Source organism: Papaver somniferum, chromosome 3 (assembly GCF_003573695.1).
Source record: "Papaver somniferum cultivar HN1 chromosome 3, ASM357369v1, whole genome shotgun sequence".
Classification (NCBI taxonomy): Eukaryota; Viridiplantae; Streptophyta; class Magnoliopsida; order Ranunculales; family Papaveraceae; genus Papaver; species Papaver somniferum.
Genome location: NC_039360.1, coordinates 78495274 through 78567362, shown reverse-complemented (window position 1 = coordinate 78567362; position 72089 = coordinate 78495274). Strand labels below are relative to the sequence as shown.

At 38.3% G+C, this 72089-nt stretch overlaps 2 protein-coding genes across 2 annotated transcripts; both read right to left on the bottom strand.

The window, feature by feature from the left end:
* Positions 1-33538: 33538 nt before the first annotated feature.
* LOC113359667 lies at positions 33539-39569 on the bottom strand. The gene is made up of 8 exons (XM_026603259.1): positions 39513-39569; positions 37581-39420; positions 37293-37348; positions 36913-37113; positions 35837-36073; positions 34788-34907; positions 34315-34446; positions 33539-34187 (listed from the first exon to the last, which is right to left on the bottom strand). The coding sequence occupies exons 1-8, from the start codon at positions 39567-39569 to the stop codon at positions 34167-34169; spliced, it is 2664 nt and encodes an 887-aa protein (XP_026459044.1). The 3' UTR covers positions 33539-34166.
* Positions 39570-40881: 1312 nt separating this feature from the next.
* LOC113356588 (60S ribosomal protein L6-like) lies at positions 40882-43277 on the bottom strand. Its single transcript, XM_026599762.1, has 4 exons — positions 42904-43277; positions 42697-42803; positions 41331-41512; positions 40882-41240 (listed from the first exon to the last, which is right to left on the bottom strand). Exons 1-4 carry the CDS (start codon positions 43161-43163, stop codon positions 41085-41087), a joined length of 705 nt encoding a protein of 234 aa, XP_026455547.1. The 5' UTR covers positions 43164-43277; the 3' UTR covers positions 40882-41084.
* Positions 43278-72089: the final 28812 nt, after the last annotated feature.

Sequence of the window (72089 nt, the reverse complement as noted above, 5' to 3'; positions counted from 1 at the left end):
CACAAAGAATTTATAACACATCATGCAACCATATTTTGGTTTATGGATCGATTAATTTTCCGTTTCTGAAAAAATGATATTTTCGCATTCTGTTTCAGGAAAAGTGATATTATCACTCCGTTTCAGAAAAAGTTATACTTTCACTCCGTTTCAGGAAAAGTCATCACTTTTTCTAAAACGGGACAAAAGTAGTCATAAAAAACCCCATTTCCCGATTTTTTTCAGTCGGCCCTTCCACCGTGGCAATGGTTGTACTAGTTTGTATTCATAACTCATAAGTGATATATGCATACACATTATTACTTAAATGATTTTGTGTTCATTTTTGGATAATGTGTATGAATAATTTTACAATGTATTTATAGACATTATTTTCGCTTAAAACAAAATAGAAAACTATCTTGCAAAGGAACACGATTGAAAGTCCTGAAGAAAAAAAAACTACACTAGTCAGATATCATATTACTGTTAATCTCATGCCGTGCCGTTACGGCGTAGGTTATTTCTAGTCATTTAACATAATGTAATACAACTTACTTAACTTAACTAGCATACAACTTATTTAATTTAACTAAATGCATACAACTTACTTAACTTAATTAAATGCATCATATTTGGACAACACTTTCAAGATTCCATAACAACTATCGAAATGAAAATATTTTCAGTTTTTGCACCATTCCGCCCGACACCTTTTATCCACATCAATTTCGTTTTCACCATGTATTCGGTTTCGATTGCATAACATAAGCAAGGCAACAAACAAGTTTACATCCTTATTGATTAATCGGAAGTGACCACCCAACTGATTTTCATCTCGATTATCGAGGTTCAATATTTCTTCTTGAAATCTATGAAATATGTTTTCCCAAAAAGTGATTTATTGTTGTGCATGATTGATATTATCCAGTGTAAAAAAATATACAACTCCTGCAAATGCATTCATCTTCAGCTAAGGAAAATCTACGACCCCTAAACTTCCATGTTGAATCTGTATAGTGAAAGTATGAAAATTTTGAGTGAAAAACTGAAAATTGGAGTGAAGGTGTGAGTTGAAATGAAATTGGATTGGGTATTACTACTAGTATTATTTTCTTTTACCATAGATTCCACCACAATTGTCGCATTCCTTCATGGCTATGCCGCAAAATAACCTAGAATAAAATTCATCCCACATAATCTCATCCATCCAACGTTTCACACAAAATCTTCATCCGTATCAAATTCGCAAGACACAGCTTAGATCGTGCATAATAAGACCGGTTGCACTGAGGAAGGACAACTGAAAAAGCATTGTTCAAAAAGATTTTTTTTTAAGAAATTGAAAGTACTTAGTTAAACAAAACTAGTCAAATAAAACCAAGGTGACCAAACATGTGGTACAAAAAATCCATCCATATTATTTTTAATAAATGAAAACCATTTAATTAAAAAGTGACACAAAAACTCCAGGTAAAATAATAATGTGCAAATTTAGTTTTTATTACTTTAAAAAAAGCCAAACATACCCTTTTTACCTTGTCTTCTTCTTCTTCTCTCCTTTCTTTTTTCTATTTATGCGGTCTTCATCTCCCCACCACCATTAACACCAGCAGCAACAAATATCTCTCCATGAACACCATCGCAACACCTCCGTCACCACCAACAACAACACCTCCGTCACCACCAGCAGCAACACCTTCGTCTCGTCCAAGAAACCTTCGTCTCTTTTTCTTCTATTTCTATTCAGATCTATCACCAACAGTAGCTCCGCCACCATCAAACCAACCGATGTGTCCAGATCCGCCACCAACAGAACCTCCGTATCCTCCATTAACACCATCATCACCTCCTTCTCCTCCATTAACACCATCATCACCTTCTTCTTCTCCGTCTACAGATTTTCCATCAACAACACCGCCTCCTCTTATTTTTGTTTTTCCCACCAGTACATCAGATCCGCCACCAACACTACTTCTACCTCCTCATTTTATCATCTAAAACCACCACCAATACCTTCAAATCGGCCACCAAAAACACCTCATCTACAATCAACACCAGTACCTGCAGATCCGCTCCCAACATCACCTCCGCCTCCTCGTTCAATCCTCTACAATCACCACCACCACCTTATGATGTTTTCATCACCAGCAAATGATGATACATCTTCAAAGTCGAAATCAATATTGTATTGGGAAATGACAGATTTACGATGATTTTGGTTTCATCAAATTCTGACAGTTTTGGTTGGTGAAAACAGTAAACTAATGATGAAACCAAATTTGGTTTCATCATAGACTTGCCTATTTTCTGTCATGAAACCAAAGATTTTAATGATGAAAATTAAGTTTATGATGAAACCAAATTTTGGTTTCACCTGATTTTTGTCTAGTTTATTCGGTCTGACTTGGAAGACGGCATGTTTGGTTTCATCATTGAAGTTATGTTGGTGAAATGCCAATATGTGGTTTCGATTGTATGTACAATGGTGGTTTTGATTATATGTGTGTATGAATTGGAAGAATGTGTATAGCAGGGTCTGGTACTGGTACTCCAGGTATTGATGAAGAAGTTTTGTTGGTAGTGGTGGCCTTAACTGAAGTTATGGAAGTGATAAAGAATGGATTAACTGAGTAAGGGTGGTGCTAATGCAATGAGAGTTGTAGTTGAGCTTCAGGTGTTGCATAAAGGACTGGTATGGGTTACAATTAAAGAGGTGTATGTCTGCATTGTTAAAAGTGTAATGAATTGGCTGAAGTTGATGAAACCTAATTAGGTTTCATCGTATTTTTTTCATTTTGTTGAATATTAATATCTGTGAAGCCAATTTTTGATGGTGGGATACAGGTGGATTATTTTTTGTTGAAACTGGTTGTAGTTGAGGGGGTAATGGTAGTGGTGGTTGTGGTGCTGGTGGTTGTGGAAGCGATGGGGTGGTGCAGTTGACGGTGGTGGTAGGTTTCATCTTATTGTGGATTGTTTTTTGTTGAAAGTAGTCTTAGTTAAGGAGGTAATGGTAGTGGTGGTTGTGGTGATTATGGTTGTGGTGGCGATGGGGGCGGTGCAGTTGACAGTGGTGGAAGGTTTCATCTTATTGTGTTTCATTTTTTCTTCTTCTTCTTTCTCCTTTCTTTTATGATGAAACCAAAATTTGGTTTCATCTTATTTTGGTGAAACCAATTTTTGGTTTCATCATTTTTCTGGTGGTGGCGCGGTGGTGGTCGGTGGAGCCGGCGAAGGTGGTCGGTGGCGGCGGCGACGAAGGCGGTCGGTGGCGGCAGAGACGACGGGCGGTGGTGGTGTTGCTGGTGGTGGGTTGTTGTTCGTGGTGATAATATAATAAAATTTAAAGGTTGGGTTGATTTTTGTTTTTGTTGGGGTGATTTAAATAATAGAAGGGTAATGTAGAAAGTTTATGTTAAATGGGGTTTTTGTGAACATTTTGTTTTGGTGGAGTTTTTGTACATGGATGTGACACCTTTGGGGTTATAACTCGCGGACCGTTAATTAAATAGAAAAAATCTAAACTTTTAAGAAAGTAAAAAAATATTGCTCAGAATTTTTTTATTTGAAATTTGAAGAATGAAAAGTACTCTAAACAATATACTAAAACCAATATATTATCGGAAAATGAATTAAAACAATATACTAAAATCAAAAATTTATAATTTTAAAAATACATCCTGATTTTAAAAGTCAAATAAAATGACTGACGCATTGAGTCAAGTTGGCTAAAATGAGGATTCACCCTTGTAGTAGCTGACCTATTACACTTTTTTGTACACTGACGTTTAACTTGATTTTGATTTGATTTTCTTAAATCAAACTTCGTACTCAAAATTTTCTTGAGTCGAGTCGTGGGGGCAGATTACATTAATTTGTCGTTGCACAATCAATGAAAAATGCTGAAGTTTGTTGATTTGTTTCTAATAGTCAAGGTTTATAAGATAGTGAATTTAAGTAATATTTGGAGTCTGACATTGAACCTGGCATGACATAATCCATGCATATAGTATGGATTTTTTTTATTCTAAAAATGGCGAAAAGTAGGGGTGTCAATGGATGAATATCTATCGGATATTTAGAAATCCGTATCCGATAGGTTAAGCGCTATCGGATATTCGATATCAGATATCGGATTTTTATCCGATGATATCCGGTTCTGACAAAAAATGTTAAAAACTCTGTAAAACATGTTCATAATTGAAATTTAAGTTCAATTTCCCCAACATTTCATATCGGATATCGGATATTTTTCCTTACTCTTCTAGTCGACTCTAATATGATTAAGGTAAATTATAAATAAGTTTTTGTTCTATCGAATATTAACAATTCAAATGGAGTTTAATCCGATCCCGATATATTAAGGAAAAAATTCCGATAGAATATCCGATTCGATATCCGACAAAACGGATAAAATCATATAGGATCTCGAAAACTCAGAAACGGATTCCGGATATCGGACAAATATTGACAGGCCTAGCGAAAAGGTTATAATTTATTGATTTAAAAAACATTACACAAACCCATTAATATTTTAGTGGATCATCTAAAACACAAAATCATCCCATTTAGGTAAGTATCATGGACAAATTTAGTGCGAACAATTTGATGTAAAACTGCGGTGGAAGCAACCGTTCCCTATCTCTCCGAGAAAGTAGGAAAGGCGCGGGGGAAACAATATATGCGGGAGACATCCAAAAAAGCCAGAAAACATGATATCACATCTCATGTAACTAGTTCTTTTTGAATCATTAATTGGGGGATAAAAAAAGGAATTGGGGATATAAGAAAAGGACAAAAACTGATTTCAGATATCATTTCGGGGTCACCCCTTATCTAAGTATTTTACGTATTACCTAATCTACCCCTCACTAATCAGGATTAATGATTAATAATAATTAGTAAAATCTTAAGATTTTTGATAAATGATTAGTGTGTGTTTTATTTGAATTTGGGTGAGTGAGGTGAGAGTAGAAGGAGGGAAAAATATTTTTGAGTGGAAATTTTTTTGTGAAAATGGAAGATGATTGTGAGGAGAGAATTGCAGCGGCTGAATCTTTAGCTCTACTACAACAAGGATCTAACGACAACAACTCTCAATTGCAACTCTTTGTTAAGCCAACACCCTTGAATGATGATTTTGACGAGTATGGAGAGTTTTTCGAAGAAGCCACACAAGAAAGTAAACTTGCACAACATGCAAGCATCCCCAATACACAGGTAAAGCTGCTAGGAGGTTGAAAAATCAATTTTTTTCTTTAAACCCGCCATTTTTTCAACTGTAAAACCTCAGTGCCGGCATGGTCGTAGTATGACTACCATGCCGATAGACGCGTTACCGGCATGGTATTCATACTACGACCATGCCGGTAAAGCGATATCCCCCAATTTGAATATTGATCCGGCATAGTATTCTACCAAAAAACTATGCCGGTACGCAGTTAACTTTTTTACCTACCAAGGAATATACTACGGAATATTAAACCGGCATGGGTTCATTGATAGGTTACCATGCCGGAACTGCATGAAAAACATACAGGAAACATTTCCATGTAAACCCAAAAACCGACATGGAAAATTAATAACCATCAACGCCGGAACCAGTTACCGGCATGGTACAATCAATTTCGAGAATGCCGGCAGTGGAACCGGCGTTGTTGAGTTTCAAATTTACAATGCCGGCACCTACAAAAAAACATACAGGAATAAATGTTTTCCAGAGCTAAATACCGTCATTACATATCAATTAATTGTAATGCCGATAGCGTGTACCGGCTTGGGACAATAAATTACGACAGTGCCGGCACCTTGTTTTCCGGCGTTGCTGTCTAATGAATAGTGTATGCCGGAATATGTTTCAAATTTGGTCTTCAGTTTTGGCTAAGTTCGACAATGTCGGAACATTGGTCGAGCATGCCGGTACTTGGTTCCAGCATAGTGTTTTAATTTCGTTTCGAACTAATTTTCGTTCGATCTTTAGGTGGTGACATATATTGATCCAACAAGTGCAAAGACGCTTTATCGGGATACGTCGGAATACTATAAAATACCTCCAGTATGTGACCAAAGAATACTTTACTAATGGATTGCTAGTAACGAACCTTCTAATGAATGTGAAATTGATCTTATGTAGGGAATAATAGATCGAAATGAAGCAATCGCTTGGGCTAAAGAGACGGCTCTTAAGAACATGTGTGTGTTGGTGAGGAATACCGAACGTTCAAAGAGGCGTTTTGAGATGGCTTGCGAGAGAAGTGGGAAATACAAGGAGAAGAATAGCCACAAGAGAAAGGATTATGTATATCCAAAGAAGACTAATAGGGTATACAAGACTCGTACGAGGAAGAATGATTGCCCGTTTAAGCTTGTTTTCCGTTTAAATGACATGAACAATTGGGATTGTGAATTTTTGTGTGGCTTTCATAACCATCGGGATCCGAAAAATTTTGTTGGTCACTCCCTAGTTGCGAAGCTGAAACCTCATGAGTTCGAGGATGTAAAGAGATTGACCAAAGCACTTATCAAACCGAGACAAATTCTCAGAGGCTTCAAGGAAAAGGATAAGTCCAACGTGTCTTCTCTACGTACAATTTATAGCGCACAAGAAACTATTAGAAGGGTGGAATGGGAAGGGAGGTCCGTTATGCAAGAATTTGAGAAGATGGCTTGGGATTACAACTACACGCGTATCATTAAAAGAGGTCCGGACGAGAAGCCCCTTCAAATATTCATTTCGCATCCTTTGCTTTCACAATTGGCAAATGCATGTTGTGGTGTTCTTATGATGGATTGTACCTACAAGACATACCCATAGTCGATCTAGTGGAGGTTTCAAGGAAAATGGGTAGGCCTCCAAAGGTATCATCATCAAGTGACATAGAACAACAAGGTGACGAGGCAAAGTTGGTGACAAACCCAAGTGATATCAAAGTTGATGTAGTTTTAGTTCCAAGGCGAAGGGGTAGGCCAAGGAAGTACGGACTCCCATCACATATCGAAGAAAGTGCAAGTATATAGATTGCAGAGGATGGTTTGGATATAATCAAGTTAGAAAAGGGTAATATGAAGATGTATAAGGATCCCAGAACAGGTAGGACAATTAGAAGTTATCATACCAAGATACAGTCTTACATAGACCAACTTCCTGAGGTTATTCGCGAGTATATTGTATATACGGATGATGTCGATGGAGATGGAAATTGTGGCTATCATGCTGTGACAGAACAATTAGGAATCTTTGACACGGCGGTTAGTAGAGGTATGACGCCATGCCGATATGCTAGAACGAGGATGGCCGAACAACTTGTGAACAAGAGGAGCTTTTATGAGCAATTGGTTGGTGTAGGCGAGGGGTTTGATGTTATGCATTCTCGAATATTAGGGACCGAGCAAGAGATGAACTTTCTTCCTTCTCAATATTGGATGAGAATGTCGCTTTGTGGGCATCTAGTGGCGGATACATTTAGATGTGTTGTTCATTATTTTACCCCCACCGTAGAAGTAACATTTACCCCAAAGTGGCAAAAATGCGAAGGATCCCTTAAGAAGAGAAGAGTTGTTTTGGCGTTCGTGAACGGTAATCATTTCATAATTCCAAAACTCAAGGACAATTTTCCTTTGCCACCTGTTTGTGGGATGGTAAAAAACAAGGATCTAGATCCCAATATCTGGAAGGGATGGATGGCATTGTATGAGGATAATCACCAATTTTGGGATGCGTTGGCCTTATCAAAGAAACCTCTTCAAGAGGAGGAGATTAAAGTTAATACGTCTGGAAGCGATGATGAGTAATTTCGGTATATGTGGTTCACTAATACACAACCTTTTGTTTTTTAGGGAAGTTTGAATTGTAAACATTAAGTCATATTCTGATGCATATGCCAGCATAGTTGTGTTTTATAATTATTACGCCGGAACTTTTGTGCCGGCGTAGATTATTTTTTTGGAACCATGCCGGAAATACAGAAAAAACATCCAGAGAAATCAGTAAATTCGTCGGCATAGAAGTTAACATCATAACGGTGCTGGTTTTCTGTCAAAAACATATTTTCCAAGGAGATTTCAGACCACCGGCATAGTACACAAACACATTTAAATGCCAAAACTCTTTCATTTAGGAAACCGGCATTGATTTTACTCTTTTCGAGCATACCGGTACTGCAGATAACTTAGAAATTTATGTGATCTTGCCACATTCAAACTCTGTAAAAGAGGTAATTTGACACAATTTTATCAACATAATAAATATAATAACAATACTAGATTCTATACCAGAACAAACTCCAAAGTTATGTTGTTCCAAACCGAAAACAAATCAAACATAAACCAAGTCAAGCAAAGAGTTTAGAAAACACACAAACAAACACATTGTTCAAGACTCGCAAACAAACATAAACCAACACTAGATTGTTCAAACCAAACTAATACTACAGAAGAAACAGAGGATCACTCGGTTCTTGGCTTCTTGTGTGCCCTCTTATTCCTTTCGCCCCACAAGTCTTTTGCCGCCGGATCTTCAATTTTGTCGATATTTTGCTCGACGTTCTCCATTTATTTCTTGGTCAGCACCTCTCCTTCCTTGTTCTTTTTCTTAAAGAACTTTGACAAATTTCCGATCCGCTTACGCTATTAAGGAATTATTAAACATGTACTTAGTATGTACAATTGTATAACTTCATACATATAGGTTAAAAGATTACTAATGAAAAAGACGTGCGTACCAACAACGTAACGAGCTGTAGAAGTGAGGGTACAGTTGTCGCAGTTGTGGAGGGACGTGCTGGTGGTGGAGGAACTTCTACCACATCCGGGCGTACAACATAAGGATGCGAGTACTTCCGATGGCCTCTTAGGAAGGTTGGTTCACTCTCATAACCGTTTTCAGACAATTCCCAATCATCCTTATCCAACAAAATTTCTTGTTCTTCCCTCTCACTCCAATGCGCAAGAATAGCTTTTGGGTCGTAAACTACGAGAGTATTGTTCTCATTTGATTGGCATTTAGAAAAGTCATGAGAGAATTTCTGATAAGATGTATCCGTGAGATCTTTCTGCTTGTACCCAAGTTGGCGCATTACACGTCGAGGGTTGTGTATAACAAATCCTTTTGGATGAAATAACGGTCCGTTGTAAAATGAAACATTGCCACGCCTTTCGAAGTGAACTCCTCTGGTATTCCTATATGGGTCAAACACAACATCTTGGACAGCCATTGAATCCAAAGCCAATCTCATTGCTAATAACCGTTTCTTGTTATTGGGCCTTGGGGTATTGTTGAAGAAGTATTTCTGACCTAGAGGCCTATTCTGTGGATAATCAGGGACAACCTCCAATCTTTTATACCGTACGAACAATTTTGTGAAGTGTTCATAAGCTCATACCTACGCCAATGAAAGATCGTTCCAATGAAATGTATAAGAAAATAAATAATTGGAAACTAACAAATTTAATGACAACAATCAAAAAATAAGTATTTCACTATACCTGAATTACAATGAAATTCCCATTAAATTGACGGGCGTAAGCCTTAGAAGCTCGACGCATTTCCGCCAAAAAATGTGCCAAGAAAGCAGTGCCCCATGAATACTCATGAACCTTTTCCAACGGATCCAAGTATTGTAGGTTGTTCATATGCACCATGTTACCATTAGCGTCAGGGAATATAGCAGAGCCCAAGATGAACAACATATAAGCAGCGACAGTTTGTTGAACTTGTTCGGTATTCAATTCCTTGTTCTTCGTGTTCCCAAACAATTCAACGAGTTTGACGAATGTGATGGTCTTTGTTTGGGAACGCTTTGTCTTGTACATATTTTCCAAAGAGGTTTCCTTGTCCCATCCAAACAACTTAGAAGTCAGCTCATAGATCTTGTCCCATCCAAGGTCCTTAGAGTCATCTCCTACCTTAACGGCTTTCCCAAGAACCTCTAGACCTATTATCCTTTGGACATCTTCAGGGATAATGGTCATCTCGCCAAAAGGAAAATGCATGGTATCAGTTTCACCAAAAAACCGCTCCAAAAAGAAGTTCGCCGTGACGGTATTAGTGGCCACATAATTTTTAATCGCGGGATACAACGCAGATGTTTTGACTATTGCTTTAACAGCGGCACACTCATGCTTCAAAGGCCATAATGCCGTCTGTTGATGGCGGCTAACATGGAAGGCTTTTTTGTGGTCCTATAAAAACACACCAAACTTAATTCAATTCACTTGATCACAGATAAATAATACAATAACAAGATAAATAATATAATAAGAAGATGCAAACGTCTTACATAAGATTGATAGATCCAACGAGCCCAAGAGTCTTTGTAAGCAAATAAGAGTTGCGGGTTTATTGGTTCACCCCAATGTTTGTCGTCATCGCGGTTTGGAATCATGTCATATTTATAAGGAAGGTGGGATGGGGGTGCCTTTTCATTATCCTCAGGGGCTTCAACTACGACACCAGTATGTACCAAGCCACCTGCTTGTGAGGATGAGCCACCTGCTCGTTCCGGTACAGGTAATTGTTCCCGCTCATCATCATCATCACTGCTGGTTGAGTCGTTTATAGTTTGATCCCGAACTGTCACCTTAGCAGTATCCGGATTAGGACGGCTACGTCGAGAAGACCTACGTTTTGGTTCTACAATAGCTTTTCCTTTTCCTTTGTTCTTTTCTTCTGATGTTGACCTATGTTCCAATATGTAAACTGAGTTAAATAATCACAGCCGGCATATATGTTGAACATAACATCAATGCCGGTTCTTGATAGCGGCATGGTATATATTTACAAATCCATGCCGGTTGTCTTGAATTTTAGACACGTAATTAACAATTTTTTTTAAAGAAAACCGGCATAGAACTTTCACATATAGACACTGCCGGCACTGTTGCCGGCATTGTAAGATATGTATTGTCTATGTCGGAACATTTTAATTTCAGTATAGAGCTTTTAACAAAAGAGGCTAATGAAAACGGCATAGTATTGATCAAATATACAACGTCGGAAACGGAAACCGGCATGGTATTCAATTAATTTTTCATGCCGGCAGGGTCATGCAATAAAATGGGGATTCAAGACATATAATCTGGCATGATTTTCAAACTGAATTCTACCGCGAATCAAACATGTAACTAAAATACAAATTTCAATTTCAAAATTTACTTATAGTGTAGTAGAAAGACTAAACATACAAGTTTCACTTTGGATAAACCCTAAAAATACTTCAATTCAACATATACATCGCTTACCAGAGCAATTGTGTTATTTCAGCCTCACCAACAGACTCTTCAGGCTCCTCCATTTCTTGCGCTTTTGATTTCGATTTACCACCATCATCAGCAGATTCTTCAGGATTGGTTATGGGTTTTTCACGAGGTTTGCGAAGACCCATTGTCTTTAGTATAGAAGATGAAACAAAATGGGAGAGTGACTACAAAGGGAGATTGAATAATTTCCTTTATATAACCGTCACTTAAATAGAATGAAGGAGTTTGTAACCGGCGCATAAAATGGTATTAAGGATTTTATAACCGTCAAATAAGTGAGATAAAATAGTTTGTAACCGTCAAATTAGTGAAATGAAGTAGTTTGTAACTGCCACATAACTTGTGTTTGTAACCGTCAGAATGCCGGCATGGAAAGATGGCAAAATTCAGTGCCGGTACTGGTGACAATAAGTTTCAATTGTAACCATAAAACCGGCACAGTATGCTGACCACATTTCAACGCCGGTAGTGATTCTTGATTCATTATTAACGCGTCTCCAAAAGGTTTAAGCAAGCAAACTGACCCAAATTGGGCTTCATAATACTAAGGAAATAAATTAAAAAACATTAAACACATAAACAACGTTACACATAAACATTAAACACATTAAATGAAAGATTTCAAGCTAATTGCAACTAACATCATTTCTTGGTACGAGATTCAACAAACAACGCAGCTTCGAAATGCCTAAAAGGCTCTATTCTCCACTTGGTATATGCTTCCTAAGCTTGATACCTATTATCTCGGTATCTTGCGATAAACTCATTGTATTTGCGACACAATTTTATGAGGGCAATTGTACGATTCGCTACAAACTCATCCCCGTAATCCATTTTGCGTTTCTTGCACTTACCGTCATATAACCTCGACATATAAGGACCATCCGCAACAAGACCCCAAAAAAGGTTTGAAGGGCGGTGGTCTTCCGGCAAATCCAAAACTATGAAGTAATTCTTAATCCATTCAGTTTCTTCCTCAACATCCGCTTCTATGTTCGCTTGTTTTACACGTTCGATTATCTCTTTAGTTTCTTTGCGATATTTTTCTTGTATTGCTTCCTCTTCTTCTACTCTTTTCCTTTTAAGTATCTCTTCTTCCATTGCGGCAAGTGACTTGGTGGTTGGCTCCTTCCTTTAAGTTTTTCTAGTATCATCGGAATTGAGTTGGTGGTGGATGATGATTGATTCCCTATCGGAGTGGATTTTTTTTCATATAAAAAATCTCTGAAATCGATAGTTCGTGATTTCTTTTCCATGAGAGAGATGTGGTGGAGGTCAACTATTTTTTTTTTGAGGTATCAACTGCAATAAGTGTATCTATTCCTTTAAATAGATGAGGACACAACGTCTCTTTTCCACTTTAACATTCCGGCATTGTCAGTATCTTAGATCCCACGCAGGAAATGGTCTTTACTGGTTTATGGTTCAAAAAAATAGTCGTTATGCATTGAATTCTCTATTCCGGCAGTGAACGTTAGATTTTCGACAATGCCGGAAACGATTGCCTGCACGCTAATTGTAGTTGCAGGAAATCCCACAACACACCCCTTGTACTATCATGACCATAATTTCTAGATCTGAACTTATTTGATATGAAAATAAAGATAAAGATAATGAAAATAGAAAATAAGACACAAGATTTACGTGGTTCAATCAATTTGATCTACATCCACGGAGTTAGGTTTCACTATGATTGTTTGTAATTACATATGGATTACAATTGAGACTCCATTAATGAGTATTTGGAGCTCTCTCTCTCTCTGGTTTTTGTGGAAGAATAAAAAGATAATAATAAAACAAGTTACTTTTCTCTTTCATACCTTTCTCTTTATATAGATATTTACATAGTGGATGACAGCTCATATGTGGTGGGATACATCTAACATTTCCACTAATTTCGGAATCATCGTGCGATGTTCTCGCAGGCTCACGTTGGATCTTAATTTGCACACATGCTACGTTCTCTCGCAAGCTTCCCTACATTCTCGCGAGATCTTATTATTGTGCGATATTTGGATCCTACATCTTGCCTCTTTTTTCTTGAATATTGCTTGAAGAGCAATCTTTAAGGAAAAATCCGTCTTGTTGAAGTTGTTGGAATAGTCTTTAATCTTTGTTGATGAAGGAATGAGCGAAAGAATACTGGATTTGAAAAGTACGTACTTGCCTCTATTCTTTTGTGAAGTTCCGGAATGTTGCGAAGTAAATAAGAAGTATCATCTTTTGAAGTATGCGAAGTACGAAGTATCCTTGAAGAAGTATAAGAAGCATGAAGTATCCTTGATGAAGTATAAGAAATATTCAATTCTCGAAATGTAAGAAGTATCCGTCCTTGAATGAGAATAATAAGTATTTCCTCTATTCATGCGAAATTATTACTCCATTTTTGGTGATTCTTGCCGAGAAGATAAAGAACATGAAATGTTTTCTTGGTAATCCATAGTTGCCTCTGTTATTTATCTATGAGGGTAGAATCTTTGAGAAAATGTTGAATGTGCGAATTGTTTCTTCGTTCTCATCTTTCCTTTGTCTCATTTTTGGTGCTCATGCGATAGTATAATCTCTTCAAGTTGCTTATAATTGTGCGAAATAATTGAGCGAAATGATCATATCGTTCGGAATAATCACATTATGCAAAATAATCACATTCTACAAAATTCTGACATATTATGAATAATCCTACGAAACTCTGAATAATCCTACGAAATTCTGACACATTCTGCGAAATTCTAAATAATCCTGCGAAATTCTGACACATTCTGCGAAATTCTGAATAATCCTGCGAAATTCTGACACATTCTGCGAAATTCTGAATAATCCTGCGAAATTCTGAATAATCCTGCGAAATTCTGAATAATCCTGCGGAATTCTGAATAATTCTGCGAAATTCTGAATAATCCTGCGAAATTCTGAAAAATTCTGCGAAATTTTGACACATTCTGCGAAATTCTGAATAATCCTGCGAAATTCTGGAAAATTCCCCAACACACCCCTTGTACTATCATGACTATAATTTCTAGATCTAAACTTCTTTGATATGAACATAAATATAAAGATAATGAAAATAGAAAATAAGACACAAGATTTACGTGGTTCGATCAATTTGATCTACATCCACGGAATTAGGTTTCACTATGATTGTTTGTAATTACACATGGATTACAATTGAGACTCCATTAATGAGTATTTGAAGCTCTCTCTCTCTCTGGTTTTTGGGGAAGAATAAAAAGATAATAATAATACAAGTTACTTTTCTCTCTCCTACCTTTATCTTTATATAGATATTTACATAGTGGATGACAGCTCATATATGGTGGGATACAACTAACATTTCCCCATAATTTCGGAATCACCGTGCGATGTTCTCGTAGGCTCACGTTGGATCTTAATTTGCACACATGCTACATTCTCTCGCAAGCTTCCCTACATTCTCGAGAGATCTTATTATTGTGCGATATTTGGATCCTACACTAATGTGTATAACTAAAAAGCCGGAACATTGTTTATTGCACTCAGAATTTTGACACTTAATTCCGGCATATATTAATATAAAATATCCATGCCGGTACAAGGTACCTGGTGGCTCTCTAAAAGAGTCACGGAAATGATACCTGCAAGTGCACAGGGTCTGTTGTAGTGAGTGTGCAAGGCAGGGTCGAACCACAGAGACTTGGGTGTGAATTGAAGTGATGAAACAAGTGACAGTGAACAAGAAAATTCAGTGGCAGTGAGCCAAAGGCAGTGACAAAGAAACAAAGTGGAAAAAGTAGTGAAGAAAATGAAAACAGTGGGAATGGAAGTGTATGGAGATGGATGAGAATTCTCTTTCACCTAGCTAGTTAGCCTGGGATAAATCCTTGTCATGTGGCTAGTTAACTACCTAAAATCCTTAGATTAACCCCTAGCATTGCCTATCTGATTAAAGCATAAACAATCATAGGTCATTTAGGTTCCTAGGTTTCTAACTAATATGGTTTGTTCATCCCTTAGATTATTACTAACTCCTAGCATTAATGGTCTGTTTAAAGCACCACTAATCACAAGCCAGTGAACCCTTGGAATGTCACTAACCTAAGTGTTTTGAGCTCAACAGGGTCTAACCCAAATGGCTAACCAACATGGTTCAATGGTCTTCTCACCCTAGTGGTGAATTAAAACATGCTGAAGTTAGGAGTTTTCATGTTTGTCAAGCATTAAGACTCAAAACAAGAACATGTGAGTCAAACAGGGGAATTACATGAACATTAACGTACACAAGAACATGAACATAACATCAGAACAAAGTTTAGAACATAAGAACAAAATTTAACAGTGAAGAACATGTACTGATAGTATTATGGAATTGAAATTGAAATTAAACATGAAATTAACCCATTTAGGGGGTATCTCGGATGACCCAAGAACACTTTAAACATTCTACATCAGTTTCTATTTATAGCTTACATCAAATCCCTAATTTCTAAACCCTAAAATTTGGGGATTTTCAATTTCTCTCACCCATTTGCGAATTCAGCTCGACCCATGCTTTATCTTCTCTTCCTCCTGCTCCTGCTACGTTTCTAGCTTGATTTGTGTCATCAACTGCACACTCTAGGGTTCAGAGAGGAAGAGTGTGAGATTGATGGAACAACTCGGCTAGGAGGATAGGGGGCTAGGTGGTAATGATGGTTTGGGGTATGGTGAGATAGGATGGTTGTGGCAGGGGAAGTGGTTGCGCCAGAGGAGACAGTGGAGGTGGTGGCGATGGCAGGGTATGGGGGTGGAGCAGTTGCAGAGAAATGAGGAGATGGGGGAGAAGTCGATGGAAATGGGATTAGGGTTCGTTTGGTTGAGGGTATAGGTTTCTGATGCTAGGGTGTGAGGCGGAGACATCAAGAGTTGATGTACGGCGACGAGAATCCGTTGGATGATCCCATATAGATTGACTCGAACGGCTAAGATGAAGAGGTATGTAGCGACCGTTGGATGATTGATACAACGAAACCGACGGCTACAGATGGAGCTAGGTACTATGGTGTTTGACAGGAGCTTTGGATTTTGATGCACAATGATGAAGTGGCCGTTGGATGATGAGATGGATCCAATCTGACGGCTCTCATGGAAATGGGTATGGATAATGGAAATGGATTTGGGTAAGGGTTTTGGGCCTTGGGTATGCCAAGCCCATATCTTCTTTAAGAACAATTCTTCCTCTTCAAGCCCACTTCTAATTGATCCGGCTCTTGCAAACATCATTCTTCGCTGCCTTTCTGCGGGAGTCTTTGCGTTTCTTTGCTCTTTTTGCTCCGTGAGTAACCAGGCTTTATTAGTACCTAAAATGCAAAATTAATTATAAAAATATTATTCTGAAAACAATGCAAATACAGAATATGGGATAAAATGTAGAATTAATGCACAAAAGATGAGTTAAATGCCAAGAAAAATATATAGAAATATGCACTTTTTAGCACTCATCAAAATACCCCAAACCTGAATTTTACTTTCCTCAAGTAAACAAAACTAAGGAAATCCTACCTATACCCAATGTCGCTGTCTCTCGATTGCATTTAGCGAATGCAATAAGCCTTTTAAACCACTAAGTGTCCCTAGTGGACGAGTGAAGTCTCGTGAAGGTTTGCTTAGAACGTACCTACAAAGTTCTAGGCCAAAATATAGCTCATATTCCATCAAATGTGACATGTGCAAGACAGTTTAAGCTCACAGCACAATGGAGATGTCAATCTAGCTATCAAAGGCACAATCCTAGCACTGATAACAAATAAAGACATGTGATAAGAGTGTAAAGTGTATCTACACATGTGTAAAGAAAGATCAGATGTTATGACTACTAATCACCAGAGATATCTCTCCAGGCTAAGAACCAAGGTCGAAATCTAGATAACTGTCCGGACTTTACGAGAATTGTGAATGAGTTGGAGGTATTTCACAATTACTTTACTCGCGTTGTACATCAATGGCATACACCCTCCTTGCTTATTACAAGACTATTTACAACAAAAGATGACTCTTTACATGACTCTTATTTACATTGACTACTCTCTTTATTTTTGGAACAAGAGAGGATGGGATTGATAAATACTTGATTGATTTTTCTTTTTTTTTTTTTTTTTCTTTTTTTTCTTTTTTTTTTGAATATATACATCGTTTTTTTTTTTTAGCAAGCAATACTTTTGATACATATACAAAAGGAAACAAAAAATTACATGACTTTAGAAAGAGGTAGCCCTTTTTGATGCACCCAGTTAAATTCGATGGTTGTTTTCTTCATGTAACCTCCACCTTCTATCCCAACCAACCAAAGAACAAGCTAGTCAAGTTTCGTTCAGTATTATAAAGTGATTGGCAACTAAAACTTCCGATAGAAACACCTCAAGGATGAGGCTATACATGTATTGGTAGATCGTGCGCGTGCAAGTTTTCTTATCACTATGTGAATTGTGCTAGAATCAGGGTGCCTAAATATCTAGACTAAGACTCCTAAAATTACATATTTGCACAAGAGTCAACATTTCAAGGTAAATGAGCTCGATTTTTAATTTTTTATTTTCAATTTTTCATTTTTTCAAAAAAGAAGGAGTTCTTGTTTCAATTATGGCATATTATCATGGTATCTACTCTATACCCCCAAACCTAAACTAAACATTGTCCTCAATGTTTCAAAAGATGTAAAGAATTATAATACAACATATGGAGGATTATGCTGAGTAGAGAAAAAGGAAAGAGAATACCCGGATGTCGGTGAAAGCAAGATTAGAACTCCATTATTCAAGGCAAAAATCCAACATTTGTCAGCCGAGATCATATTGGATTAGCAAATATGTACAAAAGAAACAAAAGATTTAACTAAGAAACTATCTACTAGATTCTATACAAGAAAATTTGGTTTTTAATGAGATTGGACTTTTTGTGAAAAATTTGGTTTTGTCGGGAGACAGCCCACATTTTTGGTTTAGAAACATTTGGTTTTTTTTTTTGTGGGATGAGGCCCAGAATTCAGTTAAACTTGGCCCAGAGTTTGATTTCAATAAGCCCAAAGAAAATTTAAACAAGCCCACAAACAGTTCAAATAAGCCCACTACAAAGTTAAACAATCCCAAAAACAATTGGGATAAGCCCACAGTTGGGTTCAGGAGCCCAGAAGTTCAGTTTCAATTTGGTGTTGGGCTAACGAATAGCCAAGAGCTTAGGCCCATCGGGGCTTGAAAATGTTTTTCAATTTTTTGTTTGGGTCAGGCCCAGAGTAGAAAAACAGCCCAGAAGTGAGTTTTAGAAATGGGTTATCAAAATTTTGAGAAACAGAATTTGTTACAAGCCCAGAATAATACACTTTCAGAATTTCTACTTTTAGTTTTAGGCTTACACTTTGAAAAGGGGATCCCAGTTGGGCTCTTAGTTGCACATCCCAGTTGGACTTGGTTCTCTCCAGCAGCAGCATAGAAGGAGAAAGTAGCAGCAGCATAAGAAAGTAGCAGCAGATGCAGCACCAGCAGCAAGAGCACCAGAGGCTCAGCTTAGCAGGCAGCAAGCACAGCAGCAAGTAGCCGAAGTTGTCATCAGCAGTAGCAGGGAGAAGAAGCAGGTAACATCCAGCTGCCACAGCAAGAAAACAAACAGCAGCAGCACCAGAGGCTGGCGTTGTAGCAACACCTGACACTCATTGTGTGTGATCAGTACACAGAGAAGGTAGAAGGTAGGAAAAAAATGGAAAACTGCATAAAGCAGTGCAGTTTGCAGCTATAGATGCATTATCATGAGGCTACAGATGCTAGGCTACATGGCATCATGCTTATAGGGCAGGGCAAAGCTATAGGCAATGAACAAATCCACAGACACTTTGCAAAGTTGCAGGTATGTTACAAGGCATGCAAGAATGCAAAGAAGAAAAGCTACAGATGCAAGATGCAGATGCAGTATGGATGCAATGCTTACACTAAGATGCAGATGATTACACTAATATGCAGATGCAGATGCTTACAGTGATAGACTAAGTTACAGCTAAAACAATTACACTAAGCTACAAACAGGTATACTAAACTACACTAAATTACAGCTAAGTTACAGAAGATTATAATAAGTTACACTAATTTATAACAGCCAAAGAACAGCAAAGAACAACTTCAACACAACAACACCAAGTCCCCGGCAGCGGTGCCAAAAACTTGGTGGCTCTCTAAAAGAGTCACAGAAATGATACCTGCAAGTGCACAGGGTCTGTTGTAGTGAGTGTGCAAGGCAGGGTCGAACCACAGAGACTTGGGTGTGAATTGAAGTGATGAAACAAGTGACAGTGAACAAGAAAATTCAGTGGCAGTGAGCCAAAGGCAGTGACAAAGAAACAAAGTGGAAAAAGTAGTGAAGAAAATGAAAACAGTGGGAATGGAAGTGTATGGAGATGGATGAGAATTCTCTTTCACCTAGCTAGTTAGCCTGGGATAAATCCTTGTCATGTGGCTAGTTAACTACCTAAAATCCTTAGATTAACCCCTAGCATTGCCTATCTGATTAAAGCATAAACAATCACAGGTCATTTAGGTTCCTAGGTTTCTAACTAATATGGTTTGTTCATCCCTTAGAGTATTACTAACTCCTAGCATTAATGGTCTGTTTAAAGCACCACTAATCACAAGCCAGTGAACCCTTGGAATGTCACTAACCTAAGTGTTTTGAGCTCAACAGGGTCTAACCCAAATGGCTAACCAACATGGTTCAATGGTCTTCTCACCCTAGTGGTGAATTAGAACATGCTGAAGTTAGGAGTTTTCATGTTTGTCAAGCATTAAGACTCAAAACAAGAACATGTGAGTCAAACAAGGGAATTACATGAACATTAACGTACACAAGAACATGAACATAACATCAGAACAAAGTTTAGAACATAAGAACAAAATTTAACAGTGAAGAACATGTACTGATAGTATTATGGAATTGAAATTGAAATTAAACATGAAATTAACCCATTTAGGGGGTATCTCGGATGACCCAAGAACACTTTAAACATTCTACATCAGTTTCTATTTATAGCTTACATCAAATCCCTAATTTCTAAACCCTAAAATTTGGGGATTTTCAATTTCTCTCACCCATTTGCGAATTCAGCTCGACCCATGCTTTATCTTCTCTTCCTCCTGCTCCTGCTACGTTTCTAGCTTGATTTGTGTCATCAACTTCACACTCTAGGGTTCAGAGAGGAAGAGTGTGAGATTGATGGAACAACTAGGCTAGGAGGATAGGGGGCTAGGTGGTAATGATGGTTTGGGGTATGGTGAGATAGGATGGTTGTGGCAGGGGAAGTGGTTGCGCCATAGGAGACAGTGGAGGTGGTGGCGATGGCAGGGTATGGGGGTGGAGCAGTTGCAGAGAAATGAGGAGATGGGGGAGAAGTCTATGGAAATGGGATTAGGGTTCGTTTGGTTGAGGGTATAGGTTTCTGATGCTAGGGTGTGAGGCGGAGACATCAAGAGTTGATGTACGGCGACGAGAATCCGTTGGATGATCCCATATAGATTGACTCGAACGGCTAAGATGAAGAGGTATGTAACGACCGTTGGATGATCTGATACAACGAAACCGACGGCTACAGATGGAGCTAGGTACTATGGTGTTTGACATGAGCTTTGGATTTTGATGCACAATGATGAAGTGGCCGTTGGATGATGAGATGGATCCAATCTGACGGCTCTCATGGAAATGGGTATGGATAATGGAAATGGATTTGGGTAAGGGTTTTGGGCCTTGGGTATGCCAAGCCCATATCTTCTTTAAGAACAATTCTTCCTCTTCAAGCCCACTTCTAATTGATCCGGCTTTTGCAAACATCATTCTTCGCTGCCTTTCTGCGGGAGTCTTTGCCGTTTCTTTGCTCTTTTTGCTCCGTGAGTTAACCAGGCTTTATTTAGTACCTAAAAATGCAAAATTAATTAATAACAAAATTTATTCTTGAAAACAATGAAAATACAGAATATGGGATAAATGTAGAATTAATGCACAAAGATGAGTTAAATGCCAAGAAAATATATAGAAATATGCACTTTTTAGCACTCATCAAATACCCCCAAACCTGAATTTTACTTGTCCTCAAGTAAAACAAAACTAAGGAAATCCTACCTATACCACTGTCGCTGGTCTCTCGATTGCATTTAGCGAATGCAATAAGCCTTTTAAACCACTAAGTGTCCCTAGTGGACGAGTGAAGTCTCGTGAAGGTTTGCTTAGAACGTACCTACAAAGTTCTAGGCCAAAATATAAGCTCATATTCCATCAAATGTGACATGTGCAAGACAGTTTAAGCTCACAGCAAAATGGAGATGTCAATCTAGCTATCAAAGGCACAATCCTAGCACTGATAACAAATAAAGACATGTGATAAGAGTGTAAAGTGTATCTACACATGTGTAAAGAAAGATCGGATGTTATGACTACTAATCACCAAGAGATAGTTTCTCAGGCTAAGAACCAAGGTCGAAATCTAGATAGCTGTCCGGAATTTACGAGAATTGTGAATGAGTTGGAGGAATTTCACAATTACTTTACTCGCGTTGTACATCAATGGCATACACCCTCCTTGCTTATTACAAGACTATTTACAACAAAAAGATGACTCTTTACATGACTCTTATTTACATTGACTACTCTCTTTTATTTTTGGAACAAGAGAGGATGGGATTGATAAATACTTGATTGATTTTTCTTTTTTTTCTTTTTTTTTCTTTTTTTTCTTTTTTTTTTTTTGAATATATACATCGTTTTTTTTTTTTAGCAAGCAATACTTTTGATACATATACAAAAGGAAACAAAAAAATTACATGACTCTTAGAAAGAGGTAGCCCTTTTTGATGCACCCAGTTAAATTCGATGGTTGTTTTCTTCATGTAACCTCCACCTTCTATCCCAAACAACCAAAGAACAAGCTAGTCAAGTTTCGTTCAGTATTATAAAGTGATTGGCAACTAAAACTTCCGATAGAACACCTCAAGGATGAGGCTATACATGTATTGGTAGATCGTGCGCGTGCAAGTTTCTTATCACTATGTGAATTGTGCTAGAATCAGGGTGCCTAAATATCTAGACTAAGACTCCTAAAAATTACATATTTGCACAAGAGTCAACATTTCAAGGTAAATGAGCTCGATTTTTTAATTTTTTATTTTCAATTTTTCATTTTTTTCAAAAAAGAAGGAGTTCTTGTTTTCAATTATGGCATATTATCATGGTATCTACTCTATACCCCCAAACCTAAACTAAACATTGTCCTCAATGTTTCAAAAGATGTAAAGAATTATAATACAACATATGGAGAGGATTATGCTGAGTAGAGAAAAAGGAAAGAGAATACCCGGATGTCGGTGAAAGCAAGATTAGAACTCCATTATTCAAGGCAAAAATCCAACATTTGTCAGCCGAGATCATATTGGATTAGCAAAATATGTACAAAAGAAACAAAAGATTTAACTAAGAAACTATCTACTAGATTCTATACAAGAAAATTTGGTTTTTAATGAGATTGGACTTTTTGTGAAAAATTTGGTTTTGTCGGGAGACAGCCCACATTTTTGGTTTAGAAACATTTGGTTTTTTTTTTGTGGGATGAGGCCCAGAATTCAGTTAAACTTGGCCCAGAGTTTGATTTCAATAAGCCCAAAGAAAATTTAAACAAGCCCACAAACAGTTCAAATAAGCCCACTACAAAGTTAAACAATCCCAAAAACAATTGGGATAAGCCCACAGTTTGGGTTCAGGAGCCCAGAAGTTCAGTTTCAATTTGGTGTTGGGCTAACAGAATAGCCAAGAGCTTAGGCCCATCGGGGCTTGAAAATGTTTTTCAATTTTTTGTTTGGGTCAGGCCCAGAGTAGAAACAGGCCCAGAAGTGAGTTTTAGAAATGGGTTATCAAAATTTTGAGAAACAGAATTTGTTACAAGCCCAGAATAATTACACTTTCAGAATTTCTACTTTTAGTTTAGGCTTACACTTTGAAAAGGGGAGCCCAGTTGGGCTCTTAGTTGCACATCCCAGTTGGACTTGGTTCTCTCCAGCAGCAGCATAGAAGGAGAAAGTAGCAGCAGCATAAGAAAGTAGCAGCAGATGCTCAGCACCAGCAGCAAGAGCACCAGAGGCTCAGCTTAGCAGGCAGCAGCAGCAGCAAGTAGCCGAAGTTGTCATCAGCAGTAGCAGGGAGAAGAAGCAGGTAACATCCAGCTGCCACAGCAAGAAAACAAACAGCAGCAGCACCAGAGGCTGGCTGTAGCAACACCTGACACTCATTGTGTGTGATCAGTACACAGAGAAGGTAGGAAAAAATGGAAAACTGCATAAAGCAGTGCAGTTTGCAGCTATAGATGCATTATCATGAGGCTACAGATGCTAGGCTACATGGCATCATGCTTATAGGGCAGGGCAAAGCTATAGGCAATGAACAAATCCACAGACACTTTGCAAAGTTGCAGGTATGTTACAAGGCATGCAAGAATGCAAAGAAGACAAGCTACAGATGCAAGATGCAGATGCAGTATGGATGCAATGCTTACACTAAGATGCAGATGATTACACTAATATGCAGATGCAGATGCTTACAGTGATAGACTAAGTTACAGCTAAAACAATTACACTAAGCTACAAACAGGTATACTAAACTACACTAAATTACAGCTAAGTTACAGAAGATTATAATAAGTTACACTAATTTATAACATCCAAAGAACAGCAAAGAACAACTTCAACACAACAGCACCAAGTCCCCGGCAGCGGCGCCAAAAACTTGGTGGCTCTCTAAAAGAGTCACAGAAATGATACATGCAAGTGCACAGGGTCTGTTGTAGTGAGTGTGCAAGGCAGGGTCGAACCACAGAGACTTGGGTGTGAATTTAAGTGATGAAACAAGTGACAGTGAACAAGAAAATTCAGTGGCAGTGAGCCAAAGGCAGTGACAAAGAAACAAAGTGGAAAAAGTAGTGAAGAAAATGAAAACAGTGGGAATGGAAGTGTATGGAGATGGATGAGAATTCTCTTTCACCTAGCTAGTTAGCCTGGGATAAATCCTTGTCATGTGGCTAGTTAACTACCTAAAATCCTTAGATTAACCCCTAGCATTGTCTATCTGATTAAAGCATAAACAATCACAGGTCATTTAGGTTCCTAGGTTTCTAACTAATATGGTTTGTTAATCCCTTAGATTATTACTAACTCATAGCATTAATGGTATGTTTAAAGCACCACTAATCACAAGCCAGTGAACCCTTGGAATGTCACTAACCTAAGTGTTTTGAGCTCAACAGGGTCTAATCCAAATGGCTAACCAACATGGTTCAATGGTCTTCTCACCCAAGTGGTGAATTAGAACATGCTGAAGTTAGGAGTTTTCATGTTTGTCAAGCATTAAGACTCAAAACAAGAACATGTGAGTCAAACAGGGGAATTACATGAACATTAACGTACACAAGAACATGAACATAACATCAGAACAAAGTTTAGAACATAAGAACAAAATTTAACAGTGAAGAACATGTACTGATAGTATTATGGAATTGAAATTGAAATTGAAATTAAACATGAAATTAACCCATTTAGGGGGTATCTCGGATGACCCAAGAACACTTTAAACATTCTACATCAGTTTCTATTTATAGCTTACATCAAATCCCTAATTTCTAAACCCTAAAATTTGGGGATTTTCAATTTCTCTCACCCATTTGCGAATTCAGCTCGACCCATGCTTTATCTTCTCTTCCTCCTGCTCCTGCTACGTTTCTAGCTTGATTTGTGTCATCAACTGCACACTCTAGGGTTCAGAGAGGAAGAGTGTGAGATTGATGGAACAACTCGGCTAGGAGGATAGGGGGATAGGTGGTAATGATGGTTTGGGGTATGGTGAGATAGGATGGTTGTGGCAGGGGAAGTGGTTGCGCCAGAGGAGACAGTGGAGGTGGTGGCGATGGCAGGGTATGGGGGTGGAGCAGTTGCAGAGAAATGAGGAGATGGGGGAGAAGTCGATGGAAATGGGATTAGGGTTCGTTTGGTTGAGGGTATAGGTTTCTGATGCTAGGGTGTGAGGCGGAGACATCAAGAGTTGATGTACGGCGACGAGAATCCGTTGGATGATCCCATATAGATTGACTCGAACGGCTAAGATGAAGAGGTATGTAGCGACCATTGGATGATTTGATACAACGAAACCGACGGCTACAGATGGAGCTAGGTACTATGGTGTTTGACAGGAGCTTTGGATTTTGATGCACAATGATGAAGTGGCCGTTGGGTGATGAGATGGATCCAATCTGACGGCTCTCATGGAAATGGGTATGGATAATGGAAATGGATTTGGGTAAGGGTTTTGGGCCTTGGGTATGCCAAGCCCATATCTTCTTTAAGAACAATTCTTCCTCTTCAAGCCCACTTCTAATTGATCCGGCTCTTGCAAACATCATTCTTCGCTGCCTTTCTGCGGGAGTCTTTGCCGTTTCTTTGCTCTTTTTGCTCCGTGAGTTAACCAGGCTTTATTTAGTACCTAAAAATGCAAAATTAATTAATAAAATTTTTTATTCTTGAACACAATGAAAATACAGAATATGGGATAAAATGTAGAATTAGTGCACAAAAGATGAGTTAAATGCCAAGAAAAATATATAGAAATATGCACTTTTTAGCACTCATCAGTACCGGCATGGAATTATGCAAACATAAAATGCTGGAAATGCAATTTATTTGAAATTTAATCCTTGTTGACGGAACAAAGAATGCACTTAGCATGTGCATCAATCCTTTGAACCCCTAGGCGACCCTAGTGGACGAGTTATAGTCTCGTGAGGGTTTACATAGATATCTACCCACAAAACCTACACACAAAATTCTAAATCCATCAATCTTCGTCCGAGGACGATACACCCTCCATCATCTCCGGGGCATACTCCGGGATTTTGGATTCCATGAATTGGTAGCTTGAATCGAATGTGAATGCTTCCCCCTTTTCCTCCAAGTAGCGCGCTTTGACGACTTCATGCTACAAAAACATAACACAAACTTACTTGGTTAGTGGTGTTTAGTATGAAGATCAAACAACATGGATCACGTAAAATAAACCACAACAATACTTACAAATTGGTCAATAGACAAGTTAAAGTGGGGATCATTGAAAATTGGTTTTTGGATTTCTAAATAAGCAAGTATCGCACTTTCGATGACTTGGTGCCTATCATGAATCTGTTGAACACTTATTCTATTCGGATTCCCAAACTCTTGCATATATTTGTTGTATACCTTACCCCAAAAGGTCACAGAATCCACCCTTACGGAGGACTGGATCCTAGCTCGAGTTTCCGCGTACCAAGCTTTGGTGATCGCCAAATCTTCATTTGAATCAAAGGATGCCATTGCTTTGTATGTTGAGGTATTGGTAGAGTTAGAAATATTATATAATGACATTAGCGTTTTAGAGTATATGGAACCAGGTGTGTGTTGTTTTGTAGGGAGAAAAAGTGTATTTATAGGATGGTGCCCAAATATGGCCGTTATTGTACTCAATCAATGAAGTTGTACTTGCAAAAATTTGAATTTTGAATTTGCCGGCATAGTAATAAGGATAAACGACGCGCCGGAAGTTGGAGCCGGCGTTGTTTCGTATATCATCAATGCGGTACCTGGTTTATTATACACAGAAACATATAGTGCTTGACACTTTACCGGCATGTAATAAATATATAAAATCCATGCCGGTTCTTGGTACCGGCATGGAATTATGTAAACATAGAATGCCGGAAATTAATTTATTTCAAATGTAATCCTTGTCGACGGAACAACGAATGCACTTAGCACGTGCATCAAGCCTTTAAACCCCTAGGCGACCCTAGTGGACGAGTTATAGTCTCGTGAGGGTTTACATAGAGATCTACCCACAAAACCTTACGAAATACCTAACCAAATGCCCTAAAAACCTAAGCAAACACCACTAAACTATCAATCTTCTTAAGAAGAATCCGTCTCCGATTCACCCAGCTGGTGGTACTCCGTGACTTTGGTTACAATATGGTTGACGTTGGCTTCAAACATGAATGCTTCCCCCTTTTCTTGTAAGTAACGCGTTTTCACGGCTTGATGCTACAAAAACAACACACAAACTTTGTTTGTTTCATAAAATTTGCAAACGAGTAGATTATGTCGAATTAATCATAAAGATACTTACGAGTTGTTGAGGGGACAATGTATTGCGGGTAGCGTGATTGATCCGGTGTTTCATTTTTAGATACTCAACCACCGCATTTAGGATGATGTCGTGTCGTTCCTCGATTTGTTTGGCAGTTCTTCCTTTCGGGTTACCGTAATCGTGAATAAATTTGTTAAAAATCTTCAACCACATGGAATCCCGCGTGCTGTTATCTATAGTTGAAGGACGAGTTTCGGCGTACCATGCTTGGGTGATTGCTAAATCTTCCTCCGAGTCGAACGATGCCATTTGTTGTATATGAGATTAGGTACTATACTAAGCTATTTATAGATAATTATTCTAGGGTTTAGGGTTTCTAAGTTAAGAGGCTCAAGGAAATATAAGAACACACGAGTTTTGGACTTTTGGGCCCAAGTATTAGCTCACTTTATATAGAGAAAAACCTCAACGACTATTTTTTTTTGAAAATCACCAAAACCGGCATTGAGTAATTGTGACATAAGCTGCCGGCACCAAGTACCGGTACAGTTTTGCCATAAGCTAACATGCCGGTACAAGGGAATTTCTTCACAGAGATTGGGCCAAATATGCAACCATTACCGGCATGTTTTACAACAACATTCAATGCCGTTACAAAGAACCGGCATTGGATCTATAATAGCGACTATGCCGGTGTTTGTGAAATTCAAAAAAAAAACGGCTAGTTTTTTGAAAAATAAGACCGTTGGTGATTCATTTGTATATAATACCCCCATTCCTTGGAAAAATCTACACAAACCACCCACCAAATAAAAAAATCCTTCTCTCAAGAAAGCAAGCACGGTTAAAGCTTCACAAGGGATGGGAGATTCATCATCTAGCTCTATTTGCAAAGTAAGTAGAATAAACATTACTAACAATATAATCTTCACTACTATGACGCATAACTAATATAATCTTCTCTTACAGAGTCATCATTGCAAGTGTCAAATTTGCAAGTCACCTTCTCATCTAGCCATGGACTGTCCTTTTATTTATTCAAAGTGTAGAAGCTGTGATGGGACACGCCGGTTTTGGATTGCAAAAACTGATGATGCTGAAAATGGAAGAATGTTTCTAAGGTGTTTGAATCACCCAAAGTGCGATGAGTTTCAATGGTTTGACAAAGCTGTTGAACTAGCAGAGTCAAGAGAAAACCACAAGGGCCAATGCAAGCCTATCGATGGGTGTGATGGGTGTTATATGAAGGGAAAGGAATATGTTGAAAGAGAAGAAGAACCAATGAAGATGATCCTTGACACCCCCATCCCGGACGATGTCTTCGAACAGATTCGGGAAACGCTCAAAGGTTCCGCAATTGTTGAAAAGGGATGGAAATAGTTAATCTTTACCCAAATGTAATCCATTCTATGTTTTTTAGCATGTTTTAATTTAAAGTATCAAATCCAATGTAATAGAGTTTTAGGAATGAAATAAAAGAACACTCGAAATGGATTTATACTCAAAACTAGCAGACTGTCGGCATAGAAGCAGCCAATATTACAGTGCCGGTTTTCTGTCGACTATGAAAATTTGGGAAAAAAATCATAAAACCGGCATAGCTTGTAGAAAAACGACTATGCCGGTACCTTCCAATTTCTATACAGGAACATGAAATTTTTAATCTTCTAGTTCCGGTATGGTTTTATGAAACATTTCCTTGCCGGTACCAGAAACCGGCAATGAACTGTAATTTTCTCGCATGCCGGAACCTGTACCGGCGTTGTTGAACCAAAGCTTTTCCATGCCGGAAGCTGCAGTAACTAAATCTTTCAAAAATAACATTTCACTAAAAATCTAAACATGTTCAACATAAAGCAATCACTCGAAACCTAAACATGTTCAACACAAACCAAACAACTGGATTCTGCTTAAATGTTCTTAATCCAGGTAACATAAACTAAAAGCAAACCAAACAACTAAAGAGTTAACCATGAGGTACAAATGAAAACAAGTTTGTAATTGTTCAAGACGTAACAACCACCATACAAAAAAAGAAACACAACTAAATAGTTAATCAATTGGTCTTTTGCTTCTTTTGTGCTGGTTTCTTCCTAATTTCACCGAACAAATCCCTTGCACTAGGGTCGGTTTCTTCAATTTTATCAAGCTTCTCCACGACTTCCTTCACTTCTTCATTGGATAGCCCCGCTCCTTCATCGTACTTGCAACATAACTGCTTCCTCAACTTGCCAAGCCGACGCCGCTAGTTTCATACATACAACACATAATTAGTATATATATATATGGTAATATAAGATTATGTGTACATTAAACGACTAAGTAATTAACAATACTTACTAGAAATCCAACGGTCTTATTAAGTTGGGCGATCGTAGATGGTGGCGGTGCGGGAGTTGGAACGGGAGGGTGTTTCTGGGGTGGAACTTGGACGTCATCCGGGCGGACGACAAAAGGATGTGACCATTTCAGGTAATATTCCATGTAGTTGGCATCAACCTCATCACCGTTTTCCGCAAGCTCCCACTTATCACACTAACTAATATCTACCAAACGACGTGGTTCCCTGTCCCTCCAATCTGTTGGATCCGGTTTTGGATCATACTCTACATGCAACCGATTAGGAGTTGAATAGCACCGAGAAAGGTCAAGAACAAAACATTGAAAAGAGTCCGTCTTGATATGTGATAATTGCTTGAATCCAAGTTGGCGCATCACACGTGTAGGATTAGCCATAACGTATCCTTTTGGGTGGAACAACGGCCCATGGTAGAATGCAACGTTAGCATACCTCAAAACTTGGCGGTTTCCTCTAACCTCCTTGTAAGGTCTAAGACAACATCTTGGGTACTAATCGCGTCCAAAGCCAACCTCATATCGATCAGTCGACCTATGTTACCGGGTTTCGGAGTGTTGTTGAACTCGTATTTCCTAGCTATAGGCGTATAGGGTTCGGGAAGGTTTTTGATCTTCAAGGAGGTCCAGTCCTTGAACAAGGTGGGGAAGTGTACATAATCCCACACCTATTCCAAGGTTAAGCAATAAGTTTTGTTTCTAAGTTCACGATAAGGGTACATGTGAACAATATACATAATAACATAAGTTTAAAAACAAAATTACCTGGAGTAGAGTGAAATTCCCGACAAATTGGTTGGTTTTATCCTTAGAGGACCTTCTCATCTCCATCATCAAATGTGTCATTACCGCGGTGCCCCAAGAATAACCATAGACATCTTCCAATGGATCCAAGTACTGAAGGTAGTTCACACTAACCCTGTTGCGATTAGTGTCAGGAATACCCTAGTGCCCAAGATGTATAACAGGTATGCAGCGGCAGTATAACGAATTTCTTCAGGGTCCCATCCATCCTCCAAACTTCTTTGCTTTGTGTTTTCAAACTTCTTCTTAAGCAGCGTCAACTTGATTGTCTTTGTCCTACCAGACTTGGATTTATAAAAGCTCTCCACATAAGTTTTGTAGTCCCAACCCAACATATTCTTAGTCAGAGCGTGCAACATCGACCATTCTAGGTCCAGAGACTCAACTCCTTCTGCAATTGATTTGCCGGTAACATTCAAGCCTAGAATGTTCTGAGCATCATCAGGGATGAAGGTCATCTCCCCAAAAGGAAAGTGCACGGTATCGGTTTCACCATGATACCTTTCGACGAAGCAATTGACAGTCACGGAATCAGGCTTCACATAATTTTCAACCAAAGCATATAGACCAGATTCCATTACTATTTGTTGGACCTCTTCACATTCATCGGACAATTTCCAACAATCCGCGGCTTGGTTTCGGCAAACACGCACAGCCTTCGTATGATCCTACAATTAGGAGACAATACAATTAAGATATTTTACATAAATACACAACAATACATATGCACAAGATAAAAAATACTTACATAGGTTTGATAGATAGTACGAGCCCACTAGTGCTTGTATCCAAATAGTGTTTTCGGTTCCGGAGCTTTACCCCAAATTCTACCACGTTCAAGGTCAGGTATCATGTCATTAATATGAGAAATGTGGGAACCTTTAACTTTCACTTTGCCATTGCCCTTCTTGCCATTGCCTTGTGTTGGTTGTTGACTTGGCCCACCAACTTCGCTTTGGATTGCTAATTGACTTGGAGGAACCACATTATCTTCATCCTCACTTTCCTCTTCATCTTGCTCATCTTGATCATCGTGGTCACGGATTACAGCTCGACTACGGTCACCACCACTTTCCCAAATTATCCCTCTTGTCTCAGTCCCCAAACGCTTTTTACGACCTTCATCTTTCCCTCGAGGAGGGAGAGATCGAGGAGTATCAAGACCGTCCTTCCTTCTTCTCTTAGTGACAACATTTTTAGTTTTTCTTTTGTTAGCCTCCTTGGATTTTAACCTATATCAAAAAATCACACGAAATGAATGTGAGACAACTCACTTTCAGTTTTTCCACCGGCATTGACTTACTGAAACAAAGCACGCCGGTTGTCTGTTCCGGCATTAAACAATGATTGTCAACAATGCCGGTAATCATATGTAATTCTCCTGTATGTTTTCAGTCCACTACCGGCATTCTCGAAATAAATCAATTCCATGTCGTAACCTGGTGTCGGCATTCAAATCAACCTAAAAATGTATGCCGGTACTGGTGATAAATTCATAAACTCTCCTGTATGGTTTAAGTCCACTACCGGCATGCTCGAATTTTCACAAAAAAATGCCGGTACTATAAACCGGCATACAATGGAACCAAATGTCTATGCCGGTACTGGTGACAAATTCATAAACTCTCCTGTATGTTTTTAGACCACTACCAGCATACACGAATAGTTATAAATGACTGCCGGTACTAAGAACCGGCAGGGAATTCGACCCAAATTCTATGCCGGTATCTAAAATTCAGTTTCTGGTGAATCTGCGAAGTGAAACCGGCATTGCATTCATCCTAGATTGAATGCCGAAAGGTAAAACCGGCACCGTATTCATACATATTTCAGTGTCGGTAATCACTGAAACTCAACCTAAACCCATTGCTATAAATCGATTAAAACACTCATAAAGTAGTTTAAAATCACTTACCTTCTCACAGAAGCCATGGTTGCGAGAGGTTGATTGTCTGAATCCGCTGCTTGTTCTTCTTCTTGCTCTTGAGCAATCTTAGCAATTCTTTGTTCCTGTTTTTGTTGAGCAATCGATTTTAAGTTCGATTGGGCATTCGTTTTCTTTCGTGGAGGCATTGTTTATGATTCGGGTAGGTTAATCGACGAAGAAATTTTTGAATCGACGATTAATCGACGAAGAACGGATGAAGAACGATGAATTTTTCTTTTTCAAAACCTAACCCTAGGTCAGTGCCGGTACTGAAATGGGGGATATATGAATTTGGTTTTTGATTTTAATGTTTTAGGAGAAAAGGTATAATGGTCTTTTCATAATATTTTTTAATTAATCAAAGGGTATTTTAGTATTTTCATACCCAAAAATCACTCCTTAGCACACACCATGGGTTGGGGGAAGTAATTAATATCCCCCAATTCCTTTTTTTATCCCCCAATTAATTGTTCTTTTTTTTGTGTTAGAACATACTTGATCTGATAAAAAAATTTATTTGTTTATAGGGAATTACAATTCCACCAAATCTCCTGAACCCATGAATTTCACCTTTAGATTTCTACATCCATATCCACTATTAAATAATTATTTTCTTGAAGAAGCCGGATATCATACATCACTTAAACCAATTTTCCCTCCCAACCATAGTTAAGCTAGAGATTCCGAATTGACGTGGCAACACTGTTCAAGTGGGGATTCCCTCCTCTTGGTGTTTTTTTTGTCCTATATGGTTGGTAACACCCCCAAGTAATACTGGTATCCCCTTATAAATGTGCAGATAACTGACAGACAGATTATAATTGATTTCCAGTTGTGCACAGATCCATGAACATTTTAAACTTGAATCAATTAGCTTTACACCCCACCAGGAGTGGAGCCAGAAACTCTATTTAGGAGAAGCAAAATATTTTTCTGAGGGTGCAAGATAGTAAAAATAGGCTTAGGATCCCAAAATCTCAAAATAAATAGGTTTGAGATCCGATATAGCAGGGTGTTCCATTGCACACCATTGCTTTTAACTGCCTCTGCCACCCCCAAATGAAAAGTGTACTCTTGACTTCATTAATCAGCAAATTACAAAACCTTGTATACATAGGAATTTAATTGCAATTGTCTGACAAAGTCCCAAAATTCGTTTAAAACTTTTCTGAAAAAAGAGCAGACCAGAGAATAATCATTAATCACAAATTTCAAAGTTGAGAAATACGAAGGTTAGCAATAGCACTTATGGCCGGTGTCATCACGGCAAACAGGGCAGCTAATGAATAAGTTGGTGTTGATCCAGCGGATGATACAGTCGCGGTGGAATATGTGCTCGCAGTAGAGTTCCAAAATACTACCTCTTCTCTGGGACAGCCATCCTCACGTACATTTTTTAGCACCGATTTTATTTTATTTTTTTATGTTTTTGAAAGTGAAAGTTAAGAGCAATGAATAATTAACCATGTAGAAGTACAACCAAGTATTTGAGGTATAACTATGTCCAACTAGAAATATACAAAACAAGCAAGAACCTATTATATATACCTGTGTAATATATACATGCACTACTCCATTTACCACGGAATGTGTGTGTAGTCTGGTACGCACCTCTTCAACCATTTATTGTATACTTGACAGTGCAAATTATTCATATGCCCATGCCATGAACTTACGAAGCTTCAAAATATAAGATGCAGAGGACTGTTCTTCATGGCTCGTAATAGTAAACCTGCTAATTCAAGTCCAGAATATCAAAAACATTATTTCACTTTTCAAGACTAAATTCAATGTCTAAAGATTAAGGAATTCAGCAAAAAAAAAAAAAAATCAAGGAGAGATCAAGTTAATCTGCATACCTTTATAATGCTATCAGCAAATCCAACATAAAGCTTCCCCTCCCAGTACGCGAGAGCAGTAACAACAGAAACACAAGGTATAGAACCAAGTGGTCTAACATTCACACGAAGCTCATCATCACCTAACAACTCCTACAGAAACAAAATCTGTGCAAATAAGATGGAGAAATTTGCTAATAACAAATTTAACGAGTAAATATTCTTGGTTCAAAATGAGGCAACAAGCAAACCTTCCACAGCGAGCAATTTTAAAGTCAACTTCAAATGTGGTTTCCCTTTTCTTTTCCTCCAATTGAAACTAAAATTGTGAAATATGTTTAATATTGTGATTTCTACAGTTATTCACTTATTCTGGGTTCAAATAATTGGATGTTCAGTGAGCTGCTCACAGTCCACATTGGAAAAGCAAGCAACACATATTTTCCTGGTGACGATATATTAATATAGATCAATTATGCACACATCGAGCTAACCTGAACATTGACCGTCTTATTCCAACCTCCCATGAAGAGCCATCTCCCATCCATGACCAGGGCGAGATTAGCACCAGTGTCAGTTTGTATAGAGCTTGAAAGAACATCATCCCGCCACACCTTGGATGATACAAACAGAAGTACAGTCATTCTAACAGAACAAAGTAGACATGCTAAAAGGATCATATATATACGAGAAAGGATCGAAGGACCATCATCCCCTAATATTTCCACGATCTTTGTACAATACAGATGTACACACTGGCAAATCCAATGTTTGGTAAAATATGGCTACTGCCTAATATTTCAAGAATCGATTTAGGCAATCAGAGTAGGCTATTTTTTGTAGTATGGGTCTGATTTAAATGAAGTCAAACATTTTACTGAACAAGTCCATCAACAATCAGAGTCACGTGCTAACAATAAAAAATAGCTTGTTGGTTATACATGGCAAAAACCAAAATTACAGTCACAACTCACGAAGCTGAGCTGTTTAACAGAACCAGCATAGAAACAGTACATCAATTATCAAAAACATTAAGACTAGTGTTGGGCTTTAATAACTAAAAAGCCATTTTGTATTGTTATCCGTATGTCCCCAATATTCCGCTGGATTAGTAAATGGTTAACTTAGGCCTAAACTTGTCGTTTATACATATATAAAACCGCACAATCATAAATTGATTTGACGTAAAAGAACCAAGTAAGACATTCCAAATCCTGGTTACAGAAAGCTGATAAACAACTCAGAACACTTTCAGATCTGTGTTGTTGGTATTCATCATCGATAAGCTATTCTGTCGGGTGCCATTAAAAAAACGATATATAAAAAACGATCCCTTGGATTTGGCATAATAATGAGTGGGGTCATTTGACTGCTGTTTTCATATATTAAAGAGCTCAGTCGAAATGACTGTCGAGCTAGGGGCATCACTGAAGCCCATTAAATATTATTGTAACTACTGAAGCACATCATTTGAAATTTATTAAGAACAATTCGAAGGAGATCATTAATAAACAACACAAGAGAAGATCAAAGAATCACAAACCTTGACACAACCACTTTCATAAGAAGCCACAAGCATATGGGGCTCTACTGAAAGTGACAAAACAGACGACAAACTTCCAGGAGTATTATCTCCCAATACCGCCAAAGGACTATGATCTCTAAGAGCCCATAGACGAACGGTCCCATCCCAGCTTCCACTATATAGAACTCCATCACACACCGTTAAGGAAGACACGACAGAATTATGATCATTCATAGTGTATGTAAGGGTGTAATCCTGGAAAAAATGAAAAACAAACAGGAGGGGAAATTATTCAGCTTTTTATGGGACAACTCGGGTTTGAGTGGCATCAAACACTATCAAATACATTTAGCAGTTCAAAGCATGCCAACATGAAATGGCAAATGTTGAATAACATACTATAAAATACAACTCAGGTTTAAGGTTAAGTAGCTGAACGCAATTATTTTCTTGTTATTGCGCCAATAGCTGTAGCATACAGCACCAAATGGCAAATGTATGCTTCAAACCCATTGGAGGTCAGAACAAAACCTGCTGCTGGTAAAACAATGAAACAAAAAAAGTTTTTCCTTTTATCTAGGAATGATTTGCTTCAATGTTTTACCTGTCATCAAGTAAGCTTTTTACTTTCGATGAGTTTGTAGCCTACCATCTTGCATATTTCTAACACCAAAAGGCAATAAATTGTAATAGTAATGCATGAAAACTTATAGAACATATAATAACTTTCTATCTCCACGCTTTTGTAAATTTAGCATTGGTGCAAGGGAGTATGTCACAGTTGCAGGCCCATGGAGGCAGTTCTCGAAATCTCTACTTGCATCTTTTTAAGGCTCTACTTACTCCTAAAAGTCTTAAACAATTTTTTATAACCGAATACATTTCTACATTTATTAAATACAGGCCAACAACCATACACATAGGCCGTCCACGGTTACATTAAAGAATGGTAGCTGTCATTAAACTTACCATTAGTGATTTGTAGTTCAAATAAAAAAAAATGACATATGTGGGCGCAAACGATGTTAGATTTTGATTCAAGTATGTTAAATCATATAGAAAATGAATCAAGTGATCTATAAACAGGAACTTAACTGTAACGACCACACTTTGATAGACTTGTCTCCACTTCCTGTATAAAGATATTCGGTCCCAGAGACTGCCAAGGCGTGAATACCACTATAACGCCAGTCTTTGAGCTCAAACCATTTTTTCAATGACTCTTGAGCAAGAGGTATGCCAACGGCCATGACTCTATGCTCGTGACCTTTAAGTGATTGCATATGAGAAAAGTTCTGCATATAATAAAAGTATCAAATGATCAAGAAGAAGACAAAGACACGAATAGAAGAATGCGCTTAGAGGAAATCTATCCAAATTTTTGTTTGATTTATATTTTGTGGAAATTACAATTATCAACATCCATATTCAAAAATTACCTTCAAGAGATTATGCTATATATAACAATTAATACCTGCAAAGACCATACATTGACTGTTTTGTCGAAGGAGGTGCTAAAGAGAAAACCACCTACAAGAACAACAAAAATGCAAATTGATTACACAGTACTAGAAGTACCATAGATTGACATGGACATATGATGGCCGTCAATACCCTTCCAAAAAGAGGAATTCAGTCCTAAGCAGCTTAAGCTTAATAGATGAGAAAACCTAAAAAGAATGAGTGAAACAGAATAAAAGTGTTCGAACAGAACATCTATCTAAATCAATAAAAGAAAAGATAGTTGTAATAGCATTCGTACCTCCAACAGCGAACCCAGTGATGCAGTCAATGTGACCCTGCAAGTTGATAGCTTTGAGTTTCCCTATACACATGCCCTTAACAGCATCTCTTTCACATGTTCCATCCCTGACTTGACCAAATTCAACTCCACCTTGATTAACCTCGCACACTTCATATCCATTCTCCTGGGTTTCTAACTCTTTACCAACTTCCTTCAGCGAATCGCAAAGAAACCCAAGAGTTAAGCAATGAACAGTCTCAACATCTACAACATCTACTAGGTTGACTGAGATATCAACACGAGGTCTGCTAATCAATTCTCTGATGCACATCAACACATCTATGACCTGAGGGCGAACCCCTGGATTAAATTCCAAACATCTATGAAGAATTTGATGCAAAGATGCATATTTTGTAGACAATGTAGATCCCAACTTACTGCTCGTCCTTTCCATCCAATCATTGTACACACCCAAGAGTTTATCACAGTTTTCTTTCTTGGAATTTGGGAGATGGTGGTACAAGTCTTGGAACAAACCTTCAGCGACTGAATCTCCAAGAAGAAGCAAAATCAATGTACAAGCAAGGGACCAAACATCAGAGCCATAACCAACTGAATATCCTAAGCTATCCATGTCAGGGGCAACGATGCCCTTGCTGTTGAACAATCTAAGTAGTACCTCTGGGCTCACAAATGCTTGACCACTATCAAAGCTTGCTTGTGTTTGTATTAATAATTCATCACTATTTACTCCATTGATAGAAGAAGTTGCAACAATTTCAGCAATCCCTTTCTGAACTCTCCTTCCCATCACCAATACCTCATTTGGGTCAATGCAAAGGTGGCCAAAACGGTCGTAAGGAAAGCAAGACAATGCCAAACACCCACAAACCACTCCTTCATAATGCAAGCCAATTAAAGCTTCACATAAATCCATACCCACTAAAGCAAAACCGGACATCGTCTCCTCATTCATATCCACATTCCAGATTGTCTCATCCTTGCTTTCCTCATCCCCACTAATAGAAGTTTCCCTCAAACACAACAATTTGTTAGTTAAATGATTATCAAAATGCTGACAAACCAAGAAAACAGAACCATCATTTGAATTCATCCACAACCCATAAACCTTACAAACTCGTAACTGTCTAAATGATGCACTCAAAATCAAACTCAATTCAGCTCTCTCTTCCTCTCTCAATCTCTTCAAAGCTTCCATTACTCTAGCATTATAACTGAGATTAATACCCAATTTACAAACACCAATCTTTTTATCATTCACAGATGCATCAAATGAAGAAGAAACAACATGAAGAAGACTAACCGTTTGACCCGTTCTGAAATCAAAACACCACCTTTTCAAAGGATTTGAAACCCTAGCTTGGTATAATGATAAAGACAGAAAATCTTCATTCCCCAATTTACAATTTTCCTCTTCCTTGATTGATAAAAGATCATTCGGCAGAATCCAATCCTTCCAATTAGAATAAAATTCTTCATCATCAGACCATAACAAACCAGGTATGAAATCATGTTGTTTCCTAACCTGTGAATTTGTTGTCGAAGAAGAAGAAGGATTAGGGGTTTTGTTATGTTGCTCAATGAAAGAGAGAAGATCAATGTTTTTGGGAAGTGAAGAAGGGCCTTGAGGAGGGAAATGGACAAGTTGTGTACAAGCAGGACATCGAATTGTATTTGAGTAACGTTGAGGTAATCGGGAAAGACAGGATTCGCATGCTGAGTGACCACATGAGAGTACTCGAGGTACTACTGATCTTTCTTCTTCATCTTCTTCTTTGATTTTTTCGCTGCTGTAGATTTGTAGGCAAACTGGGCACTCTGTAGCTCCATCGTCGAACTTTCAACTCTGACTTGCAGAGAAACAAGAACACTTATAGTCCGTTTTTTAATGATAAAACGTTATAGTAACTGTAATGGTGACGGTCAGACCCTGAGAATTACGGCGGTGAACACAATTCGGCTGAATGCATCACCTACTAACACCATGCAATGTAGTCAATATCTGCCGAGAGCGATACGAGAAGCAGTATATCCGCGATACGATATCTTCCCGATAATATCGGCCGATATGAGCTGACACGAAATTTTTATGATAATTCGATATTGGTAAATTAGTCGTTTTAGAAAAATTAAGTATATTTTTATGATAATATCGGCCGATATCTGTAATGACTCGTATGATTTTGATTAAAATTGCAATATCCTTGTTTAATTACCATTTTAGGTAGTAAACTTTAAAGTTGTTGAAGTTACTCTCCTGTTTCTAATTTGAACTTGTTTAATAATCATGTTAGGTAGTGAAACTTTAAAGCTAGTGAAGTTACTCTTTTGTGTTTTTGATAAAATTAATGATATATATTATATCTTAACAGAAAATGTTTGCTATAAAATTATAGTCTTAAAATTTGGAATCGATATTATACCGATATTTCAACGATAATATCCCCGATATAAAGTCGTACCGGCGTATCGGTCCCGCCGAGATAAATCGATATCCGATATTAACTACATTGACACCATTTTTATTTGCATTTGACTCGCGATCTGGATCTGAGTCAACCCCTAACTCGTCGCGAGTTAGATGTCAGACGTTTGCTTTCAATTTTGAGTCAGATCTGACTCAACCTCTGACTCGGACCTGTTTGAGTCAGGTAACAAAATACCTCTGACTCATGGGACCAAACCACTGACTCACATATCTTTGAGTAAGTTGAGTCGGATCTGACTTAAAACAAACATATTGAATCAGATCTGACTCGACTCATGTAATTTCAGTCAGACCAGAGTTAGATGAGTTGGGTGTAAACAAACATGGTGTAAGAGTGGTGACTGGTGAGGGAAAAAAAACTAGAGCGAACACAATTTCCAGATGCAAAAAACTCTTGCCAGGACTCGAGCACCATATTGCCTGTGGTGTATCAACCCAAAGGTGAGGGATGTTGTGTCTTATTTGGTTTTTGGTACACCCCTGAACAATATGGTACCCTCTATTAGCAATGTTCCGGTATGCAGAGAGTTCCTCTTTCCAAAGGTTGGTTCTAAATTAAAATACTAGTAGACTTTATAAATTACAAAAGGTTGGTTCTGATAACGCTACCATTTCAGTCGGCATCATATATAAGTTCTGAATTAAACTACAAAAGCAGTGTTTTATAAATTAATAGCTGACCACTGCCATCACAGAGCAAAAGTGTCTATAGTTCCAGTGTGACTACGTGAAACAAGAAAAGCATAAAACTAGTAATCACGGACCTTAACGTTGTTGTTTTCTCCACGTTAATCAAGTAAGAATACGAACTTAAACAAAACAAAACATAGCTAATTGAATGTTGCACATTTGAATCCATTTAACCAAACAAAAATATATACTTAAACTTATAAAGCTAATCTAGCTCAAACCAGATTCAGTCTACTCAACACAGTCAAATGTAACGAAGTTTCACAATGAGAATTCCGAGGCAAAAAGAGGCTACAGTGCTTCAAATGAAAATGAAAATATTCCTAGAACACTAGTTCATGGGGCTTCATGCCAGACTTGAGGGAAAATCTTGCACCCAAATAGGTCTTCAAGTCAGCAACACCTTCAATGGCCTTCAACAATGAAGCATCTAGAGTTTTTTGGTCATCCTTCTTGTCTTGTGGAAGGTTGTTCTTCTCCTACAAAAATTCGTCAAGGGGAGAAATACATTTAACACGGAACTAAAATAAGATAACATTGAATTGCAGATCCAAAGAGAAGTCACCAACCTTTTCTTCAGATTCAAAAAACTCTCCCTCGCCCTTCTTCTTCTTCTTCTCGGTTGGCTTAGAGAAGTACTTGTCATCAAACTTATCAGTATTAACTCCTGAGATATCAACCTTGGTAGAAGTTCCAATAACATATGCTTGGTTGACACGCCTTAGAGGAACACCGTTAACCTTGAAGGGTCCTGTAGCAGTAGGATTATATATAAGTGACCAGCCAAAACCAGGAAGCACTACTGGAACAGAAACAGCTTGACTATATCTTCAGCGACATTATAATCCAATGGTATTTCTTAACTATAAAACAGTCGCAGCTTTATGTTCAATGACCAACATTGTGTACTATGGTGGATTATATAATTCTATGGTATGTCTAAACTATACAACAACCACAGTTATATGTTCAAAGGATGGTTCAGATAAACCTAAGTTAACCTAATTCAATATACAATCTGAAAAGATAACTACGTTACATCATCATATGTCTCTTACATGTTTTAACTTCATATTAAATCCAAATTTCTGACCACTGACAAATAGAACTCAGACTCATGAAGAAATCTAAATTCCTGCAAAACCCTACGTATAGACAAACATTCAAAACAAAATGACTATCCATACTCAAAAACCTTAGTACATTACCAAGCAAAAAAGGTGTACCGATGATTAACCCAAACATTATGTAGGAAAGTTAAACTGAACTTTGAGTGCCAACCATTTTATCTTGAATGTTTATTCGCTGTATCTGCTCTTTGCTTTGTCAAACGTATCATTTCAGGGTTAACTGAGTACCCAGCAATTCAACTTGCTGAGACTCTGGGCACCAAGACATAAGGTTCAGTAATAAAACACTTCACATACATGATTCTCTAATAAATCATCCAGTTCAGGTCCAAGCTAGTCGATACATTCAAGTAAACATAAAAATAGATAATAGAGTATCCAATCTATTATCACCAAAATGCATTTTACGGCAAGTTCACCATACACAAAGACATGATAAAATCTACCACACATGGCTAGCTTAGGTATAAAACCCATCACGGGTAAAATTATATGCACAGGGCTAAAAAGTATTTCAAGTTATCTATCTTTTAACGATATAGTCAGTAAATCTTCAAACATATTGCCAATAAAAAAATGTGATGCCAAACTTGCTATGGCCTATGAACATCTAAACTCACCCACCAAATCAGAAATTCACTCAATGCTTGCCCGAACAATGGGTAAAAACAAAAACAAATTAAAGCTCAGAGTTGAGAAAACTTTGAAATCTGAAATTAAATCGCAAATAACTCAACAACATACAGATCAGAAGATCAACATCACTAACATGAAACCATTTTAGATATGGGTGAAGAAGCCTCACCAGTAACGAGAAGCAATCCAGATGGGAGTTGCTTCAAGAATACAACTCTTTTGCCCTTGAACCTTCCAGCTAAGATAATCAAAACTGTTCCAGGAGTAATACTTGCCCTAATTTTTCCAATAAACAAAACACATATGAAAACATAAATACCCAAAAATAAAAAATCAAAATCAAAACCCCCAAAAATGAAGAAACAAGAAACAATACCTAAGTTTGGTTGGCTTGGCCTTGCGTTTGTTAACCAATGGCTTCTTAACATCATCTGCTGGGTAAAACTTTGGTGCTTTAACAGCAACAGCTGCTGCGGCTGGTTTAGCATCATGCTTTGGAAAAACTCCACCATTCTTATCTTTGATTGCCCAGAGACCACGTTTGTGATACATTTTAGATCTAGAAAATTTACCCACACCTCTGATAAGGTCGGGGTTTCTTGACACCTTGGGAGTTCTTACCTTGGATGGAGCCATTAGAGATGGAGCTTTAGAATTTCGGCTGAAACTGCGATACTCTCTCTCTCTCTCTGTATCAATGTAAACCTAGAAGAAAGAAATATTATCGAGAGGCTCCTAAAGATTTTTGTTATAGGGAAAGCTAATTTGTTTTGGGGGAAGCTTTTTAAGGGGGAAGCTAATATAATGAATATGTGTATGGGGGAAATATTTTTTTAAAATTGACTTTTACTAATTAATTTGTATTACCAGATACCCATCTGACCAAACTCATACCCAACTGAGTTTGACTACAAACTTTTATTCTACAGTAATTCTTGCAACTAAATAATTATTCTAATCCACGGGGTACTATAACTAACTCTGTTTCTAATTTATTCCATCAATGAACGTATGTTGAAGTTTGGTTTCGAAGAAATTTTTAGTTTGGAATTTTGTTCATATGTATGTGAAAATGTGATCTTTTGTGTGTATGCACGATGGTTGTTCGCTAAAATGTGTCACAGACTGTTATGAGTGAACTTTTGCATGACATGTGTATTACCTACATCAACCACAAAATTAGATATTGCAGTTTAAGATAAGGCTATTCAGCTCTGGTTTTACCAATATAATTACCATCATAACAACCCGAAAAAGACGCAGCATTTTGAAACAAGTTCACTGATCTTGCTGTAGTTGTCCATGTAGAGATGAACTATGGAAATCCTTGACCATGAAGAGAGAGCTGGGTGGTGGTTGAGACTTGGGAGAGTCTTTTATGTACATATTTAAGGTATTGGCATGGCCATGGATGATGCCTAGTGTCATAAATTATTCATTACATGGTAGTAAAGACCATCCTATGAAGCAAGAGAGACGGACAGAAAGAGACTACCTCTTTCTTGTTCTGTTTATATTTTATAGGAGTTTGGGTGATAACTGAGAAGGGATATGCTGCTATTAGCTCTTAAAAGAAAACAAGGGATAGCAATGCAGTTTATACCTCTTCGGTTGTAAAAAAGTCGGTTAAATCCAAATGAGAACACATTGTCCTAGGGCACTCGACAGTGCTGTAACCATCAACCTAGATAGTATTCCATAAAAAAAAACTTGATTAAAGCAACGTATATCGTAAAATGTTTTTTGCATTCAAATGCAAACATAGGAAATTATATTTGAGCTCGAAATATATTAAAAGTGAAACCCTTGGATTATAGGTTAATACATGTTCAGGTTCGTGTTCATCATGTTTATCATGAACTACCAATTTTTGCTAGTATAGTTGGCGTTCGACAATTAGAGTAATTTTTCTTCCCGTTGCTCCAATCGTAGTTAACCCAGATTCCCAATCAACATCTTCCTTGTTTGTTGCGATGCGCAAAGATTGTTTAATCACGGAAGTAGTTTATGGGAAATAGTTTATGAATTATTAGGTTTAATCACGAAATTGGTTTAGGGTTAATCATGGTTTTAGCTAAATATAGTTATATCAAATGAGGGCAGAATAGTAAAACTCAGTATTTTTGTCGGGGGAAAGACAATTTTTTACTCCTCCCCTTATCGACCAAAAGTCAAAAGAAATAGACCATAATCAAACTATTTTAGCTTTCCTCCTATACGAATGAGCTTTCCCTATAATAAAAATTCTCCTAAAATCCCTAATAGACAACTAGGCCAGGAAATTTAAGTGAATAAAAGCCCAAAGAGAGTTAGTAAAGGTAGCCCAAATCAGAAGGGAAAAAAAAAAGGTGTCGGCAGAATTTGTAGTTTTGTACCTCCAATAGCAAAATTGGTTAAAGGGAGAGTAAAGAGTGATCAGAGGAGCATAGAAATGGTAATCGACTCGCAAACTACAATCTACCCAATATAATATTTTAGCTCGGACCAAACTGTCCCTACTAAACACACCCACTAATCCTACAAACCTCACACCCATTCCATCACCACCGTTAACATAAACCCTAACTCCAAATCTGTAAACAGAATGCTGCTGTTTCCGATTTCTTTAACAAGTTTGTGTTCTCTACAATGCTAAAATAAAAATCTACTAACTAAGTCCCAAATTTCTCATAATCGATTCTTCTTTGATAAACAATTATTCATGGAAACAAGTGATTTTATATATATATATATATATATATCTCTTTTCGTCTCTCTCATTTTATTTTATTTTATTTTGTTTATAATGTTTATGTGATTGATTAAATAAAAAAACCTTTGATTAATGGTTTATAAGTAAGAACGAATAAAGAAAAAAAAGGAGTATATGAGAAGTGGATGGGATTCTTCATCATTCATCGCAACACCAAATGAAAAAGGAGCTCAAAATATCGTTTAATACAAATTTATTTATTTTTGAAAAGAATGATCAAATTTTATTAAACGAGCACTTCTCTGGGGTACGTTGTCCCCATCGAGTCATTCAGTACAATTACATTTAGAAAAACCGGACAAGTATTATCCCATATGTATGTTGAAATGTTGTTGTTGTTTCCTGGTTGTAGTTGTTTCTGAGCCGCGTGATTCGCCAATCCATCTGTCGCCTGGTTCGCCTCTTTGTACGTGTATGTGACGACGTATTGTTCTATTTGTTGTAGATGGTTGTGTATTTCCCATAGCATGGTTTGAATGATCCATGGTGCATGTGTTGTTTCTTACCCAATTAGCATTTGCAGGGTTGTTGAATCTGTCTCGAAGTGGATCCGATTGCATCCCTTATTAATTGCCATTCTAGTCGCCAGTAGATCACACCCATGTTTCTGCTATTAGTGTCGTTGTAATTGTTATTGCCAAAACAACTGCTCTTTGTGAATTTATGCATATCTACCCTGCTCCTGCACTTTCTGGTGGTTCTCCCGGTGTTCCCTTGCTTGCTCCATCGGTGGTGCGTTCCATTTAACCCAAATAGTGGTCATATTCAACCATGTCCGGCATGCCGGTTGTTGCTGATTGCACTGTTGTTGGTTTTGCAGGTTATTTTGAATCGCCCAGTTGTATTCTTGATTGAGTAGCAATGAAATGTGGAAAGTTTGTTGTGGTGTCCGGTAGTTGTTGTTGTAAACATTTACACTTCTTGCGAGCCATATGTTCCATATCATGAAACAGCATTTCGTGAATTGATCTTCCTTAGCTGAAATTTTTAGGAAATCAGAGAAGTTTGTTGGTGTTGTTATATGAGCCTGAGTCACGGTCCTGCTTCTTCGCTGTCGGCTGTTTGGTAGGTTCTGATTTTGTTGTTAGAGTTGACATATAGCTGCTGGGATTGGATGTGGTGGTTGCGCAATAACAAGATAGGAATTTTGATGTCCAGAGTATGTGTTTAGGTGTGAGCATAAAATGTTCCAGGTTTCTTTGGATCTTGGACAATCAAACAGGCAATGTTGGACTGTTTCCGGTTGTAGGTTACATATAGGGAAAATGTTTGTGTTGGTGATTTTCCTATAATGTAGAGCTAAAAATGTTGGTAGTCCATCATGACTGACTTTCCATAAGAAAATTCTGATTTTTTGGGGACAAACGGCTTTCCAAATGATCTTGTAGTTTTATTCATTGGTTGCAAGATTTTCTGTGTGTGTGTGTTGGTTGTGGTTCAATCAGCAACTCATATCCACTTTTAACCGTATAATGTCCCATCTTGGTGTGTGGCCAAATTGGTATGTCTGGGATAGAAGGATTTGGGATGTGGATAACTCTTATCGACTTGGTGACGTCTGCCGGGTAAATCTGGTCTAGGATATCAAAATTCCAATTGAAAGAGTGGGGTTCCATTAAAGTGCTTACCAGATTATTGCCTGAACTTCCCGGTAGTGACGTGTCATCATGCATTGGGATCCAGTTTTCTTTAATAGTGGTAGAATTTCGATCACCTATCTGGATTGCATGGTTTTCCTGCACAAAAGTAGCAATTTTAGCCAAATTTTTCCAAGTCGGGCTTGCCGCAATGGGAGGTGGCGGTATTCGTTTTAGAATTGCTTCTTGTCCCATGTATTTTGTCTGGTACATCCTATTGCAGATCGAATCCGGGTTAGCATGTATCTGCCAAACCTCTTTCCCAACAGAGCGAGGTTGTGTTTCCTTGAATTTCTGATCCCAAGGACGCCTTTTCTCACTGGCGTCTGAAGTTTCTCTTTTCCAAGTATGTGCAGCTTTTTTGTAGCTTTGTCATCCCCACACAAGAAGTTCTGAGCTATCTTATCTATTTTTTGGTGAACATGAGCTGGTAGCAGTTGGATTTGCATCGTATGGTTCATTGTTGGTAGGAGACTTGAGTTGATGAGTTATCATCTTCCTGTCTGATTTAGGCATTTCGCCATCCACCCTTTCGCTTTTCTCTCCAGCCGTTGAAGCAGCTGAGCAAATATTAGAGATGAATTACTTCCCTGTTTGAATTTCACACCTAAATATTTAGGTGGATTATTAGTGGTTGGGATGTTGAAGGTTGTTGACAGCCAATCCTTGGTACCCTGAGTCGTTTGCGGATGATGTTTAATGGTTGGTTTTTGGGCATTGATAGCTTGTCTCGCTGAGGTGGAATATGTGTTTAAAATTCTGTTGAGGTTATCACATGTATTCGGGTTAGCTGAGCAGGTAATGAGTAGATCATTCGCATACATAAGGTGCAGAATGGGTGGTGTGTTGGATGATATCCTCAACCCCTTTAAGTTTCCTTCATTTTCCAAGATTGTTAGGTTTGTAGATAAAATCTATGCACACATGATGAAAATATAAGGGGACAAGGGGTCTCCTTGTCAGAGGCCTCTGTTTAGTTGAATATGACCATGTGGGGTGCCATTGACATTGACGGAATATGCACCTGAGGTTATGCACAACGTTATGTAATCCACAAATTTACCTGGGAATCCCAAAGAAAGAAGATTTTGTTTAATGAAACCCCAATCCGGGTTGTCATAAGCCTTCTTAACGTCTAACTTCAAAGCAATCTTTGGATTTTGTATTGGTGGGGTGGACCTAATATGATGAAAAATCTCGATTGTTCTTGCAATGTTATCATGGATGGCTCTATTGGGCACAAAAGCACTTTAGTAAGGACTGATCATGAATTGTAGAGTTAGTCTCAACCTATCTACCAGAAATTTGAAAATGATCTTGTACACCATATTGCAAAGGCCAATCGGTCTGAAGTCATTGGTAGTGGTAGGATTTTCAGATTTGGGAATGAGAGTGATGTTTGTGTGGTTGAACTGGCTGTCGAGTTCTACTTTGTCAAAAAAAATTCATCACTAGGTCAATAATTTGAGTATTAGTGGTATCCCAAAAAACCTTGAAAAACTTATTAGTGAACCCATCCGGTCATAGAGCTTTCTCCGATCCAATGCTTTGAAGAGCTTTACGGATTTCGTCATCCCTAGGTGGTTTCATCAGTTCCATGCAATGGTAGGAAGAAATTCTTGGTGAGATTTTGCTGAACAAAAGCATGTCAATTTCAGTTGGGGGTGCCTTGTATTGTCGTTCAAAACGTTGCACCAGCATTGTTGCAATTTGTCTTTGATTATAAACCCATCTGTTGTTGTTGTCTTGCAGTTGATGGATGTGGTTTATTCTGTTATTTATTGTTTCTCTGGTATGGAAAAAAAGAGTGTTGAGGTCTCCGTTTGTCATCCATTCAATTCTAGTTCTTTGTTTCCAGTAAGTGTCATGACAGTGTTGCAACACCAGGTGTGTATTTCTTGTCTCTCTTTCATGTTGGGGCCAGAACAACTGTTCATTTCCAACAGTTGTAGAGCATTTTGATTGGGCTAGCTGTATTTGGAATTCAGCTTCTTTGAGGAGTTCAGGCAGGTTTCCAAAGGTTTGCTTGTGCCATTTTTGTAGGGATTTAGCTATTTCTTGCATTCTTACGAGAAGATTATTCGCCACATTTACAGTATGTTGTTTTTGATGCCATGTGGTGGTCCCGACTTCTTTTATTTGAGGATGGAGAAATCATAAACGTTTTATACGGAAAAGTTTAGAATTTCTTCTCTGCATTGCTATTTCTTGTAGGAGGAGTGGTGCGTGGTCGGATCCAATTCTAGGAAGATGTCTGAGTAAGGCTTGGGGGTGTATGTCTATCCATTGTTGGTTCAACATGCCCCTGTCTAGTCTCTCCATGATAAAATGCTCATCAATTTGGCTATTGGACCAAGGGAAATCATCTCCTTGGTACCCTAGATCAATCAGGCCATAATTGTTAATGAAGTTATTGAAAACTCTAACCTTCATGTTGGTCACCGATCTGCCTCCTTTCTTTTCGTGTTGAGCTACAATTTCATTGAAGTCCCCCATAAGGAGCCAAAGGCCAGTTGGTGTTGTGATGAGGCTTTCAAAATTATTCCAAAAATCCATTATTTGAGCTTGTTGTGGAGGTCCATAGATTCCAATGAACATCCAAGGTTTTGTAGATTGTTGTTTGAAAAAGCGGGAGTCAACAACCACACCCAATATTTCGCTTAGCAATATGTATGGAAAAGACCCAATATACTTTTAAGAGAATCAACTAGACAGTTAGACTCAATCTTAATAAGAGTATATCAAAGAGTTATATCTCACTTTCTCAATTCAATACTTACTGTAGATGGGGAAAAACGATTTGCTGGTTTTTACGGAATTGAAGAGACGTCCATGTGGAGACTCCTTGAACCGAGCGAAATGTTGAATCTCACATAGATGCACTGCAAGAAGGGAGTTCTTTAAGTTCGAGAGATCAATCTGTAGGACTCTGGCCTAAACCAAGAACAATGGTCGTTCCAGAGTCAATTCGGTCACAAGAAAGGATGGTTGATCTGTAGGAGGGAAGCTGAGAAATGTGTGGGATCAGTGGTGATCTGAGATAGTAGGTGTGTTGTTAATTCAGCGTAAGAACGCTCTGAATGATTGAATTTACTCAAATGAGAGTGATTGCTCAGACGATGAGTTCGTGTAGACGAAAGATTATCTGTATGAACTAGCCGAGAAATTTCTTTTGTAGACGAATGTTCGAGTATTTGAATCTCTTTCTTTCAATCATGATTCAGAGGTCTTTTTATATTACTAAATTAAGAACATCATGATCCCATGAAGTGTGACAGTTGCTGGAATCAGAGAGTGGGGAAGTGGGAAATCGTGCTAAAACCAGTTGCTCATCGTGCAGAGACTTGGTTAATTTTCCACCCACTAGTTTGCTGACTCTTCCAACTGATTGCACGACTTGCTCACATTCTCGTGGTGGGTGAACACACGTGTCGTAGACTGCCAGACCAAAACCCTAGTTAATATCCCCCATGTGACACGATTGGTATCTCGTGATTGTGGAGTCAGTTGCTGACTTTATGGGACGATGAGTCCATGTATTTCCGAGTTGAACATGATTTGCAAATGTTCTGAAACTCATGAATTAAATATGTCTGCTGAGATGAGGTATTATTATGTTGATTACCTAAGACGAGCAAACTACGTTGCTGAATTGTCGAATATTGATAGTTGGACCAATATTCTTGAATCTGAGTAAATATTGCTGGTTCGAGCAAATATTGCCGGTTTGAGCGAATATTGCTCGTTTAATGAATTGTTGGTAGCAGGACCAAATAAAATATTAATTTAAGATACTGACTGCTGGGTCGAGTATAATAAATAATAATGTTGATCAAGGAATCAACACAAAATTATTAGTTTTTTGAATCTACTCGGAATCATGTTTTTGCAGAGCTTTGAATTCAAAAATCCTAATTTTAATGAAATGATGATTTATTGAAAATCAACCGCATAATGAAGTAGGGACCGGCTACATGGGATGATGACTCCACCATGTAACACCCAGATGCTCGAATGATCAAAATACCAAAGTCTCTTGAGGACCAGTTGGTGAAAGAATGATTAAATGCTGGTTTAATCATTTTATTAAAATAATGCTTGTGTGAGCGACAGATAATAAAACCTAGCCATGAAAAGATGAGGGACCGACCAAGAGGTCATGGGACCGGCTCTTGGTGGCCGTGGGACCAATTGATGGTCGTTTGAGCAAACCCTTAATTGTTTGAAAAGAGTTTGAACCTAATATGAGCAATTGAGCAAATTAGGTTGAAATAGTTAAAACATGTGGGACCGGCCACTTGCAAGACTCAGGGGCACCCTTGTTCGGTCAAGGGGATGCGCCCGTGTCACCGTGGTGTTCGTGTCTCAGTCCTGAGAGTTTTGATAATTTGCGGTGCGCGTTTGAGCAACATTTTGAGAAAATATGCAGAATCCAGGGTTTCGCTGAAACTAGGAAAAATTCATGAGATGATGAAAATAATAAATAAAACAGGGGATTGCAAGGTGTGGGACCGGCCACGGCTAGGGCATGGCCGGCCGGCTAGTAAGCTCGGTCCCACAACACTTTTCCCAGTTTTATATAATTTTATGTATTTTATCTGAATTGAGGGAAATTCCATGAAACTGAAGAGTTTTATGAAATTAAGGAACTTCCATGGAATCAGAGAGATAAAATAATAATAAAATAGGGAATGATGGAGTGTGGGACCGTCGATGGCCAGGGCATGGCCGGCCGGCCAACGGGCACGGTCCCATGACACTCTTCCTAATTTTATGTAATTTCATGGTTTTAGAGAATTTTCATAAAATCAAAGAGGTTTGTTGAAACCAAGGTATTTTGTTGAAATCAGAGAGTTTTCATGGATTGAGGAAAACAAAACAACTAATAATAATAAAATATTAGGCGTGTGAGACCGGATAGGGCATGGTCGGACGGCTAGGGCCCGGTCCCACAAGTTTTCTTAATTTTATAATATTTTTTATGGTTTTAGGGAAAATTCATGAAATCAGGAAATTTTCATGGTTTTAGGGAAAATTCATGAAATCAGGGACGAAATAATAAAATAACGTGGACGTGAGGTGTGGGACCGGCCACGACTAGGGCATGGTCGGCCGGTTGGTGCTCGGTCCCGTGACACCTTTCCCTAATTTTATTATCTTCTTGACATAAAGAAATATCATGAGATTTAAGAATTTCCTTGAATCGAAGGAGATTTGCTCGAAAGAGAGAATTTTCATGAGATCAGGGAAAAATAATAAAATATGATAAAATATAAAATTCGGCGTGGGACTGGTCACGGAATAACCATCCGGCTGGTGAGCCCAGTCCCTGGCGCATTGCTAATATTTTATTATTATTATTTTTCCTTCCTATTTTGCATAGGTTCATCGTTCATTCGTATTTTTGAAATGCTCGTTTACGCATTCAAATGCTGTTTTGTGCATTATTGCTAAGTACACTTGCACCATTTTAGTCATGGTTTATTCGATGCTCAGATGCCTGCACGTTGAATGTTTATTACTAACCCATGGAATTATGCTGGGAAAACCATAAATTGAAGTAACGAAACATTCGAAGACTCGTAGAATATAGTTGAATATTCGTCTACGATTAGAGATAATTAATTTAGGGCTTTATACTAGCAGGGCTTCCTATCTAAGAGCATTAATTATCTGAGAGTTGAGCAATATGAACTTGTTGGAGTCTCATATTCCTCCTGTATAGTCAGGGAAAACCTAATTGCATCCTGAAGATGTTGTTGATCTATACTAGCAGGCATGTTGTCTAGGAGCCGCCAAATCTTTCGATTATATACAAAAATAATTACTGAAATTGCTCAGTATTCATGAGATGTGTCGTGGCCTCAGCTGGGAGACTACACATCTACATATACTCTGAGAGACAGCCTTCTCAGTCGGAGGTTTTATGGCATGAGCTTTCACGCTTTATTGAGAGACATGAGTCTCAATTCTCGTCTGGTTGCCGAATCAGGAGTATGTATAATTATGGTCTTATGATTTTACCCTTGTCGAAAATCCACCATCTACATTAAGTCCCCTGCTTAGTGAGGGACGGTCATGTTCCTCAGTCAGCACTGAATGGTGATTTTCCTGTTACAGACAAAATAAGTAATTGAACTCAATCATAAGATAAGACGTTACCGGATTTCGACTGAATGAGCAAACCATGGTTCGAGCGAAAACCCCAGTGGCATAATAGAGCATCGTCTAATGAGCATAAATTGGTGTAGAACTTCTGATTCGATGAGGGAACCTTGGTCGATTTAGGATTCACGGGTCCAGGCCCATGAAAATAAATCCTTGTTTTAGGAATAGACGCCATATCGTTCGTTAGTTTAAGGAACAAACAAAATAGACCTGAGTCTAATGATATAAAATTTGTCTATGAGCTTTCACGAAAAACAAAATTTTATTTTTTAAATACGTGAGATTTCACAAAGTGGAATAAATTCTCGTTTCAAAGACAGATGCTCGCGCGAGGGAGCAAAAAATATATAGATATATTTTTCAAATTTAGGTGAGTTTCACGTTAAATATATATATTTTGTAAAACCAATGTTTTGATTTTGAACAACTGTTGAAAGTAGACAATCATACATGGTGAAATAATGTCTGTATGTGAGTTTTCACAATTGTAGAATGGACGTCTGTCCAATTTTGAAAACCAGTGAATGTTCACATAGTAAAAATTTACGTGGGTTGTTCACAGTTTTATGAAAATCAAGTCATGATTTTGAATAATGAATTTTGTTCTCTTTGCAGGTTTGAAGAAGCGAAGGAATTCTCGAGATTGTAATCACTACAGCTAGTGAAATTGTAAATAGGTAAGAGTTGGATGGTTACCACTTTTGTAGACTTTGTTGTGATCACATTTATTCCATGATTCATTATTCTGTCGAAGCCTGCACTTTGTATGAACGATGCGCTGAAGTAGCCACTTTGCGAGAATGAATGACTCCCATGATGATACTTCCAAAAATGGTGTTTCCAGAGATAACATCTCTACAGACGAAACTTTAAGAAATGGTACTTCTGGAACCTCTGGGTGATGGTGAGAGATACTTCATATTTCATTAGCTTTACCATAGGATGATCGTGTAGTGAGATCCTGGATCAATGTAGAATCCACGAAAATGGAAGAAAGTCTACGGGAGCGGAGAACACAGAAGTAAGGACTACAGGATGTTAGCAAATGACGTGTAGTCCCCAGCCGTTTCTTTGGTGAGTTGTTAGCGCTCCTTGTGTCATGACTCAATTAGGATCATGAAATCAAGGTTTGTTATTTCTTTTAAGACTTTTGCTCCATCGATTGACGGTCTTCAACTTGTTCCTGGGCAAACAATTCATGAATCCAGCACTGATGAAGAAGTCGATGTAAGTATCCTTTTTCGTGCAGGTGATCGTGGCATCTCCTTGAATGAAATAATAATAATTGTTGTTGATGAATCCAGGAAGAAATCATTGTAGATAAGCATCATGTTGATGAAGCGTTCTCTTCTTTGGAATATGGGAATATGGAGAATTCCCGAAATCCCGAACCGAATGGAGATAGCGGTGTTGCCAATGGAGATTTCGGCATTGCCGAGCCTTCAAATGATTTAGAGACTCCCCTAGTAAGTATATCTCCTGTAATCTCTTCATAGAAGTATGGAATTGCTGATTTGTGAATGAATGAATGAGAATCCATGTGAGTATACAAGTAATTTTTCTGAAATACGCCACCAGAAAATTTCAGACTTCAGCATTTTAGCAAAAACACCGTAGAATCTTCGTCCAAAGTCGGATTTTCGCGATCTGCATATGTATCTTCAAGCCCAGAAAATTTACAAGCTTCATTGACGAAGATTTTTGAGTTTTGAGCATGTTTATGGCATGAAAAAGGCGAAATAGTAAACTTCCATGAGACTTTCTGAACTTTTTCAGATTGTATGTTGTCCAATGTTTCGGCCACATATCCTTGCTCGTTTCTTCAATTGATTTGAATTTAGGGTATGTTGTAGAGGACAATCATACAAAGAGAATGGCATATGACCCATCCCTAGATTCTTCACCAATTGCTCCCAGCTCGTCGGTTTATACAGGACAGTGTAAAATCATCTCAGACGAGCTTGCTGTAAAACACTCATGTTGTGCTTTTAGACCATTCGCTTGTGTCTTAGATGGTTGTTGAAGGATTTAATGTCATTGATTCATTCGAGATCAGGACCCTTTGATTGATACATGAGCATGGTGCTTGCAGTGCCATCTTGTTTCTGTCAGTCGTAGAAACATCACTTCTGAAACCCTGGTCACGGGACCATAACTGGGGTTGCTCTCAAGAGAGGGTGATGTAATGACCTTGATTGCATGTATCGGTGGCATCATTACTTTTATGATGAAGTACCATCACATGAGAGTCTGGTGTCACGAGTCTTGGACTGTGAAACTGATAGCCATGATCAGTGGACCGTCAGTCCCCAGTATCTTGTTAAATCTCTCTTTTTGTTTTCCCTTCTTTTGGAAAGACCTAGATAGAGGAACCAGGTGGAAAAATTGATATAAAGACCTAGGTGGTCTAATTTGTATGTACCTTGATGAAGGACTTAGCGGAATGACCTGGTGGACACCGATCGACTGTGGAAGTTACGAATCCCGTCTAAGAATTGCTGCTTGCATGTTGTATGCTCTGGAAAATGTGGGAACCTCATACGACATCGGAATTCGATGCTTGACCCCAACTTTTGAAGATAAGAGACTGAATTATCACATGAGAAAAGAATCACTCAATTTGGAGTTGTAGAGGTCAGCCAACGAAGCGTGCACATTTGTAATTTGTAATCCCGTACAAATTTTTTTCGTAGATCTGACGGTAAAGTCCGTATCTTTTAGCTCGTATGTCTGATTGATGCGCCCATTTGGTATGTTGTAGCAGAGACATTGACAAACATATTTTATAGAGGAAGCATTGTCCCATTCCTCACCCATTGGTACGTTTTGTAAACCCATGGCCTGAAATGTGTTGTATCTCTTTTGTGGAGGCGATGAGAACATCTTGTAGAAGACTTTGGTTTGTGCCCGTCTGTCGTGTAAGATTTGGAAAGGCGTTCATGTTTTCCGGTCTAAACATTTTGACATGAATCCTTAGGGCTTGAAGAAGTACGATCCATAGAGTAACGCTTCAGAGAATGGATAGTTGATGAAGCCGGATGTTGCGCCTGAGACTGATGAGATCACAATTGAATTTCCTCCAGAAATTCTTGTTGATGCTGATACCATGAATGTGTTTCTTCCACATGTCCTTGTTGATGCCGATAATATGGTTGGAGTTGCTCCAGAGATCGAAAATGATAGTTTTTGCTCTTCCATCCAGTGAGCCTTTACATTCACGAACTAGTTGGTGAGTTGAGCATTCCTAAGATGAAGATGTTCTAGGATTTCAACCCAAATTCTCCTGAATATGACTTTACTGTAAAGTGGCTTCGTCAGGGAATCGATGTTGTTGTGGCGGATAATATCGGCAGCCTCCATTCTGGATGTGAGGAGAAAAGTTCCTTGGTCGTGCAAGGCTTGTGATGTAGAGAGGTTTCGTTGATGAAGTTTCATGGAATCACATCAGATTGCAAATTCCAATAAGATCAAGTCCCCAGTGTATGTTGAAGAAGTTTGTGCCATCCATGAATGAATGATGTTGCATCTGCTTCAGAAGTCTTATCATGGGATAATGAAGAATTAGCGATTGTAATTTAGTTACACTTTGATTGCGCTGGTGTTGAATCAGTGTGTCATCGTCGAGATATTTGTGCTGAAGCTAGATGCACCGTTATAGGAGGTGTACTCTTTGATTGGGAGTACAAATTGAAGGCTTCTTAGATGCTTGAGCGTTTAAGCGTCATATCCCTTGAGCATGTCTTAGGTTTGATCGTTTGGGTCCCAACTATCTTCTATTGATGCAACATTCCTTTAGTCGCGGTAGTGGTATTCAACACTTGTGCATACATCAGAGCTTTCTGATTTCTTGGCACACATGAACACTCCTGCAAGGCTATGAGGAAATGCCCAAATTGTTCTTTGTAGTGCTTGAATATCATCTCGGTAATGAATGTCTCAGTGAGATGCTCGATTCGGAGAAATGTCAGATTCTACCACTTGGTAAAATATCGCTGAAGTGAGATTACCCACTTGTAGCGTCTTGCAATAGCAGAGATGCTAGCAGAGTTGAGTCCCCATGCTAGAATAGCATGTGAGGAAATAAATGACATAGACATGGGAGGAATGAGACTTGCCTGAGTGCAGGAACTTTTGATGAATGTCTATGCATCTTTTGCAGGTTCTTGTTTCAACCTTGTCAAAGTTCGAAATTCCTCCAAGTGGTCTGATGATGGAACGTCCGCCAAATCTTCTGGATCGGAACTTTCTTCGTTGGAAAGATGTGTAACCAAAGGCGCTTTGTAAGTACCCATTTTTCAGCGTGGCTCCACGCTCGTCTGAAGGACATGTCATATCCTGAATCTTCCTGATTATGTGAAACTTGGTCTGTGTCCAGGTTGAACTTATGTTCACCTCGAGAGTGATGTAGCCATAAGTATTTCCGAACGTTCCTTCAAGGTCTCTGATTGATGTGGGAGAATGAGTTGCTTCTCTCGAGTGATGCATGTGGATCCGATGGTATTCAGTAGAACGTGGTTGATGGCGGTGCCATCATCGTCAACGTTCTTCCAAATTTATTTCTTCTGAGATTGACTGTGGTAAGAAGTCCCCAATCGTACATCTCTTGGTCTGTGGCTAGAGGCTCAAGAAGTATTTCCAGAGTGGACTTCTTGACACGATGTGGTTCAGTGCTGTGAACATGTCTCTCCTTTGTGCCTTCGACAGATTGAGAAATTCATGTTCGACCAAGGATTGAACTGCCTCTTTGATAGGTTGTTCAGAGAGTGTAAAGATTCCGATTGGGAGAGGATTCTTGTGTACTCCTTCAGTCCCCAGTTGAAGCTCTCCTGATTCAACCTTCTCCCTGAATATGCGCTTCAAAACTCTGCAGTTGCTTGTGGGATGATTAATGAACCTGTGGAAGCGGCAGTAACGAGGACTTTCCATGTCTTCTTCAGTTGGTTATTTCTTGACATATGTCAACTTTATTGCACCATTGTTATAGTATTTTTCAAGAGGTAAGTAAAAGTTCGTTGCTCGGACTTGAATAGATTTTAAAACGAAAATATATGTACAAATTTGTCACAAGATGTTCGAGAGGTATTGGGACTAAGGACTTGGCCAATTCTTCATGCATGTGGTATATTTTATTTGTTCTTAACAATTACTGCTCAAAACATAAATATATGGACTCTTATTTTGCCAAAATAGATTCTCAGAATATTAGTTATAAATCGTAAGCATGGGACATCAAACATTTAAGCAAGCATGCCGCATCAAATAAAATGATAACTAATTAATTAAAATCATTTTTCAATTTTTAATCAGTGCAAAAGTCATAAAAAGAATAAATTAAATTTACCACAATGACGAAAATAGACTCCCTCCGTCGTCCCAATGTTGGGTTTAGCTCCTCATATTAATCATAATCTCAAAATGTTTTATTATTGCTCCAAAGTTGATTACAATTGAGTAAACAATGCAACAGAGAAATCGCAACAGCAGTTCCTGTTGCGAAGACGATGTTGGACTGTTACAGAGAAACAAGTGGTGACGGAAAATTAAATGCTGTGGTTTACTTCTCTGTTGCAAAATATGATGAAGAAACTGTTGCGATGAAGATAAACGTTGCACAGCAGTTGAAGAAACTGTTGCGATGAAGATAAACGTTGCAGAGCAGTTGAAGAAACAGTTGCAAATGGATGAAGAAACCGTGGCCGATTCCTTGTTCTTCACGGGCAGCAGCAGCAGCAGCAACAGAGTTCTGAAAACTCTGATTTCTGCTCCTCTGGCCCTCCTTTCGACTCCCAACTCTCGACAGCCCTTACCTGTGATAGTAGCAACCTATTTATACACCTAAGCCTCATTGAATCTCGCCATAACTCCTCAAAAATCTTCACAATGAAGAAAAATATTTTTGAGAATAATTTCTTATTTCTTCCTCTGTGTACGTTAATTGTCTTGGAAATCTTCATAAACTGATTTATACGCATCCTAGGAGAATATCTGGGCTTAACTACACAAACATGCAACATCTTTTACGTGATTTTCTTTCCAAAAATGAGACGATATTCTTTTCTCTGTTTTGATTGGGAATTGATTTTCTGGACAAATTTGATCGATCCCAACCACCATAATATCTTCATATACTCATATCACATATACCCATTAAGTCTAAGCTCTTTAATCTCGTTAAAACACCTTCAAATGTCGAATTGAAAATCTGCCAGTAAAGGAAAGAATTTTCCCGCCAAAACAAATTTTGAATTTTGAAAGAAGGTCGCCCCTTATCCAGTGGTCGCCCCTTATCCAAAAGCGAGAGTCCGAATAACACTTGTCCTCCGGGTGCCAAAATCAACTTTTCGAGCCGAATTTTCTTAAAATATTTATTTCCAAAAAATACCTACAAATACATAAAATAACAAAATTAGTACAAAATCGAGTGCCAACAATACGGACATTGAGAACAAATTAGACACAAAAATGTGTCTATCAAATACCCCCAAACTTATTATTTGCTAGTCCTCGAGCAAAATTTATTCTTGAAAAGTGACCGAGTTAATCTCGGGTGGGTTTATCAGAGGTGTACCCACAAAAACCAATACTCCAGTCCCTAGCTATCTACGAAAAATCTTGGAAAGCACTAAAGAACCTCCTTGGTTGGCATACTTATTAATTACAGGAGGAAGTACCCTGACGCGAAATTCCAATTGCTGTATACGAGTTTGCACTCAAGCATACTAAAATTCATATAAGTGACAGAGCTCTACTAAGATAGTTTCACGATGGACATCATACTCGGAGTCAGACTAATCACATGAAAAGATTAAGAAGATGGAAAAAGAAAAATGTAGATGGTTGAAAAGCGAACGGTGTTTCCCATATCTGTCTGAAGGCCTCTGCCAAGATGAACCTAACCTAAATGACTGAGATACCGGTCTGACTAATATTAACACACTGGCATATACAAGGGAACCAGTGGTCAATAACTTAAATCTAGATCAACAAACTGGCAAATACAAGGGAACCAGCAGTTGACTACACATAACAATAACCATTTTTTTTTTTTTAACTTAACGGCATGAATAGATCTTTTGGATCCAAGCGCATGCTTCTTGTCAGCAGATTACACGATAGTTCCCACGGGTCCTGCATTCCACGCTTGCTTAGGCGACGGAAACAGGGAGAACACACGCATATTGCTATCCAAGTGTTAATACTTATTCCGATTGGTCTAACTGGTCCGGTCTTTTTTTTTTTTTTTTTTTTTTTGAAAAGGTAACTCAGTCACTCTATTTCACCCTAGCAAAGGTAACAACTTGAATCGTGTGCCCCACCAAATCACTTGAAATAAAAGAAAATAAAAATAGAAAGTGAAAAGGACTCGACAAGATATGGCGAAACTATCATGTTATTTCTAACACCTGAGCTCTGTGCTTTTATGAATAGACTCTATAGATGTTTCCATCTAGTCAGATTGGTTCCTCAACTCCTAAAAAAAAATGTTTCCATCCACTTAGATTGGTTAGTGCTATCCTAAATACGCATAAATTTCTAGGCTCTGGAGTTTATTTATTACGCAACTAAAAAGTTTCTCCCAATACCCCCAAACTTAAATCTAACATTGTCCTCAATGTTCTAAAGATAAAATTAAAAACATGAACAAGGAGAAACGGTTACTATTTGAAGTAAAAGAGTTAAGGAAGGATATTACCGTGTTGCGTGAGATTGGGTTACCTCCCAAGAAGTGCTAAGTTTAAAGTCTTCAGCCAGACTTAGGAAAGGATTAGTCAACTCGAACCATAAAGTAACAGTCGAAATAACTGTGGGTCTTCAAAACTAAATAGAGCTGACCAAAGGAAACTACAATAACCCAAGAAAGTGAACATGTACTGCATACCCTTATCTAGTTTCCTGATGAAGATACCTATGTCCCATTGTGGTTCAGGTTCAGGTTCTATGAAAGGATCTTGATAGAATATTTTCATTGGCTGCGTTTCTTCATAGATGGGATCCGAATCACTAGGTCTTAGAGTCTGTAAAAACTCAAATACGAACTTAGAATCACGAAGTAATAACCTAAATAATTGCGGATCCTCTAAGTCAATCAGATATGACTTACATAGTTGACCACAGTGAGAGTAGTGGTCATTCTTAGGAAAATGTGTCGATTCCATTAACCTAAAGTACTTAGGCTTAGTCTCAGAACTTAATAAGTGACACATTTGAAATCTATACGTTCCCACAATTGGAAGAAAACTATTTGGTGGGAAAACAAAATCAATCTTGGTATTATTGCATGGGTTAACCACATCAACCAGAGGATGGGTTTCTAACATTTGAGACTCTTGTTGGATATCATTAGGTTCTGGAAAACGATTATGAAGATAATCTTGTAAGATGGTTGAGGCATTGATGTCAAGTCCCAAGTGAGGGACCTTACTAAGAGTTAAAGCACATGGAGAATGATACTCACCCCCAAACTTAGAGTTTTCGGCGTCTCTAGATAGACTAGTCATAACCTCCCTAATTTCTGGTCGGCAATTGATTTTTCTAAGTCAGGTTCATCCTCGCTAATCTCTACGAGTTCATCTAAGACTATTGTTTCTAAATCGTTTGACACGATCTCAAGATAAACTGGTTCCTCTAAACCATCATCGGTTTCGTAAACAGGACATACTACATCGTCTGAAACGGGGGTATCTCTAGTCAAATCCTCGTCCTTTTGAATAGGTGAATAATTTTTAAAATTATTAGGATCTGAATCAGAAATAATATAATCATTATAAGGCTCAACTGGGGTAACAAATTCCTGATCACTATTCCCACATATTTCAGATTCTTCATCATCACTATCCTCATCATCATGATACAATTTTTGAAATTCAAGAATTCTCAATCTTTGTTCCAAACTACATGGTCTATGTTTATAATATTTCTCATAGATCGTTAGAGGCGATTCCTCAATAAAAGTTGGAGTATCCATATATCGCTGCCCACGCATATATTCACCAAGAGTCATTTCCGAAGACGTCTCTTGATAACGAGAATTTCTAGACATATATTCTCGCAACGTCATCGCAGGTGGCGTCTCCTCAAAAGGATTCATCACCGAAGAAATATAAACTACAGAGGGATTCTATACAATCACAAACAAGGCCGACTCGACTCCACCAAAGCAAACCTAAAGATTTCTAGCAAACAAAAAGCATGATGGCTCCACTTAGATTGTTTCTAGACCAGCTTCTATCTTTCGAAAGGGAATTCGTTGCAATTTGAGCAAACCCCTCTGGAATCAATCCGAGTCAAAGTAAGTTGAATTGAGGCGAGAGAAGCTCAGTGGAGCTTTGATACCCAAGGCCTCACCGCTATCACAAGGCGGCGCAGTCACGCATTCAACTCACAGAAACCATCATGAACTTTGGAGTCTGCTTAAAGAGCAACCAATATTTTTCGAACGAGTTTCCTATTAAGCTCGTTACCCTATCGGTCTCGTTCTATTCCAAATTTTAAAGCTTAGGTTCGCGTTCGGTTTCGTTTTCCTAAGGCGGGCAAGAAGAGAACGGTGATGAAATCCGAACCCTTATCTTGTTTAGGCCAGGCCTTGCCCTTTACTAGGAAAATAAAGACAGTCCGGTTCGTCCTCAAACAATTATCACCTTAAGGCAGACAGTAACCCGCTTGCAGGAGATTCACGGGTGTTTCGATTGGACTTACCTCCCGTACCAGACGGGCGATGAACCGTTGTCGTCGACTCGGGCCACGACTCCTATGCCGTGTACGAACCCGAGGGGCCGAGACGATATAGTAATCGTCGTCCTTCCCTGCACACAGTTTATATAATATTTTTTTTTTTTAATAATAATACCCTTCCGTAGGGTTAAAAAAAATAAAGTCCAATTGTCCAGAATAAAGTCCAAAATAAATTAAAAAATAATAATTACAGTTTTCCTCACACACTCTAAAAAAAAATAAAAATTAAAAATTAAATCCTAAAATTGTCCTTTTTTCTTCTCTTTTCGCTTTTCGCTTTAAGCTTTTTCCTCTCCAAGTCCTTAGTGCTCCACTTCCCCGGCAGCGGCGCCATTTTGTTATAGTATTTTTCAAGAGGTAAGTAAAAGTTCGTTGCTCGGACTTGAATAGATTTTAAAACGAAAATATATGTACAAATTTGTCACAAGATGTTCGAGAGGTATTGGGACTAAGGACTTGGCCAATTCTTCATGCATGTGGTATATTTTGTTTGTTCTTAACAATTACTGCTCAAAACATAAATATATGGACTCTTATTTTGCCAAAATAGATTCTCAGAATATTAGTTATAAATCGTAAGCATGGGACATCAAACATTTAAGCAAGCATGCCGCATCAAATAAAATGATAACTAATTAATTAAAATCATTTTTCAATTTTTAATCAGTGCAAAAGTCATAAAAAGAATAAATTAAATTTACCACAATGACGAAAATAGACTCCATCCGTCGTCCCAATGTTGGGTTTAGCTCCTCATATTAATCATAATCTCAAAATGTTTTATTATTGCTCCAAAGTTGATTACAATTGAGTAAACAATGCAACAGAGAAATCGCAACAGCAGTTCCTGTTGCGAAGACGATGTTGGACTGTTACAGAGAAACAAGTGGTGACGGAAAATTAAATGCTGTGGTTTACTTCTCTGTTGCAAAATATGATGAAGAAACTGTTGCGATGAAGATAAACGTTGCACAGCAGTTGAAGAAACTGTTGCGATGAAGATAAACGTTGCAGAGCAGTTGAAGAAACAGTTGCAAATGGATGAAGCAACCGTGGCCGATTCCTTGTTCTTCACGGGCAGCAGCAGCAGCAGCAACAGAGTTCTGAAAACTCTGATTTCTGCTCCTCTGGCCCTCCTTTCGACTCCCAACTCTCGACAGCCCTTCCCTGTGATAGTAGCAACCTATTTATACACCTAAGCCTCATTGAATCTCGCCATAACTCCTCAAAAATCTTCACAATGAAGAAAAATATTTTTGAGAATAATTTCTTATTTCTTCCTCTGTGTACGTTAATTGTCTTGGAAATCTTCATAAACTGATTGATACGCATCCTAGGAGAATATCTGGGCTTAACTACACAAACATGCAACATCTTTTACGTGATTTTCTTTCCAAAAATGAGACGATATTCTTTTCTCTGTTTTGATTGGGAATTGATTTTCTGGACAAATTTGATCGATCCCAACCACCATAATATCTTCATATACTCATATCACATATACCAATTAAGTCTCAGATCTTTAATCTCGTTAAAACACCTTCAAATGTCGAATTTAAAATCTGCCAGTAAAGGAAAGAATTTTCCCGCCAAAACAAATTTTGAATTTTGAAAGAAGGTCGCCCTTTATCCAGTGGTCGCCCCTTATCCAAAAGCGAGAGTCCGAATAACACTTGTCCTCCGGGTGCCAAAATCAACTTCTCGAGCCGAATTTTCTTAAAATATTTATTTCCAAAAAATACCTACAAATACATAAAATAACAAAATTAGTACAAAATCGAGTGCCAACAATACGGACATTGAGGACAAATTAGACACAAAAATGTGTCTATCAACCATCTTGGATCCAGACATCCAGGAGTTCGATCACCTCTTCAATGGAAAAGGAAAAGTCAGGTGCTTCTTGATCAGGAACTCTTGTGCGTTGGTCAGAGGCTTGTGAATCTTGCTTATCCTTCCTTGGGTTGAGGTATGCTTGCGCGACAGTCCAGCTTTCCGTTTGCTCCCTTCTGCAACAGCGTTTGTGGAAGGATGGAGGTTGTACTGCTTGTTAATCATACGTCTGCTACCTCGAGTGTCTCGCGGTTCTTCAGCCTTTGTAGCTTTTATTCTTTCTAGTGAAGCAGGTGCAATAGTTGCCGATCTCTTCGCCGCTTCATGAAGCTCTGAGAAGGTCTGGAAACGAAGATTTTCTAATAAATATTTGTAGACTGGGATCATGTCGTTGATGCACAAGTCTACCAGTTGTTGCTCCGTGACGTTTGGATCATGACAGTCCAGGGCCTGGACTCTGAATCTTTTCACGTAGTCATTGGGATGTTCATTGCTCCTCTGAAACATTCTTCCAAGATCAAAGAGAGTAATTTGCTCTGATACAAAGAAGTACTTTTTGTATAAGGCGCTAATCATTTCTTTCCAATTGTTGATAGTTCTTGGTGCGATGTTGTTGTACCAGGTGTATGCCATGCCTTTCAAGGATTTTGAAAATTCTTTGAGGCGAACAACATGGCTATGTTCATGTTCACCCAAGGCTTCTAGGAACCAAGAAACATGTTCCCAAGCATTGCATGTTCCGTGATACAAAGTAAAGGTTGGAGAGGTATAACCTTTTGGAAGAGGAATCCTTTACGTAGCAGCAGGGTACGGAGGCTGGTGACGATGGACATGTGATGCCTTGTCTTTTCCACGGTTCTCCAAGAGGAGTTCCAAATCTTCCCGAGTAATGAAATTTGATGATTCCTTTGCTGATGGATCATCTGCATCTTTGCAGACTTCGTTGTCATCCACTGTATGAATTGGAACTACTTCAGGATCAGCATCTGAGGATGTTTCTTTTCCTTTTCCTTGAGTCTTCTCTGACATCTTGTCAGTAAGAGTTTTGAGATAATTGCACAGCTCCTTTTGTGTACCAGCCATGTCAGTCTGATTCTTAGCAAGAGTTTCCTGCACTTTTATGAGATCGCCTACGGCAGACGGATTTTCTCTGACTTCCTCGGGATTTCGGCCGAATAGAGGATGACCTTCCGTGTTAGCGTGAGGAGGAGTAACATCACCACCGCCAGTGTTAGAGGCCTGAATTATTTCCTGGATATCCTCATTGTTGTTGTTTCTATTGCTAGTGCTAGCGTCGTTTGTATTGGAACCTGTAACTAACCCAGACCTAAGACCAGCCATCTTTGTGAATTGAGATTTCAACGAGAGATTAACCTCCCACTGTGGTCGCCAATCTGTAGATGGGGAAAAACGATTTGCTGGTTTTTACGAAATTGAATAGACGTCCGTGTGGAGACTCCTTGAACCGAGCGAAATGTTGAACCTCACACAGATGCACTGCAAGAAGGGAGTGCTTTAAGTTCGAGAGATCAATCTATAGGACTCTGGCCTAAACCAAGAACAATGGTCATTCCAGAGTCAATTCGGTCACAAGAGAGGATGGATTGATCTGTAGGAGGGAAGCTGAGAAATGTGTGGGATCAATGGTGATCTGAGATTGTAGGTGTGTTGTCAATTCAACTTAAGAACGCTATGAATGATTGAATTTTACTCAAATAAGAGTGATTGCTCATACGATGAGTTCGTGTAGACAAAGATTGTCTGTATGAACTTTCCGAGAAATTTCTTGTGTAGACGAATGTTCGAGTATCCGAATCTCTTTCTTTCAATCATGATTCATAAGTCTTTTCATATTACTAAATTAAAAACACCATGATCCCATGAAGTGTGACAGTTGCTGGAATCAGAGAGTGGGGAAGTGGAAAATCATGCTAAAACCAGTTGCTCATCGTGCGGAGACTTGGTTAATTTTCCACCCACTACTTTGCTGACTCTTCCAACTGATTGCACGACTTGCTCACATTCTCGTCATGGGTGAACACACGTGTCATAGACCGCCAGGCCAAAAACCTAGTTAATATCCCCCATGTGACACGATTGATATCTCGTGATTGTGGAGTCAGTTGCTGACTTTATGGGATGATGAGTCCATGTATTGCCGAGTTGAACATGATTTGCATATGTTCTGAAACTCATGAATTAAATATGTCTGCTGAGGCGAGGTATTATTATGTTGATTACCTAAGACGAGCAAACTGTGATGCTGAATTGTCGAATATTGATAGTTGAACCAATATTCTTGAATCTGAGCAAATATTGCTGGTTCGAGCAAATATTGCCGGTTTGAGCGAATATTGCTCGTTTAATGAATTGTTGGTACCATGACCAAATAAAATATTAATTTAAGATACTAACTGCTGGGTCGAGTATAATAAATAAAAATGTTGATCATGGAATCAACATAAAATTATCAGCTTTTTGAATCTGCTCAGAATCATGTTTTTGCAGAGCTTTGGATTCAAAAACCCTAATTTTAATGAAATGATGATTTATTGAAAATCAACCGCAGAATGAAGCAGGGACCGGCTACATGGGATGATGACTCCGCCATGTAACACCCAGATGCTCGAATGAGCAAAATACCAAAGTCTCTTGAGGATCAGTTGGTGAAAGAATGATTAAATGTTGGTTTAATCATTTATTAAAATAATGCTCGTGTGAGCGACAGATAATAAAACCTAGCCATGAAAAGATGAGTAACCGGCCAAGAGGTTATGGGACCGGCTCTTGGTGGCCGTGGGACCAATTGATGGTCTTTTGAGCAAACCCTTAACTGTTTGAAAAGAGTTTGAACCTAATATAAGCAGTTGAGCAAATTAGGTTAAAATAGTTAAAACATGTGGGACCGGCCACTTGCAAGCCTTAGGGCCACCCTCGGTCGGTCAAGGGGGATGCGCCCGTGTCACCATGGTGTTCGTGTCTCAGTCCTGAGAGTTTTGATATTTTCCGGTGCGCGTTTGAGCAACATTTTGAGAAAATATGCAGAATCCAGGGTTTTGCTGAAACTAGAAAAAATTCATGAGATGATGAAAAATAATAAATAAAACAGGGGATTGGAAGGTGTGGGACCGGACACGGCTAGGGCATGGCCGCCCGGCTAGCAAGCTCGGTCCCACAAAACTTTTCCCAGTTTTATATAATTTTATGTATTTTCTCTGAATTGAGGGAAATTCCATGAAACCGAAGAGTTTTATGAAATTAAGGAACTTCCGTGGGATCAGAGAGATAAAATAATAATAAAATAGGGAATGATGGAGTGTGGGACCGACAATGGCCATGGCATGGCCGGCCGGCCAACGGGCACGGTCCCAGGACACTCTTCCCAATTTTATGTAATTTTCATGATTTTAGAGAATTTTCATAAAATCAAAGAGGTTTGTTGAAACCAAGGTATTTTGTTGAAATCGGGGAGTTTTCATGGAATGCGGAAAACAAAACAAACAATAATAATAAAATAATAGGCGTTTGGGACCGGCTAGGGCATGATCGGCCGGCTAGGGCCCGGTCCCACGAGTTTTCTTAATCTTATAATATTTTTCATGGTTTTAGGGAAAAATCATGAATTCAGGAAATTTTCATGGTTTTAAGGAAAATTCATGAAATCAGAGAATTTTCATGGTTTAAGAGAAATAATAAAATAACGGAGATGTGAGGTGTGGGACCTGCCACGGCTAGGGCATGGCCGGCCGGTTGGTGCTCGATCCCGTGACACCGTTCCCTAATTTTATTATCTTCTTGACATAAATAAATATCATGAGATTAAAGAATTTCCTTGAATCGAAGGAGATTTGCTCGAACGAGAGAATTTTCATGAGATCAGGGAAAAATAATAAAATATGATAAAATATAAAACTGGGCGTGGGACTGGTCACGACATGACCGGCCGGCTGGTGAGCCCAGTCCCTGGCGCCTATGCTGATAATTTATTATTATTATTATTATTATTTTTCTTTCTTATTTTTGAAATGCTCGTTTGCGCATTCAAATGCTGGTCTGTGCATTATTGCTAAGTACACTTGCACCATTTTAGTCAAGGCTTATTCGATGCTCAGATGCCTCCACGTCGAATGTTTATTACTAACCCATGGAATTCTGTTGGGAAAACCATAAATTGAAGTAATGAAACATTCGAAGAATCGTAGAATATAGTTGAATATTCGGCTACGATTAGAGATAATTAATTGAGGGCTCTATACTAGCAGGGCTTCCTATCTAGGAGCATTAATTATTTGAGAGTTGAGCAATATGAACTTGCTGGAGTGTCATATTCCTCCTGTATAGTCAGGGAAAACCTGGTTGCATCCTGAAGACGTTGTTTCTCTATACTAGCAGGCATGTTGTCTAGGAGCCGCCCAATCTTTCGATTTTATACAGAAATAATTACTGAAATTGCTCAGTACTCATGAGATGTGCCGTGGGCTCAGCTGGGATACTACACATCTACATATACTCTGAGAGACAGCCTTCTCAGTCAGAGGTTTAATGGCATGAGCTTTCACGCTTTATTGAGAGACATGAGTCTCAATACTTGTCTGGTTGCCGGATCAGGAGTATGTATAATTATGGTCTTATGATTTTACCCTTGTCGAAAATCCACCATCTACACTTACTCAAGCAAACAGAAATCTGCGAGTCTAATTGATTACAAGAGAAACTACTTGAAAGGTACCAAAGACCAATGTTCAAGGATCAATTAATTTCAATCAACAACCAAAGGTTGGATTTCCCAATTGATCGATTCAACGGACAACTTGTGATATTTCAATTATATAACAAAATATAATGCGGAAAAGAAATAACACAGACACCAGAAGTTTTTTTAATAAGGAAAACAATTGCAGAAAAACCCCGGGACCTAGTCCAGATTGAACACACATTGTATTAAGACGCTACTGACACTAGCCTACTACAAACTAACTTCGTTCTGGACTGTAGTTGGACCCCAATCAATCTCACACTGATCCAAGGTTCAGTTTCGCTCCTTACGTCTCTGATCCCAGCAGGATACTACGCACTTGATTCCCTTAGCTGATCTCACCCACAACTAAGAGTTGCTACAACCGAAAGTCGAAGACATTAATAAACAAATCTGTATCACACAGAAAATTCTACGGTAATAGATAAATCTGTCTCCCACAGTAATACCTATGAGTTTTTGTTCCGTCTTTTGATAAATCAAGGTGAACATGAACCAATTGATAACCCGGACTTATATTCCCGAAGATCAGCCTAGAATTATCAATCACCTCATAATAATCTTAATTGAATAGCGAAACAAGATATTGCGGAATCGCAAACGATGAGACAAATATGTTTGTGACTTCTTTTATATCTTGCCCATCGGAGAAATGAATCTCAATCCAATCTTACGATTGTACTCAAATACGATAGAAACATCAAGATCAGATCACGCAACTACAGAAAAAATAGTTGGGTCTGGCTTCACAATCCCAATGAAGTCTTCAAGTCGTTAACCTACAGGGTCTCGAGAAGAAACCTAAGGTTAAAGGAGAATCGACTCTAGCTAATACAAATAGTATCACATAAAAGGTGTGGGGATTAGTTTTCCCAGTTGCTAGAGTTTTCCTTTATATAGACTTTCAAATCAGGGTTTGCAATCAATTTTAGCTTAGTAACAAAGCATTCAATATTCACCGTTAGATGAAAACCTGATTAGATTCAAGCTAATATCTTTCAACCGTTAGATCGAACTTAGCTTGTTACACACAATTGAAATGCACGTTTATCTAGGTTTGTGTAACCATACCCAAACATGTACACTTAGTTGGTTCAACAGTAGTTAACCAATTGGTTAGCCATATGAGCACTTCCATATCAACCATATTCTTCTTTACCACAACTAGTTCAAATGACTCAAATGAACTAGTTAGAGAGTTGTTAAATTGCTTAGATCTTATAAAAGTATACAAGACACAATCGAAGCAAAAAAGATTTGATTCACTCGAATCAATTCATGAACTTTATAACCACGATTTGCAATTATGCATTCCTAGTTTATATAAGTTTAAGTTCACGAATAATCGTTTTTAGAAAATAACCAACCTAAGTACGCAGACTTATGTACCCGGAATGAGTTTGTTTTCAGTTCACAAACTCCAGCAGATTTTTACGGGATGTGAACTTCCGATGGTGCGCGTGCTGGTACGCGGACTTTAGTTCCGGTTTTCTTGAGCAACAAAGTACGCATACTTTTATTCAAGGAATAAGGACTTATACACATATGTGTTACCGCACAATGTTTACATCCTTCAAGGTTATATATTCGAAACTCTCATTTCAATCATTGAAACATTCTTAGAGGACGTTATATGATTGTTATTCACAAACCATTTTTCGTCAAAGCCATTTTCAAGTAATTTAAACTTAATATGACTTTTGTCATTAGTAAAGATGAACTTGGACAAAGTGAAAGCTTACTAACACATATTTCGAGAAATAAATACACGAGATAAACTCTGCTCGAAATCACAAATGTGTATAATCAAATTCTATATAGCAATACGACTTTTGTCTCAAGATAGGAGATAGAGTAGATAGACTTTTGAGTGATAGATAAGTTCAAGTCTCCACATACCTTTTAGTCGATGAAGTTCCACAAGTTCCTTGAGTAGTTCTTCGTCTTTGTATGATGATCGTCATGGAGTCTTGAGCTCAACTACACTTTCTATCATAGTCTGAGACTTAGCTATAAGTAGACTAGAAATCAAGACTTATAGTTTTGATCACTAATATTGACAAACATGCTCGAGATAGCAATGCATGCGAGTTCGACCAAGCAATGCTCTAACAATCTCCCCCTCTGTCAATTTTAGTGACAAAACTATCAATACATATGGAATACAAAAATAAATGAATTAACTTTTGTAGCTCCTATTCCACATGCATAATCTTCAATATTACTCGAAATCTTCGTCACTTCCAAGTACTCCAATGATCCCAAATGTTGTAAGTTCAGCATCATTGTTGTTGAAAATCCGTAGCTAAAACAATGAGAAAACAAGAGTTCTCAATCATTGTTATACAATGTCATAGTATCATTATATAACATCAAAGTTCAATTGTATCACAACTTCGACAACAATACTATGGTGATATGTATCACTCCTCCTTAGTCAATACTCCATCTCACATGGAAACCACTCCCCATTACATAATGATCCGAAAAGCATATGTATTTCTAGTGTGAACTACACATTAATTCTCCCCCTTTTTGTCAATATATTTGGCAAAGGCACGAAAACTAGTGGGATCCTATAGAGACATTTCATGACCAACATAAAGCACATATCAACTTTTTAGATGCAATCATATAGCCGAAGCTAAATTCTTTCATCAAGGAGTTTATTAAGATACAAGATA

What these genes read in the sequence shown, in the direction of transcription:
- LOC113359667 (XM_026603259.1), bottom strand. Translation starts at nt 39,569, where the DNA reads ATGGTGTTAGTAGGTGATGCATTCAGCCGAATTGTGTTCACCGCCGTA. An exon ending in TCACCGCCGTAATTCTCAGG is followed by an intron (nt 39,421 to 39,512) that starts GTCTGACCGTCA and finishes CAGAGTTGAAAG; the next exon opens with TTCGACGATGGAGCTACAGA. An exon ending in ATAAGACGGTCAATGTTCAG is followed by an intron (nt 34,447 to 34,787) that starts GTTAGCTCGATG and finishes TTGTTTCTGTAG; the next exon opens with GAGTTGTTAGGTGATGATGA.
- LOC113356588 (XM_026599762.1), bottom strand. Translation starts at nt 43,163, where the DNA reads ATGGCTCCATCCAAGGTAAGAACTCCCAAGGTGTCAAGAAACCCCGAC. An exon ending in GCCAAGCCAACCAAACTTAG is followed by an intron (nt 42,804 to 42,903) that starts GTATTGTTTCTT and finishes TGGAAAAATTAG; the next exon opens with GGCAAGTATTACTCCTGGAA. An exon ending in TGGATTGCTTCTCGTTACTG is followed by an intron (nt 41,513 to 42,696) that starts GTGAGGCTTCTT and finishes CTACTGCTACAG; the next exon opens with GACCCTTCAAGGTTAACGGT.